Here is a 72,089-nt window from a genome sequence, read left to right as displayed (position 1 = left end):
TATTATCTTATGATCATAAACAAGCTTCTGTCCAAGTTTGGTACAAACCCAGGATAGTTTGAGAAAGTTATTAAAATTCTAAAAACTTTAACCACAGAGTGAATGTAATGTTTCCCCGCAAAAAAAACTAAGTCCATTTATAGTAAAATACGGAAAAAATGGAATTTTATTTTTACAAAATTTACTTCTGGATACTATCTTATGATCATAAACAAGCTTCTGTCAAAGTTTGGTAGAAATCCAGTATAGTTTAAGAAAGTTATTAAAATTTCAAAAACTTTAACCACAGAGTGAATATTTGTTGACGCCGCCGACGACGCCGACGACGCCGACGACGACGGAATGTAGGATCGCTTAGTCTCGCTTTTTCGACTAAAGTCGAAGGCTTGACAAAAACTAAAAACATTATAAATTAGGGGCAAAGTGGGTTGTCCAATGTCATGAATGTGTCTGATTATTTATTGATAGATAGATCTTGACAGTCTTACCATTTTAGTCTTGTCTGTTTTGCTGTAAATGCTCTAGTATTTGATTTATATCATTTATGAATTGTACCTGGTAAAAGTGTCAATTCCAAATTTGATCAAATTTGTACTATTTGATAACCTACCATCCATATCCTGACTTGTCTTAGGTTTGTCTTCATCATCTGAGGAATCAGAGTCCTCACATACCTTAAATAGAAATAAGAAACATTTAAGGAAGTATTCATAAACATATTAGAAAGAAAATATACCTTGAAATTATGAAAAAGGCTACTAAAAATAACAAGAAGATATTATGCTGAGATACATTAAATAAATCAAATTCTTGCTATCCGTCACTTCTCTCTGTTGGTTTTCACTTTTCCATGTTTGGCTGCAAAGTAGGAGTAGAAATTTTCCCTTTAATTCTGAAATGTGGTGACCTCAGGTAACTAACTGCCATATTTACCTCTCAGTTATGTGATATTTATAAAATAATACACTAATAAGCTTATACTTTGTAAACACAATTTTTGGCATTATTAAGCTAGAAATATTTTTCAAAATTTCACAATTTACATAATGTTACACAAATGATTCTTTTCCCTACATCCGTTTCAAAAACACTTTTTAAAAGAAGGTACTGATTTGCAGATAATTAAACACTGTTGACAACGTCATTTTCTTAGAACCACAGTAAAAAAGCTCAACCATTGTTAGTATTTTGTACTAACCTTTCCTTTTTCGTCATCCTGAATTATAATCCTCCATTCATCCATTTTATGTAAATCAATAGAATATAGATCTGACAAAGTCCATTGTTTATCACCAGATTCATAAGTCCCTCCATATAAATATAATGTACTATTTTTAACAGTCAATGCTGACCCCATTCTAGGACTAGGAACAAATAAGTCTTTATCTACATTCAGGTCTGCATCGTCCATGTCCATAGAACTACTGCATTGTGAAGTAGAACTTTGAGGTCCAACTTTAATAGTAAATACACCCTCCGTTACTTCTTCACTAATTGCACATGCCCCCTTTTCCTCTTCTAACTTCAGTTTTTTAATTTCCTGTGTTGCTTCATTTTCATCTCCCGTATTTACATTTTCATTTTCTTCATTGTCACTATCTTCTTCACCTCCTTCTTCCATATCTTCATCATTTTCTTTCTCTCTTCTCCTTTTCTTCTTTTCTTTTTCATCCTTCTTCCCTCTAAATCAAAGACATATACATCAATATCTGTGAATATTATCTTAACAAGTATAATAAATTGCTTCGCTGGATACAATCGCAGAGGTCCAACCCTGAACAGTTGGGCAAATATGGACACAATATTAGAACTTGATACAGGTCTGTAAATAATATTTGACACATTCTAGGTTTCTGACACAGAATAGTTGTAGTTAAAGAACTAAGAATTGGTTATAAGATTTGAATTTATATTCAATTTTTAGCTTTTGTGCAATACACTATGCTGTTGAGAATTGATGTTGGATTACCTCCCTTACACTGCTTTAAAATTGACTAAATTGTCCATTAACCAGGAAACCCTTGTTTTTCCCCCTTTTTAGCCCCCAATTCCTAAATGGTTTGAGCCCTAACCCCACAAAGTGAATACTAACCATCCCTTTGTAGTATGGAAACTTGTGGTAAAGTTCCAGAGATTCATACACTTAAACACAAGTTATTGTCTGGAAACTACCTAACTGCTTATTTGGGCCCCTTTTTGGCACCTAATTCCAAATCTATTAAGAACATAACCCCCCCCCCCCTCCCCCCCCCAAATCAACCCCAACCTTCCTTTTGTGGTTATAAACCTGAAAATCAACTGCCTTCGGACCCAAAAAATTTGCGGTCGTATAAAAATTCAAGAAATGACGAGATTAAAAATGAAATTTAGAATATCATTGTCGGGAATGCAAAAAATTCCTTTTATTCTGAATTTGTACAGAGAATTAAAATGATAAAAAACAGACTTTTTGCGACCGAAATATGTGTATTACAGAATGTTAGAAAAAAATAAGAAGTGGTACTTGGAAAGGATATCACCACTCAGGATTAGAAATTCACAAAGATTATCATGTTTATCAGATTTAACAAGAATTCAAATATCTGTCACGCTTATATACATTGTGCAACTCAATATTATACAGTCCCAGACAAACTGTAAAAAACATTCCTTAACATAGACGCTGTATAATATTTATTAATAACTAGGCAAGGGGGTTCAATATAATTATCAATCACAATCAGAATGGCATATATTAATAACCATATAAATAAACATTTAATTCCCTACAGCCATTTGCTAAAAAATTCAAGATGTATATAAAAGTTGCATTGTTATCATTTCAAACTGACCTGTTTTAACAAATTCTCCTAACCTTGTCATATATAGGAAAGTCACATATAACTACATAACATTCATACCTTGGTGTCATACTAAACCACTTTCCTTTTTCCATATCTAACATGTACATATCATTATAAAACCTGCCTTCTAACTGCTCCTCATCTTCTTCCTATTAATTAAATTAAGATGAATAGTTTAATATTAATATATCATTATTAAGTTAAACTAAACTTTATTAATATAGATACAACTTCCATCTTCTTTCTTTCCTTTTTCGATTCAAATATAACATGTCAAATGTTAAGATAAAAAAAATCATACAAAAGCTCATACACTGACAAACTTAAGCTCAAAATTATATTTAAAAAAAATATGGTGGAAAGTTCAAACCACAGATTTAGCTTTTTTTTGTTTATAAAGAGGCATAACTCAAGAACAGTAAAAGGGATGCCATCCAATTTCAAACTTTATTTGTGTTTTGTGGTAAAAAGTTTTGTGTACAAGTATCCTAACATGTGGTTGAGGCAACTAAAGTTAGAAAATGGAAACCAAAATTTCCGCTATTTTTATGGTAATAAAGGGGCATAACTCATGAGCGGTAAAAAGTTATATTACCAAATTTCAAACTAGATTAAGACAAACTAAAGTTTGAAAAGAAAATCAATTTTGGAAAAGGAAGCAACGATGACAGACAAGTGTTACACTTAATGCTCCCTTCACTAAGTAGCACGGGCATAAAAATGAAGGCACAGGTAAACTAATGCAATGTTCTCTCTACTTTAAAAGTGAACAAGGTTTGAACTACTAACCTCATCAAAGACTCCACCAAAGCAGACAGCTTTATTACCAGGGATAGTTACCATAGGCATACCACACCGAGGACTAGGTTTATTTCCTGACTGTTTCCCATGTACCCACCTCCATTTCATAGGTGCACTATCATCCTTCTTCTTGGCTGTAATTAATTAGTTAAATAAACTGATGACGCAGAAATACATGTCTCGTCTTTTTGAAATTTTGGTAGAATAATGCAAATGTTGAATCCAAATGGCAATATTTAAATTTATGTAAAACATTAAAGGTCAATGAACCATGACTAATGAACAGGTTTTTAACATCAATAAAATGAGAAATACAAATGCTTATAAAACTGCATAAAAATACAATTGACTCACCAAGTGAATCCCTATAATTTGTAAACAATGTTAAAGTTTCAAAGTCAATGATCCATAATTAGGATATGCGGTCATGTAATCTCCATGGAAAAGACACTTGCAAATGCTAGTATAACTGCATACCTAATTTAATTGACTGAACATAACTGGTTCTCCTTAAACTGATCTAATCACAAAAATTGACATGCCAACTATGCAAAACATTCAGATTCAATATATAAAGCAGAGCTAAATGATCTCCATGGCAATGAGATAGACACAGCTGCCCAAAATCAGCATGCCTATGTCTTGCTTATTGACTCTGTCATGAAGAGACAAAAAGACATAATGAGGTACCGAATAGCGGGTTATTTTTAGAGTGTAAATTTTCGCTGACAGAACAAAATTGCCAAAATAATATCCACCAATTTAAAAGTGCATATTCAAAGGTATTGATAAAAGTTTTAAATCTGCAAAAAATATTAACTGCAAAAATATTTTGTATACCTTTTTGAATGAAAATCGTGAAATTCTACAACTGCAAAAAATAACCTGTGATACGGTATAATAAATATATCAAACATACAGGTCATTAATAAACCTGATATAGTTGTGTGTGAAATAAAGTATGTTTTGAAATTCCTATTTATTTGTAGATTTAGAGTCAATTATACTTTGATAATTTCCTGATTCTTTGATTCAGACCAAATTTTATCCATTGGATGGCTTTATTTTTGTTCCATTTGTGATTTTTGTTGTTGTTTCATTTATCTATAAATCATATCTCCTCTTATCTGTTCTTAATCTGAAAATGTGTACAGTAACTTATAAGATGCTGTAAGACATCAAAGCAAAAAATATAATAGCCTATCAAGATATCATAATTATTTGGACTACTCCATCCCATTTAACTAAGTTTTTCACCAGCTAAACTTGGTACCGGTAGCAATAAATCTATTATAACAATTTCTTTTTTCTTGTTTGTAATGTTAGTCAGGTGAATGGGAAATTAATTTTTTCTTCAAAATTTAAGTAAAAAAAAGAAGCACAGAGAATGTACTAACCATCACATGCACACAATACAAACATATCAGTATGTATTGTTCCTTTGTCAACATCTTTCTTTATTCTCTCTTTGCTGTAGCCTCCGTACACCACTGCTTTAGGGATATCTTGGAACACACCCATCATGAACCCTGACCTTGGGGCTGGTGGATTACCGGTCACTTCAAGCTTATCCCATGAGTAGGTTTCAAAATTAAATGCAAATGCATCATTAAAATATTTGTAATCCCTGTAAACAAAAATAAGAAATTTATAAAATCAAAGTAAATTAAATTAAATATCAATCAATGGATTCAAAGCATTGTGACTTTGATTAAATTTGTTTAACTTTTTGAATGATTCAGATTTTAATACACATTAAAATGGTTTATGAACTAAACTGAGATCTCAAAGGAATTGATGATCAATTTTAAGAGATTTTTGTTTAAATAATGCACAGTGGCAAATAATTTATATTCACGATGAGAACAAATTAACAATCAATTCAAAGCTAGATAGGTCAACTAGCATGAACAGCACACAATTTGGACTGCCATAGAAAACTATTGCAAAGATCCATTAACACCTTCAGATAGCATACAAAAAGGAATCAGATTTAATATCCACATTGCAACCAGACATGGCTGTATTTATACATTCTGCAGACCAATGGACACCCTTTTAAGAAATGGTTTTACTGTTGGTCTAATGGATGATAGTTTTTTTCGAAACACCAGACAACTATTTATATTAATTTAACAACAAACCTAACATTGTCATGGAAACCTCCAAACACAATCAGCTGTTTCTTACAAATAACCATTCTGTGACCACTTCTGCTGGATGGTGATCCAGGGACACTGAAAACCAAATAAAATTCACAAATCAAAGTGTTTAACTCAAGTTTTATTTGTGTTCTTGAGTATAAAAGGTGTAACTGGTCTAGTAACAGGTACAATGCATTGTCAGATTTTTTTTGATTTTTTTTAATATCATCTAACAGGAAATCTGTTGGAAACATTGTTGTAACATATATGAAGAGTTACCAAAACATACCATTGGCAACATTGACTAAGAGTTTTAAAAACTCTTTTTATATGAAACAAAAAGTATGAAAGTCTACTTATTTCTTTGAATATGAAATTATCATGATTCAAGTCACTTGAAATCAACATGTTTCTCTGTTTTAAAAAGAGGAGCATCAAGTTTAATTGTGAAATCTATTAATCTTTTAAAATTCTTCTGAAAGAAATTGGTAATCTAAGCAACATTGGACATTACTTTGTATGAAAATATCAGCAAAATTAGTGACTGGGAAGTCAATATTTCAATAACTGTACAGTTATGAAGATTCAGATAATGGAGAAGATTTTTTTTATAAAAATAAGTTCATATTCACCTTTTAATTTAAGATAGATCATAAGTATTGACTTTTTGAGACAGAATTTTCATATACTTTGCCAAAATGCAGATTTTACTATGCTTTTTTCAAAAATACAATAAAAAGTTGGGGTCACCGTGCTAATTTTCAAGCTATGAGTCGTTGAAAATTGACTAAAGGAGTAGGTCCGGTAAGGACCGATTTTGGCCTCAAATTTCAGTTTCATCTGATGAAAGATTTTGACCACTTTTTAAACACTTAAGTGGCTATTTCATATGATGCAATTAATTTATGTGAAAGATTTTAACTTATTTAGTAATTGAAAACGATCCGATTCTGGCTCAAATATGAGAAATCTACCAAATATGCGAAAAAATGTCACTTTTCAGATGGTTTTTGTCAAAAACGAAAGTGGCCGCATCCGTGTTCATCCTCAATCTTTATATATGTTATGTATTATCATTAAATACATCTTCCATTTCAATATTTTGGATGAACACGAATGCGGCCACTTTCGTTTTACACAGAAACCGTCTAAAATCTAACTAAAATGCTGGAATTGTGAAGATTTCAGTAATTTAGCATGAATTAATGGTGCTAGTTCTCAATATATGTGCATTGTATTGGCAAAAAGAGCCCATATTTATGTAGCAGAACCTTTCTACTATCCAATAAATGACTAAAAGTTTACATTTTAACAATTTTGTAAAACTACTATATTTTGGGGCCAAAAAAGGGTCTTACTGGACCTACTCCTTTGGTTAGATTGTTCATGAAAAAACACATTTGTGTGCATAAAAAAAATTCTATGAGATAGATGTTTGAAATAAACTGTGAGAAGATAGGTTTTATTATATGTTTTAAGAAAATAAAAAGAAAAAATAGTGTCACTGATCTTGTTTTCTTGCTACAAGTAAAAATTTATTAAAATTCCCTATTAGGCCAAAAAAAATTATATGTCTGTTTACAGTTACCTGACCGACCCTAATTTGAGCGCCGACCCTAAGCCATTTTATTTCTGTTGTAAAGTGAAAAATTTGTAGTACTTGTGTCAAAAGCAAAGTAAGGGTTGCCAATAAATTTTATCAATTGCCTGATACATCCCAATGTTCACAGTCGTGAATATGAAAGCTGTTTTAAGGAAACTCGCAACTCGTGTAATGAAATAAAAACTTTGCCGTCATTTTTTCCAATAACCAAGGGAAATAATCCAATCAATCATTAAAAATACAGTAAACTCGGCCCATGGACAACTCAGACCACGGCAAGACAGACCACACAACTCAAAATCATGGCGCCAAAAAAAAAGGAAAAAAATTAAAAAAATGGAAATACCGACCTAACTAACCTATTTATTTTGATAATGTAACCTTCAACACACATATATTTTTTTTTTGGCCTTAGTGCAGTATATTTTCTTACTAAAAGAGTTATCTCCCCTTAAATGGCTCATTTGAAAAAATGATTAAACAAGAATGTGTCCTCAGTACACAAATGCCCCACTCGCACTATCATTTTCTATGTTCATCGGACCGTGAAATTAGAGTAATATCTCTAATTTGGCATTAAAATTAGAAAGATCATATCATAGGGAACATGTGTACCAAGTTTGAAGTCGATTGGACTTCAACTTCATCAAAAACTACTTTGACCAAAAACTTTAACCTGAAGCGGGACAGACGGACGAACGGACAGACAGACAGACGGACGGACGAAAGGGACGCACAGACCAGAAAACATAATGCCCCTCTACTATCGTAGGTGGGGCATAAAAAACAAAACAAAATGATATTTGTTTAAATATTTTGAATAATACAATAAATCACAAAGTGTTCATTATATAAATAAACAATCTAACCGTTAAATTGGAAATCTGTCTCCAAATTTGCAGATTTGGCAAATAACTAGACTGATTTTGTACTGTGATTGTTTAATCCAAGAATCTAATTTAAAAGAGCAAAACTTAGCCATTTAAAGTATATAAGTCATTATTTTTTTAATTTAAAGTTTCATATGACTTTAAATGCCAGGTGACAGTAAGCATGGTATTAGTATTTTCAACAAGCAATCAATGTGTTTCAAGTCTCGAATTTCTTTATAAATTATCTCCCCCTTAAAATAGTTTTGTTTTGCATGGATTCAATTAGCAGTATTTTCTTGTTTATGCAACCATTTTCATTAATGACACTATGTTTTATTCCTTATAAAATAAAAGGTTGAATGTTGAATCATCATATACTTACCGAATTTTTTCCCATCTCTTATCTTTCAAATGAAATACCCATAATTCTTTGTAATGGTAAAATTGGGATTGTGTTGGACTTGCAAATTCTCCACCAAAGATCCAAAGTTGTCCCCCACCTTGTTTTAAAGTTACTGCCTGTATTCAGAAAAGTAAAAAATATTTGTGTACATTCTCATGTCCTAGTCAAGAACATGTTGTTTAGTGGTTGTTGTTTGTTGATGTGGTTCATAAGTGTTTCTCATTTTTTTCTTTTTTTATAGATAAGACTTTTGGGTTTCCTGTTTGAATGTTTTACACTAGTCATTTTAAGGTCCTTCATAGCTTGCTGTTCAGTGTGAGCCAAGGCTCCACATTGAAGACCGTACTTTGACCTATAATCATTATGGTTTACCTTTATAAATTGTGACTTGGAAGGAGAGTGGTCTCATTGGCACTCATACCACATCTTCTTATATCAACATACAAAGTTACAGACAGATGGACAATGTTAATACAATAAAAGCTCCTGCAGATGATGGGTATAAAATTAAATACAAACCTGATGTGAACTTCTTGGTGGAGGTGCATTTGGTGCCGTGACCTTTGTCCATTCATTCTTCTTGATGTTATAGAAAAGTAGGTCATTGTACATATACATCTGAAAGTTAAATGTACCTTTAGAAATTATCAAAACTCTACCAAATTCTGCTAGAATTTAACGTCTAAGTGCTTTTATAGTCGCTTCACTTAACAGTTGTATGGTAGCCTGATTTCATTCTACATGTAATTTCTTAGACTGAAGTTCCATGGTAGAATCAGTAGGAATTTGTTAATCTATGTATAAAATAAAATCATTTTGATTTCAGTATGTAGCGTTCTACAAACATTATAATTGAACATTTATTTCTAAATTTTGTATGAAATTTCATGTAGAAACTTTTCTGTTTACGATACAAACAATTGAATATCCCAGAAACAAATTTCACACTTTCTCCATTGAAATACACAAAATTCAAGGAATTTGTCTCTTGGACACAAAATCATAAATCTTAATGCAAAATGACAATTTTGTTAGATTGTTGCATAGTTCCTTACACTGAGCAATGTCCATTCCAAGTATTTATGTACATAAAACAGCAATGTATGTCAAAATAGTTTACTAGTCTGGCTTTCATTCTTACAAAAAATGTTCCCTTATTTTAAATTCCAATAAAATCTGTATATATTTCAGTTGATTTTGACTTGGTTTTCAACAACTTGAAACGCCATATTTACACTTTCATTTGAGACAATACAAAAAGAAAGATAACTTGTGTTCGAAAAGTTGCAACATGTCACTTACCTTTGAACCAGTAAAAAATTCTCCTCCAAACATAATAAGTTCATCCTTGTCAGGATGAGCATTTAATGTGGTGTTTGACCTGTAAATACAGAATATGAAAATAAAACGAAATTCAACAGGAATATCAGCTAAAATCTACTATAATAAAACCAAGTATGAAATCTAAGTCTCATTTATAAACCTATTAAGGCCACACCAATTTGATTCCTTGTTCTACGGACCTGCCCCCACCTATTTTTTTCAAAACAGAATTTTTTTTATTTTTTTTATATTCCCGCTTCACACATCCGAAAATGTAATCATGTCCATTTCCCGCACCGTTTTATTTTGTAAATATTATAAAAAGATATCAACATTTGTTTTTAAAATCAGTCTAACCTGTATATAACGATTTTAAGCATAAAAGCACACCACCACACTGTGTAAATATCTGTGAGAATATTTATTTCAGTATGAAACCTATTTATCTAAAGTCGGAGTGCTCCGATATAAATTTATAACAGCGGAAATACCTGTTAAGAACAAAAAATTGGTTTCTTTCCCCCTTACTTATATTCCCTATCAAAAAATGTTCGTTGTTAGAATCAAGTACAAAGAACTTCTGAAGGATTTGCCTTCAACTGCAATTATATTGTATGCTGGCGAAACAAAACTATCCATAGCCGCTGCATGTTTATACACCTGTCCTGATTTATTCAGGGGCCTGTCGTTCAGCAGTTATCCGGTTTGTTGATGTTGTTCATTGGTATTTTCCCGTTTAGATATATAAATTATATCGTTGGTTTTCCTGTTTGAATTGTGTACGCTAATAATTTTGGGGTCCTTTATAGCTTGCTGTTTGGTCTGTATTAAAGCCCTGTGTAAAAGGCCGTACTTTGACCTGTGTTTGTTATTATCAGGTTGAGAACAACCCTCCCTCAGACAAGGGGTCATCTTACTGATGTAGAAAAGAAAACAGAAATACCAAGGATTTGTATAGTTCTTCTTTACACAACCTTTGAAAACTTAGAATTTTGTACTCAAAAAAAGGAGAGTTAAATCATTTTTAAACAACTTTTTCTAAAAGAGGGGTCCACTTATTTTGAATAATATTAAACTGTTAAAGTAAATTTGTTAACATGGTTAAAGTCCAGGAATATTACAAAATTCTTGGACATGTTTTGACCATTTAATACGAGATAGATATATAGTTCTTTGAGAAAATATGAGCCCTTTTGTACAAACAAATATATATTATAACTTATACAGTGTATTGATCCCTCATAAAACATGTAAAAGGGATATTTATAACATTAAGGGGTTGCCCCCAAACTGATTATGACTTAGATGGAGAATTGTCTCATTGTCAGTCACACATACAAGACCAGATTAAATCATTTCTTGGTGAACAGGGAAAAAATATTCAGAAATTAAAGAAATGTCAAAGTAGAAGTGATAAATCAAGTTTTAATAATGTCAAAACCTACTATTTTATGTTAACAAAAAAAAATTATAATCGCTCGCCTTTACTTTTCAAGCTTCGCCTCAAAAATTTGCAAATTAAATATTTTTTCATTAAAATTTTCAAATCGCTCGCTCGCCCCAAATTTTGGAGTCCAAAAATCCGTAGAACAAGAAATTAAATTGGTGTGGCCTAATGTTACATTCTTGAATTAATTTTGAATATCACATTATTGTGTACTTGTCAGAATGTTTATATCATTTCTTAAACAATGTTATGATACAAGATACACAACTTCTTATTTTCTGGATCTTTTTAACATGTTTAAATTGAAATTCATTTTTTAAATACATCTAGCTATCTTCTGTCTATTCTCATTATGCTCACTGGATATAGATACTTAAATTAATTTGCTGTTAATCAAAGTTCACACATATCCAATATTGTGCTTTACATCTACCATGTCTACCAAATTATACTGCAAATGTTCAACCTCAATCATTCCAACTAAACTATATAAATGTATGGGACAAACTATTCAAAGTGTCTAGTCTTGAGATAATGCATATAATGGTATGTTTTGCAATTCCCTAAAAAAATCAAGGTCATTAGGACACGAATATATTTTTTAAGACTCAGGTTAGGCAGTCATATTCTTATTCTTTACATTCGCCCTTCCCACCCCCTCAAAAAAAAAGAAGAAAAAAACAAAACAAAACATAATCAAAACAACAGTAATCATGGTAATGTTACACCTGGCATTGGTACTTATATTAAATTTGTGTATCGACTTGGTGACAAGAGATTACATTTCTCCTCAGCTACTTTAGAATTATATTATAGGTATAAATATTTGAGTTACCTTGGTGATGGAGGAGCACATTTTTCTTCTATCACCTGTGTCCTTGACTTATCTTGTTCTTGAAATTCTGCTATCAATTTTTCTATGTCATCCTATAATCATGATAATATATTATAATAAATATAAACAAAATACAAGTTGGTGGGGTATTATTCTGTCATGCCTTCCACCAAACAAAGGGTAGATGGTTTGTCTGGAAAACTCCTCATACAGATTTCAACCAAGAACTTTCATATCATGCATATTGAATTTGTATCCATATAATACTATTAATGGAATGTTGTCTGGTTTTTATTCTCTTTTAAAAAAAGTGTTCAACAAATGGCCTATGGGTATATATCATGTATATAGGATTTGTATGGATGACATATCATCCAGTTTTCCAAGCTAGACCTTAAAAATTAATATGCCGACTGTTTTACATATATAGGTCAATATAAGCAATTGTTTCTTCATAGCCGGTAATGGGAATGTTTTCTTCTGTAGCTCAGTCCATATTGTAAACTTGGATATGTATGATGGCTTGTTTCGAAGCGGTGACATTTTCACATGTGTGGTTAAATTTTCAGGGTAAAAAGTGAAATTACTTTTTCCATAATAAAAAAACCTTGGAAACCCTTCGTGATGTGGCTCCTCATGGTAAAACATCCCTTTTCAAACACAATTAAAAATTTAATACTTTGAACACATTTAATAGCTCCATAGTTTTTACACATTTATTCTATGTTCCTCTATAGCTACTTTCAAAAACAACTCAAAAAGTTAAGCTAAGTCACTGGTAAACAAGAATGTGTCCAAAGAACAGGGATGCCCCACTTGCACTATCATTTTCCATGTTCAATGGACTGTGAAATTGGATAAACAAGAATGTGTCCAAAGTACATGGATGCCCCACTCGCACTATCATTTTTCATGTTCAATGGACCATGAAATTGGGTAAAAAAATCCAATTTGGCATTAAAATTAGAAAGATCATACCATAGGGAACATGTGTACAAAATTTCAAGTTCATTGGACTTCAGCATCATCAAAAACTACCTAGACCAAAAACTTTAACCTGAAGCAGTACAGACAGACGAACGAACAGACGAATGAACGGACGAACGAATGGACGAACGAATAGACGAAAAAAACCCAGATAAACGAACGGACACACAGACCAGAACACATGGTGCCCCTCTACTATCATAGGTGGGGCATAAAAATCTAATTTGGCATTAAAATTAGAAAGATCATACCAAAGGGAACATGTGTACTAAGTTTCATGTTGATTGGACTCCAACTTCATCAAAAACTACCCTGACCAAAAACTTTAACCTGAAACTCGCACTTTCATTTTCTATGTTCAGTGGACCGTGAAATTTGGGTCAAAAGTCTAATTTGGCTTTAATATTAAAATGATCATATCATAAGCAACATGTGTACTAGGTTTCAAGTTGATTGGACTTCAGCTTCATTAAAAACTACCATGACCAAAAACTTTAGCCTGAAACTCGCACTTTCATTTTCTATGTTCAGTGGACCGTGAAATTTGGGTCAAAAGTCTAATTTGGTTTAATGTTAAAATGATCATATCATAAGTAACATATGTACTAAGTTTCAAGTTGATTGGACTTCAGCTTCATCAAAAACTACCTTGACCAAAAACTTTAACCTGAAGCGGGACAGACGGACGAACAAACAGACGCACGCACAGACCAGAAAACATAATGCCCCTCTACTATCGTAGGTGGGGCATAAAAATGAAAACGTATCCAATATTACTACACTGACATTTTTTTGTTTACACACATCTATCGAGTTCCTCATTTTGAGGCCCATTAATATGTGATATTGACCCATAAACTCAAGCTGTGCATTTTATCTTTTTTTTTATTTTCTGCAAATTAAACTGCTTCTGCTGATTAGTGACTATCATTTTTGATTATTTTGCCACTTTTAGTCAAACTACAAAGTCTCTTGGACGAAAGCTTTGAGTTTAAATATCAAGTCAGTAGAGTATTTGATAATATCTTACATATTGTAGGTAAATACATGTATCAAACTTCAGGGAGTAATTAGATGAAAGGTGGTGTGTTCACGTTTTTCCAAAATCTATTATATTTATACACAGGTAAAATGGTTTTTGTTGGGATTAGTTAAATTTACCTGTATTTAAAATGGAGTCACAGTAAATCTAGCTCAAGTTAACGTTTTGGATGCTCCAACAGATTCAGAGTTAGCAATGGAACGAGATAACTCTCATTCACCAAATGAGACACTCAAACTAATTCATTTTTTAATTAGTCTAAAATGACAAGGCCATGGATTATTCATGCATACATGTCCAAAAGAGCTCCGTTTTTTGTGACTTTTTCAAATATGAATCCGTTGGATCATCCAAAAAGTTAGCTGTTTTTCAAATGGTCATTGAACCATGAAAATAAGGTCAAGGAAAATGGACATATAACAGAGGGAAAGTTCGTAACATAAGGCATAAAATTGAGAGTAGAAATGGGGAATGTGTCTGACAAAAAGAGAAAAGACAACAACAGAAGGTCACCAATAGTTATTCAATGCAGCAAGAAACTCCCACACCCAGAGGTGTCCTTCAGCTGGCTCCTTAATAAATATTTATACTAGTTCAGTGATAATGGATAAGGCCTCTATATATATAGGCAGTGTCTGCGCGTACCCACATGCGGGTACGAATAGTCAAATTGCCATTCGTAGGCTGCGCATACCCACGTCCGGTTTTATAGTAGAATGCCATCAGATCAGGACTTAATAGACGTAAAATATATACGAAATGTGTCGCAATTAGTGAACAATTGATTAAAACTACTTAGAAGTTTTATAAATATTTTTCTCTAATTTTTCGTCAATTTATCCCTTTCGGTGTCAGACCACCAATTACTCCCTCCAATTTAGAACGTATGTAAAAGTAGTCCTACTTTGACACAAAATAGTGCTTTTGATGTCATTGTTTACTTAAACTAATCAACAAATTTGCAGAAATGAAACTTTTGGTGAAAGGGAAATATATTTAGACCATTTTGAGCCAAAATTCACTTGTCTATGAGTTTGCATTAAAAATTCAGGATTAATACGCTACATAGTACACTAATTTAAGATTTCCAGAAAACCGGGAGTTATTTTGGTAGTACCTGTCTTTTCAAAATCAGAAATTTGTTACAAGACTTTAAACATTGGTTGAAAATTGGCATGTAGGAAGGTGATACATGTACAATTCAGGATATACCTGGTGTCCTTGAAGTTAAACTTAAGGTAAAATATTTAGAAAGCTGTGAAAATTGCAAAATTTGGTTGAACAGATAGGGATTTTTAATTGGTGGTCTGACACCTTTAAGGGAAATGCGGTGAAACCCCAAATTCAGAAAACAATTGATTTTTTTTACTTAACTGATCATATGAAGTGATAGTAGTCACATTTCAATCTTTTTGGGGGCAAAAAGTCACATATTGCAAATTTAGAGCCTTAGACCTGAATTTGTGCTATTTTTAGCTTTTCCCACCCTGACAATATGCTTTCACATAAAAAAATGTCCCATATTGTTATAAATGCACAGCAATATGTTTCTGTGGTATTAACATTAAAACATGGTTATTTTACCACCAAAAAAAGTTCTTGTCATCAAGATTTAATGAAATTATTTGATTTTTATCCCTTATATCATTGCGTCATAGCATGTATTTGGCAGATAACACAGCCTGATGTAAACATTGCAAAAACTCACAAATATCCCATTTATTATCTCAAATGAAAGTTTTATGCCTTAAGTTGTATCAACTGATAGAAAAAAAAACACAGTTAAATGACCATGACTGCACTTTTGATCATTTAATAGTCCCATTACTTACACCAGGTGTAAAAAAGGGGGGTCAATATTCCTTGACTCTTCAATACCCTGAATTTTTTACTTAACCCATTGTAAAAATTGTGGAAGGTCTTTTAAGAAGTAGAACAAACAAGAAAAAAATCAACAAAACTGATCTTGATATTGAAAGTTTATGTTCCTGTAATCCAAAATGAAATTTTCAAGTATTTTCTATCAAAGTCATACATTACAGTCAGTTTAAATTGAGCTGTGAAATTTGTCATATAAGTCACATTATGCTCAGATAGGATGTTTCTGACTTCAAATTGACTAAGGATTAAGAATAAAGCAAAGCAAAGATTTCTGAGCAACTTTTTTGGCTCTTTAGGTGTCAGACCACCAATTACTCCCTCCAATTTAGAACGTATGTAAAAGTAGTCCTACTTTGACACAAAATAGTGCTTTTGATGTCATTGTTTACTTAAACTAATCAACAAATTTGCAGAAATGAAACTTTTGGTGAAAGGGAAATATATTTAGACCATTTTGAGCCAAAATTCACTTGTCTATGAGTTTGCATTAAAAATTCAGGATTAATGCGCTACATAGTACACTAATTTAAGATTTCCAGAAAACCGGGAGTTATTTTGGTAGTACCTGTCTTTTCAAAATCAGAAATTTGTTACAAGACTTTAAACATTGGTTGAAAATTGGCATGTAGGAAGGTGATACATGTACAATTCAGGATATACCTGGTTTCCTTGAAGTTAAACTTAAGGTAAAATATTTAGAAAGCTGTGAAAATTGCAAAATTTGGTTGAACAGATAGGGATTTTTAATTGGTGGTCTGACACCTTTCTAGTGCACCCATTGTATAAAAAAAAATCAACGTGTGCTTCGTTTGATCTCAGTTCTTCATTGGTTAAAATCCGATTATGACGTCAAATTTTCTTGTTTTCCTCTGAATTTCCAATTGTGACGGCATGAAAAAAAGGCGACCATGCCTGATGACATCACGTACATAGAAAGAACACATCTTTTTGCAGATCAGTCGCAAAGAAGGAATAAGTTTGCCTGCGTATTGTTAGAAAATCATTATATAAACAGATTCCACCACCAAATCTCGTGTAATACGATATTTATCCACTCTCGACAGTTAAATTTTAAATATTTAAAACGCTCGGCAAGCCTCGCGTTTTAAATTTGAAAATTTAACTGTCGAGAGTGGATAAATATCGTATTACACTCGATGCAGTGGTAGAATCTATATGTATATAGGTAATGATAAGTGAACAGGTTTTTTTTCCAGTTAATTCATATTCCTAAAATGGAAGAGAGTGATTTACATGTGGGGAAGACATTTTAAAGTTATCATGAATTGGAATAATTTATTCAGAACTATCAGTCGATTAATTTTATACATTTGTATAAAAGAAACTAAATACTTGACTAAAATGTAAACCTTCAGCACATCAAAAATATTTTATCTCTGAAGTAGCAAAGAACATGACGAAAGAAGAGAATCAAATGTCAAAAACACGATCAGGACTCTTTGGCCTGTGATTGTTGTTTGGACTGGCAACATTTGAAATGTGCAGGGTTAAAATATGTGCAAAAACCATCACATTGGATACGTAAAATTTGTTCTAGATCTTAATTATTTGAATGAATCTTTTAAAATTGGTTTAGTTGACATTATTACTTGGTTCTTTAATTTTTATATAGACACCAAGCTTTAGTTTTTGTCTTTTAAGATATTTTTAAACTTCAGTTAAATTTTATTCTTTAATAAATGCAATTTGAAAATATTGTTTTTCAATTTCCGTATATATTTCACGTTTTATTCCCGATCCAATGACATTAAATATAAAACCTGATGTGGGTACGCGTAGCCTAGGAATGTCAATTTGACTATTCGTACCTGCATGCGTGTACGCGCAGACACTGCCATATATATATACAAAGTATGAAGCATCCTGGTCTTCCACCTTCTCAAATATAAAGCTTTTTAAAAGTGAACTAACGACACCACTGCCACGGCTAGCAGATCACTATACCTATATCCAACTTTCTGCGACAAAAATCCCAGGTTCTTCAAAAAACATTTTCAATCTGGCGATTAAATAATGGTCTGACATGACGGTAGAAGTACGCATGTGACACTTCACAATGTTATAATGATTTTTTTTGTGGTACCAGTTTCCAATGGTACGAGTTAACTTGGGTCCCTTTTTAGTCGTGTTGGTATCTTAAGCATGGGTTTTTATATGTTAAACTTTAGACTAGTTTGTAAGCAGGAAATCATTCAGACGTACTTCGCCCTTAGATGCAAGGTCTTTCTTAGCACGTTTAGCAGCATTCTTCTCTGTTTTTAGGTCTGTCTTTTCTTTTCCCTTTCCTTGCTTGTCTTTTTTGTTTTTCTTTCCCATTCTGTCAGGACAAATCCCAAAACACACGTGTGCTAAATATAAACAATCTAATCAAAAATATTGTTAGATAGACTGTATGAAACGTAGTAACATAAAACGCATTGCTGATAGAAAATTGATTGATGCACTCCACACAAAACTATTCAACGAGGCTTAGGCGAAACGTTATCCCGAAGGCACTGGCTACGGTTACATGGAAATGTAACAATAATAAAAATATTATTGTTACATTAGGGACTAAATGCCGGAATGCATGGTTGGATAAGGAACCAAATAATTACAAATGTAACAATAATTATTGAGGCTACGGTTAGAGGGTGGTAAAGGGTTAATTTCGTGCAACGTTTTCCGCCTTTTTAATTCACGTGTTTTCGTGTTTTGAAGTTTTATTTCTCGTTTTCTCGTGTTTGGCTCGACGTGCGTGCCTCGTGTTCTCCTTTATTTATTTTCCGTGTTTCGTGTCGGTACTCTTAATTTCTCGTGCTTGTACTGCATATGATTAAAAGTAAGGCCGGGATGAAATTCAAAGCCCCGCCCGGTCATTCAGGAGATTGTCAGTTTAAATTATGTGTTCCCATGCAGACTATTTAAAATTCAGCCGCCTATAATATTAATTATTATGAATAATATTTTTCTTTCAAATCAGTTGCAACTAGCGGACGCTAAAATGTGACTGCAGGGTCATCTTGTCCATTATTTATAATGGCTGGATGATCTCCAAGAACGGCTGTTTCATAAATTATTTTTACTTTTTACATTAATAGTTACTATTTTATTTCTCGTGCTTCGTTTTTCCCGATTTTTATTTTCCGTGCAACGTTTTTGCCATTTTTATTTTACGTGTTTCCGTGTTGAAGGCCCCCCTTTACCACCCTCCGGTTACATTGCGTTATTGTTACATGAAAAACAGCAATGTTCGATGGGACTAGTAATATGTACTAAATAATAAAAGTTGAAGACATTATCTTATATTTACAATACATATACAAGTATAACATACAATTTTTTTATTTTTTTTATAGTACGTCCTCCATGGATTCTGAAATCGGACTCGGACATCTCTTAAACTTAGTTTTACTATGCGTAGTGTTGTGCGTTTGTTTTTTCTACATTGGCTAGAGGTATATGGGAGGGTTGAGATCTCACAAACATGTTTAACCCCGCCGCCATTTTGCGCCTTTCTCAAGTCAGGAGCCTTTGCATGGCCTTTGGTAGCCTTGAATGATTTTTAAATGTTAGTTTCTTGTGTATAATTCGGAGTTTAGTATGACGTCCATTATCACTGAACTAGTATACATACTTTTGTTTAGGGGCCAGCTGAAGGACGCCTCCGACGGGTGCGGGAGTTTCTCGCTACATTGAAGACCCATTGGTGACCTTCGGCTGTTTTTATTTTTTATTTGTGTTCTTAATGCTTGGATTACTTTTAGTGCTTTATAATTGCTATTGCATGAATGTTAGTTTATCTGCATTTTATGTTTGCTTATATGCTTTAATTGTGCTAATTAATTGTTGTGCTTGATAACATTATTTATTTTGCATGTTTTATGTGTTTTATGTATTGTGCTTGTCTTATATGTATGTCGGATAAAAGCTCTACAGAGCTTATGTTGTATTGTTATATGTATAACCGACTTTAAATAAATCTTTTATGCTTTTATGCTTTATGTCTGCTCTATGTTCGGGTTGTTGGTAATAGGAATCTCTTCATCTTTTGTTCAAAGTATAATGACACTAGTAATACGAGTAGGTGTGCAGTTAAATACTTAAAAGTGAACAGTTTTCTTAGCCCGAGTTTTCAACAACAAACCATTGAACTATATTTTTCGCCTTTGACACTACTAATTCGAAGTAGTATCTTTAAGAACATCAAATCCATTAACACGTAAAACTATTTAAACACCATTTGTTGAATAATAATATTTATTATTTATTATTATAACAAGTATTATTTAGTAGACATGAATGAATTAAGCAACAAAACTATATAGAAGCTTTAAGTTTAATAAATCTAGCGTACATTGCTGTTTTTCATGTAACAATAACGCAATGTAACCATAGCCTCAATAATTATTGTTACATTCGTAATTAGTCGGTTCCTTACCCAACTTTGCATTCCGGCAATTAGTCTCCAATGTAACAATACTATTTTTATTATTGTTACATTTCCATGTAACCGTAGCCAGTGCCTATCCCGAATCCCGATTACCACAGCTAGGACTATATTTGCATGGGTCTTTTAGGGAATGGTCATTATTTATCAGCTGAGGGGGTCGGTTCAAATTTTTGATATAAAGTTTTATCTTGGGAACCCCCCCCCCCCCATTATTTTATAAAACCACATAATGACCCCCCATAAGAACATAATTTCAAAAGTTTGACCCCCTCCCAAAAAAAAAATCCCAGTTGTGTTGACGGGAGATGCTGACCAGCTACATAGTAACCGGCTTTGAGAAACTCTGAGTATAACAAACAGCTTTTCTTCTTGTTTTCAAGTTTTCAAAAAGGAATATCTGACACGTGCATGTAGAAAAATAGAGAAAAAAAAATATACAGAAAATTGTATGTTCCAATTTATTAATTTATTTTACTGCAACCTATAATTCTACAAATTTTATCAGTATACTGGTAGATAAACTTTCAATACTGACTGTTATTTTAATTCCAATCACAGTCCCTTGTATCTTATTTTTTTAACCTTTGAACCTTAAAATATCTAGTTATGAATGGGGCGGGGGGGGGGGGGGGGGGGTCAGGATTTCCAAAGTACAACTTGAATTATTTGGGAAGTGCAAATAAAATAACACCGATTAAATGGTTCTTACATGATTTATTTGAGATAAAGAAATATACAATCAAGCCAGGAACCTCTGGCCTTTCTTTGTTTTGTACAGATGTGTGGTTTAAGAGTTTAGTGTGTTATCAATTTTCTCTGAACAAGTACACATTTTTGTTTAGGGGCCCCAGCTGAAAATATTTGTTCTTTTTCCAAATCATATAGTGTATTGTTTAGTGTAAATGAATGCCATGGTGCCCATCAAGTATTTTTTATGACTCGTGAAAAATAGAATCTGTAGAATGCAAGTGTGAACAATTAGTTTTAAAAGACCCCAGTGCTTTATTGATCTGTAATTAATAATCTGTCAGTGTCACAATTATAAGTGGTACATGAGAAAAAAAGCAAAACTTTGAATTGTGTGAAATATTAAGGATTTTCTACACAAGGAATGAAATACCATACAGCTGTATTTGGCAAACTCTTTCGGAATCGGTTTGACTTTCAGTGAGTCCAACATCGTTCTGTATTTGGCCTTCTAACTCCGATTCGTGCGTAACTGGTGAGTCTTTTTAGACGAAACGCGCGCGTTGAACATTACAGTACATACAAAATTATTTTGCATGGCATCTTTGATGTGTTTTATTAGACTAAACACGCGTCTGGTGTACAAATTATACTGAAGCCTGTATGGTCTCTTTGGTGATTTAAAAAAAAATAAACTCGCGCCTAGTGTACAAAATTATAAACCTCTGCATGGTATCTTTGATATTTTTTCTAGTATAACTTTAACTTGTTAATTACCTTGTTTAAACAAAAATAAAAACACACATTAAACGAATATTTGATTTTTCCTCCAATGACATGGTCGTTATGATAGTGTAAGCCATAATGCCATTTCTATATTGCGAATCACAGATACAGGAAATGCATATTTTAAAAAGAATGAACCCCATTTTAATACAAATTCTTTTGACCGAAATTATCAGACAAAAAGCATTCAAGTTTCTGAAAAACCTATAAAATAAAAAAAAAACAATAAGAGAATAGACACTGTCCCAGATAAAGAGAGGTTTGAAGGTCCTCAAACATGTTTAACTCTGCTGCATTCTTTATTTGCCTGTCTAAAGTCAGGAGCCTGTAACACAGTGGTTGTCCAGCACTCGTTCATGGAAAATATACGGTGTGGGTTTTGCTCATAGTTTAGGGCCGTATATGGTAACGATCATCTCCTTCCATCACCGATATTTTTAAACTAGCCCATACATTCCTCTGCCTCCGATTTCAATAACAACCACCAGATATTATAGGGTTATGTTATTCATGAATATATAAAGTATGCTAAATTAATCAAAGTGTTCATAAAATTGAAACAGTGAATGTTTCAAAAAGACAATTACCCGACCCAAAGAGCAGAAAACAGCACAAGGCCACAAAGGGCTTCAACATAGCGAGAAAATTCCGCGTCGAGAGGCGGGCTTCAGAGAGACGAAAGATACCAAAGGGACAGTCAAACTCATAAATCTAAAACAAACTGACAACGCCATGGCTAAAAATGAAAAAGACAAACAGAAAAACAATAGTAAACATGACACAACATAGAAAACTAAAGAATAAACAACAAGAACCCCACCAAAAACTAGGGGCTGGCACCTAAACAAAAAATGTGTATAAGTTCATAGAAAAACTCAAAAACATATAAATGAACCGAAATAAAACAAAAATAACACACAAGACTAACAATAGCCAGAAGTTCCCGTTTTGTGGCAGTCGCAAAAATGCGGAGGGGTTAAACAGGTTTAGGGAGATTTCAACCCTCCCGTATACCTCTAGCCAATGCAAATGTAACAACAAACACACAGTTATACGCACAGTAAAACTCATTTAAAAAAAGTCCGAGTCCGATGTTAGAAAAGGTAACAGAAGAAACTAAGCAAAATGATAATGATTACATACATTAACAAAGGACTACTAGCAGTTATAGTGCATTGCCAGCTCCAGATCTAAATAAAACAGATTGAAATATTATGTCTTCATCATATGAAAAATTAGCACAATCCCTCTCTTTAGGGGTTTAGTACCATACCATAATAAGATATATACGAGAAGAACATAACCCGTATCATGGCAACAACTGGTTTCGATGTATTGAAGCGAAGCCCTTATTCAGGTATATGTATATATAGTAAGGACTTAATGTCCATCTTCGCACCATCTTGTTTATATTTCATTTGCCGTCTATGGCGAGACATACAATTGCCCTTATTACAGCGCCCTAGACCATCCAACCTACCAGGCTAAATGTAAAGCTTTTGGTTTTGTGAATATCTTTACTTGTCGACACATGCAAAGTCAATGGTATCCAATTGTCTAGATACGTACACCATTGTAGCCCTTCTTTTTTCAAAATGCCAAATTAAAGATGATATCCATGCAATGAACGGTTTGGCAAAACGTTTTTGTTGAAGTCGAATAATCAGTTCTTTAACGTTTTTATTAAGGTTTCGGTTAATCTCAAATATATTGGTTGATTGATGGATTGGTGTTTAATATAAAAAAAAAGATGTGGTATGATTGCCATTTGCTAATGTGACAACTCTCCGTAAGAGACAAAATGACACAAAAATTTACAACTATATATATAGGTCACCGTACGGCCTTCAACAATGAGCATAACAATAACATAGTCATATATAAAAGGCCCCGAAACGCCGCTTTCAACGCTTTTGTGCTATTTCGTGGCGGTTAGTTTTTATTAGTGAAGGAACACGGATCAGTACCCGGAGAGAACCACAGACACTCGTTAGGAAAACTGACAAGCCTCAGTAGTCAGTTAGATTGAATTCGACTGCACCGGATCCAAATATTGAAGCAAGATTTTTCATTTTCATTAAAGCAAGGAACTGATTATTTATTTTCACAACTATATTTATAATATTGGAAAACATACAATTTTTAAATTATTTGTTTATTATAAATAATACATGTATATATATAGTCAAGTCATTATGTACCATTTAATCCGATAGTTGTATATTCCCAACTGCTTATACATGTATCGGATACACAGTATTAAATTTTGATTGTAACTAGTCTCTATTAAAAGTACTGGCAATAATGTTTTGCCGAGCGGAGCTAAGAGCGAGGCAAATTTTTTTTGAAGAGTTTTGAAACAGCTGAAGGCCCAAGAAGCTATAGAACAAATGATACGAAATCATGCTTTCTGGAATGTTACCCAGACCCTTTCTTAATCTGAAAATGCAATCAAGTTCTGTTTTAATATTTTTTTGACAATATTTTGGTTTCAAAGCAAAATGTACAGATTCAGTTTAAGACTTAAGTTTCTAGCACAACACCAGAAGATCAATATGCATGATAAAGGAAAAAAGTAATTCACATATATACATGTAGTTAAGTCTGTGGCTGCTGTCTTTTTTCAAACTCATGAGTCAAGTTAATAACAAAATCACTAAATTACAAAATGAATGCAACACTAACAGAATACAGAAGGGCAATCAATAAACAAAAGACAAATAAATAAGAAACTGATTGAACCCGAAAAATCAAGGGCTACGTCAGAGGGAGAACAGAAATTGCTTTTTGCAAGGCACTCACAGTGAACACAATTTGATATGGAGACAAGCGTTTGGTTTTAAAACTTCCTACATGAGGCATTTGCTTCAATGTAGTTACGACCCTGTTAAATAAAAGTGAGGTAAGTATTCCTGAAACAATATACCTTAAGTTAAATGAAACCATTTTTTACTATTAAAAGATTTGTGAAATGTTTCCCCTATTTTTATTTTGAAAAAAAGATGAATTTATGAAGAATCTGGTGCCATCTCATACTTTCGATTAGACCAGCTGATCGAGTTATTTATTTTCAATACATTGCAATCCGGTAATTTATTTTCAAACTACCAAAGAACAAACCATTTATTTTTGTGATTATCAAAGCCGATTTATTTATTTTCAAAATCCTCCTGCCCCCCCCCCCCCCCCCCCCCCCCAGAATATCAAATGGTCGTCCCCTAATGACCTCCTAGCTATACTAATTGGATACGTCCCAATCTTTTACCGAAATAATTGAATAAGACTGAAAGTAAAAGTAGCATTTCGTAGAATTATTTAACATTTTATGAAAATGTGAATGAGTTAGAATGTGTGATTAAAAATCTAACATATGCTTATAATTTTCTTATTAAGATATTTAATGTAATTTTATGGAACGATTCACTGTTTAATAACTAATGTAGTGGAAATATTTTAGGAAAACGATTTAGTTAAAAAAAAATCATGCTGTACATCACGAGTTATTCACCTACAATAAAAAAAAATATATATTTTATTTTATTTTTCAAATATTTATGAAATTTTTTGAATAGACTATGTAACCCGAAATGTTTTATTACAGAAAGAGAATTAAATAGATCTTTTTTTAAAATATATGTTATTGAAAAGAATGGATTTATCAAAACTTATTGGCTAACCTCAAGAATACCCGGATGTAGGTCTAATCATGTCAATGGCGAATCTGTCTTCAGACAGATGAATATTTTAACTTTATAGCGATTATCTGGAAAGAAAAATTATTCCACACATCACAATGGTGTGTAAGGAATTAGACGAACTCTGTGCCAAATTCGGAAGCCTTAGTCCCCACCTACGAATAGACTACATTTATGGAATGTTGCGAATGTGTCTGCCTCCGGAGTTGAGGTTTATAGGTTCTGTTGTCGAGGATCTGGCCAAAAAGGATTTTAATCACCTCAGGGAACATGAAAATAAAGCTAACAATCAGACCGAATTGAAGAAATATAGAAATGTCGACGAAAAAACGTTGATAGAAGGGATGGCATTTAATCTATCGCTTTTACATTCAGTGAACACTCCATGTGCAAACATTATTTTTAGCTTGTTGGAGGAAAATTCTAAAAGTGCATTTCACATTTCTAACTCAACAGACAAGAAAACTATTGATATTATTTTATTGGTGCTAACAATGGCAAAGTATCACCCAGCTTTTACTTTTCACCAAAGAACTGTTTTTACAGAGTATTACAAGAAAGTTGAACAACAGTTGCACAACATCTATGCTAAGGTACATAAAAGTCATAATGATTTCAACATGTTTAAGTCATAATTTATAGTTTCACTTCAGCCTCTCACCCTAAGTCCTCTGGTTTACTTTATTTTCATGTGACTCAAATCTTCTGACATTTATACACTTCATCTGCATTAATGTATATAAGGTATGACGTTAACAAGCACATTTGTTATATAATACACCTTATCGCTATTTGTCCACCATTGCTGGAAATCACACAGGTTCCCGTAAAATTTTGACGTCATAAAACAAAATATCTGACGCCACAATGGAAAAGTGATTGTTGTTGACGTCAAAAGTTCAAGCGGCCGGGTCAGCCGGGATTAGCGATAAGGTGTATGAAAAGGGCTATTCACGGTAATAGTTCGGCCATATTGGATAGGGGGCAGATTTGTATAAATCCGGGTCCATTCGCTCTGATTCACATTCACCCAAGTATCTGTTCACCCAGGGTCCATTCGCCCTGATTTTTATTTTTTTCTAATTGTTGTCCAGTCGTATAATTTTAAGTATTTGAATAAAATATGTTAAAGTTTGTTGAAAATATTTATATTGCCACAATCAATTAATCATTTTCCATTTGATTTGCAGAGTAGAATACTGAAATACAATGTATTTATATTTATTGATATTTTGAGGGGGTAGGAGGGGCGGTACCTCGAATGACCGAATAACACTGTTATTATCCAAATAACATGTACACTTGTAATGACCGAAAAACACTTGAATGTATGCAGTAAAACTGAGACTAGCCTCAGAGTATAATAATAAATGAACTTGTAAATCCGTTTCATGATTTACAGTTCGTACATCATTGTTTTTATTAATTTCAAGCTGAATACTTTATCAAAAACAAAACGTTTGTTTTTATTATTTATCCATCAAAAGACAAGTATCACAATAATCAGTGATCTGAATTATTTTGTCATTGAACACTTAATTATCCTAATTATATATATATATATAAACAAGCCATAAACTTTTAAATATTTCCATTTTTCTATAAAGGAGTAGGTTCACTAAGACCCCTTTTTGGCCCCAAAATAGAGCAGTTTTAGAAAATTGTGAAAAAGTAATCTTTAAGCTATATTTTGGAAAGTTAAATGCTTCTGCTACATAAATATCAGCTGTTTTTGACGATAAAATGCACAAATATCGCGTTCTAGCATCATTAAGTCATGCTAAATTACTGAAATCTTAAAAATTTTAGCATTTTGGTAAATTTTTAGACGGTTTCCGTCTAAAATGAAAGTGGCCTCATTCGTGTTCATTCATAATATTGAAATGTAAGTTGTATTTGATGATAATACAAAACATATATAAAGGTTGAGGATGAACACGGATGCGGCCACATTCATTTTTGACAAAAACCATCTAAAAAGTGACGTTTTTTGGCATATTTGATAGATTTTTCATATTTTTTAAGCTTGAATCAGAGCGTTTTTAATGACTAAATCAGTTAAAATCTTTCACATAAACTCATTGAATCAATTGAAATAGACACTTAAGTGTTTAAAAAGTGTCCAAAAACGTTCGTTAGATGAACCTGAAATTTGAGGCCAAAATCGGCCCTTACCGGACCTACTCCTTTCAAGAATATGTACCATAGAAATATCTGAACAAGTTTATTCAACTTCAATGCCCTGAATATTAATATTTTTTTAGTAGGGCGAATAGACTCTATGGGCAAACGAACTCGGGGTGAATGGACCCAGGGCGAACATGTTATTAGGGTGAACGGACCAGATACCGATTTTTATAATGGAGGTAAAAATGGTGTGAAAAATACGGGAAAACATCATTAAAACACAGCAGTTGCTTGGGAACACACATAGAATTTCCCATACTTTCATACTATTTCCACCTCTTTCTAAAAAATCTGCCCCCTATCCAATATGGCCGAAGTAACCCTGAAGAGCCCTATTGGCAAACCCAAAGGACTGTAGGTGTGCAGATCTTCAGAAACACAGTGTATTAGACCTTTCAGGGGAGTATCTAAGATTTTTGTTGGGGGCTCATGGACTCACCCTAGTGAGAGCCCTGCAACAACCCAACCAAATTGCAGATTTCATGTACATTTTACATATATACATGTATCAGAATGCAGAATGGAAAAGGGGAATGTGACAATGACACAAAAACCACCATAAAACCCAACCAAAAAGCAGTGATGTATACATACAAATTTACCAGTTCAGCTAAATGTAAAGTCTGAAACATACAATGATACATGTTCATGTTCAAAGGAACTAAGATTAAAAAACACAATAAAGACGAACAAATGCAGAGTTTTAATATGGGAAGTATTATGGTCATGATGGTATACTGTTGTCTGTACGTCCGTCGTCAACATGTCGAACACTAACACAAAAACGCTTAAACCATTTTTGCATGAAAATTTGGTGAATTGTTGATATCTATTGACGTTCCCTTTTGTTTTTTATGAATTTCAGATTTTATGTCTGAGTTGTGTTTTTTTTTATTCATCTAAAAAAAAGAGGGATTTTCCAGTTTTTGGACAATAACTCAAATATGCTTTCAGCAGTTCTCATGAAACTTTGGTGAATTGTTTATATCTTTTGATGTAATTAAGCTCCCTTTTGACATCAAGAAGTAATTATATAATTGAACTTTATTCTTTGAAAAAGTGACAGGTGTATCATGCGCTCATGACGTAGCTGTTTATTTGTCTTGGTGAAAGTTCCTCCATGGTAGAATTTTCATTCTCGTCAACCAGTATAATCACAGTATATCTACTTTTAGCGCAAGCGCATACATACACAAAATCGACTGTTCCAGATTACTCAAAACTTATATATAATACCAGTTATTCTCAATTTTTGACATCAAAAATCCTGGTTTAAGTAGGCCAAGATTCAGATACAATATACATGTAGTTACATGTATCTCTATTCTACATCAAAATAAACAAATCAGTCCATTTCAATTTATTTTTCATGGGACATGTAAATTTCACAAAAAGAAAATTCCGCAAAATGATGTTATTGTCTTAGCATGGCAACCTAACAAGGTGATGTCACAAGTATGTTTCCATAGATAAAAAATCAAATGTTATTCATGTTGTTAGGGGACGTTTTAAAGCGTCTTGTACACCTCAAAATGCAATAAAATTACATTGGAAGAAAATATATAGATGAAAAATGCGATTAAAAAAAAATGTTATTGAATTATATAATATTACTAACATTATATGTGGGTAAAACGGAACAGCCAACACAGTATGGTGTGTATACTTTTTCCGACATAGTCGGTATAGTTTCGGTTTGTGCCCTTTGAACTTAAGGACGCTTAACTATGGCAACAGAATACGCATGCTCGAAAATCCTTTCGGTGATTGGACAAAATGCTGTCATGGTGGGTGATTTGGTTGTGTTTGAAAAAACGTCTCGTTAATTATATCGTGATGGAAAGCAAGTGAAAAACTATAAATACTTGAACTAGATCTTACAAAGATTTATATTTTTATTAAAATAATTGTTTCTCCAATAGCTCTTTGCATCCGTGACAGCTGTTTATTCGGGACAATTATATAATTTTTAATGTAAACTTTGTTGTACGAACGTACATGACTTTTAGAACGCACCTACGCATGTGAAATTTTAATGGTATCTTTGTGCTTCTGAAGGTTATCAAAATGATAGTTTTAAACATATATATACTCAAATTTAAATACGTCGGATATCTTTTTTAAAGATAGTTCTTGTTTTTGGTATAGGGCTTTCACGGTTAACAAATTTACTGAATCTGACCTATTAGAATGGAATTCATTCATGGCAGCCATAGATTTGTTTTCATTTAAACATGGGTTGGGCATTTACGCTAACACTCAGGGTAAAATATTCGAGTTTTCTACCGCTGCCATGAATTATTTCTTGATCCATGCATGCATACATTTTGTACACAAGTCTACATGTGTCTTTACCAAATATCAAGAATTGTTGAATGGTGGCAACGTGCATGTGTATAGTATTCCATAAAAAAAGGAAAAAGGTAAAAAGGCTTTGAAATCTTGTCTGCTTATCGATTCAAAAATTCTTTCCCACAAGTTGCAGATGCTCAGTGTTTATTCTCTCCAGTAAGATTTTGAAGAAAACTTATGAATATGGGTATTTTAGCATGTTTAGGGGATGATTTGCATATATTCAAATATAAATATCAGCAACATATAATATCAGTAATGATCCTTAATTCATCAAGTTAAAACCAATAGCCAACTAGTGAACTACCAAACCAAACATCCATGCACCACAACATGCACAAAATAATGTTTTTTGATAAATGTAAGATTTTCATTTTCTTTTCCGGGTTTTCCCATGTAAACAATCATGGCACCTTACATTGTAATGTTCTTGAATGACATGAAATTGGGTCTAGGACTGACAAAAACGAGTCTACATTGCAAACAGAATGTTGCTACATGCATTAAACATGATGAAAATGATTAAACATTAGGAAAAAAGTTTAATACATCTTGCAACATTCATAACACTACATGCATTAATAAGAATGATAAGTAATCTATATGAATTACAAATAGTGCATAAAAAGGTACAAAATAATCAAAATGTGTGGTGTAGCATGCAAGAATTACATCATATGATACAACTGAATTTTTTAAAGAGGAGCTCCATTAACCCGGTTTAAAGTAGCCCATTTAAGTTATGTTTGTCTGACATGCTTTTGACATCAAATGTGACATCTGGGAAAAGAATAATAGAAAAATGTAATTTTTGTGACTTTTGCAGTTCCCCCAACAACTGATGCAAAAATACATCATCGAACATTTTGACATACATAATTGCTATAAATATGTATGTACAAATGTCTATGTTGTATTTAATTTATTATACAGGGTTTTTATCTCATTTTATCCTGCTTTGAAAGTGTGTCAGATAAAAAAGCTATTTTAAAATGATTCATTTGTTTCAAATTACAAATGAATTAGGTAAATATTTTTCAAGATAAAAGATTTGTAGGACACTTCGTTCATCTATTCAAATGAAAAAGGAATTATTTTAATCTGGAGTAATTTAGAATTCTGGAAAAATTGATCAGAAATGTATGACGAAAAATAACCCAACTAAATAGGATTAGCCATGCACGAATTGTTACATGTATATGCAAACAAACTGTGTTTTATATAATAAATTGCATGAGGTACAAATGTAGCTGTACATGTAGCTTTTTGCATCCTTCTTGATATTTATGAATTATGAAAAGATTCATTGTACATTGTACGACTATTTGACATGGTCATGTATAAATGCATTGGTGGATATATTTAAAGTACTTTAGGTTTACCTCTAATATAATCATTCTAAATTTAATGAAAGTCTTCACAAGAAAGTATGATATTGGTGTTAAATTGTGAAGAGTACATTGTATTTGTTAATATTATGGGGGTGTTTAACGACTTTAACTACCCATCAGGATCTGCACAGTATGTAGCATTTTTGTTGTTTTGTTGTTATAGAAATACCTCAATCAAAAACTTGCTTTCCTCTTAGTAAATTCATTCTGACAGATAAGTTTCCTTTTTGTACCTATAGATTGATACGGAATCAATAGTAATCATTAAAATAAATGTGTAAATGCCAAATCATATAGATATATGCTTTTTTATTACTACATAAGTAAGTCGCCTACCAAAACCAATAACAACAACAACAATTACTGACAAGTAATTGTATTGAGTTTGTAAATTGTAATACATGTAATAGAATGCATTAAAGTAATATTTTCACTTTAGGTTTTTATATTGCGTTCGTAATTTGAAGCACTTACACAAATGTATTCACTTTAGGTTTTTATTCCTGTTAATTAAAAACCTTTGATTTCTATTGTAGACAAATGACAATGATCGGCATTCACCAAACCCGACAGCCACTCAGTGCTATACATGTTCTGTTGCCAGCAAAGTTCATAGTCCACCTAATCATCAAAAAGGTAGGTACTAACGGCCTAATTTATGTACAAAAAACGGTTATTTTTGGTTTTTAAGAAATGGGTACCCAGCTGTTTTTTTTACACACAAAGTATCAACTGTAGACTAGCATGACTAGTGGTAGGAGATAGAAATTGATAAACAAATAGTGCTTGAAAATAATATCCACATGTGATGGGAAACATATAACTATGACAACATCAAAGAACTAGCTTCATTATAAATGTTGAAACTATTAGGTACATTTGATATTATTGCCATTCTGAATAACTGTGGAATTGAAGTAGAAATTTCCTGTATCTCCTAAAAAAAAAACAAAAAAGGAAAAAAACGATTTTGATTCTGGTGTTTCCTGCACGACCAAGTTTAACCATAATAAATCTATGCTTCAGTGCTCTTGTGGGAGAAATAATTGCATCCTTCCATCAAAATAAAATGTACATGCAATTGTAAGGCTGTCAAGAGCTAATTAAAGATATTTTCTAACACTTCTAAGATTCTGCTTTCAAAAGAATAATGTGAATTGTATTGTGATTGAAATCAAGTGGTGTATATTGCAAAGAATGGTCTATTGTCAATTACTATAAGTACCTCTACTTTAATTTGAGACACTTAGGAAAAATAGATGACTCAATGGTCATGATGGTGGAGTATATCGCTAAAAATAATCAGATGTCCTAGATACAGCAATTGATTGTTTTGCATAATTAGCTGTAAATGATCCATAAATTCATTGAGGTCTGTAAAAAGTTAAGTATTATAAGGAAACAAAATGTTTTCTTCATGTTCTACTGGGCCACTTTTTGTTTTCTTGTTTTTGGACATTATTAGTGAGAGATTTTGTCTGTAAGCTGTTGTTTAATACATAAAGGAAAGTGAGAGCCTTATCATCTTACAGTTAAAGTGTTGCTGTTGATATTTTAGATATATCTTGAGTGAAATCTATATGTTATGACATTATACACAGTTACACACAGAATATTCCCTAAACTTTTCTCCCTATTATCTAATTAAAACCTTCTTGCCAATTCTGTGATTATTTGTTTGTTTATTTGTCTGTCAATGTGTTATAAAATCAACAAATTCACTGTTAGATAGCATGTACAAAAAAGTGTTACAAATGACGTGGGTGTGCAGATGAAGGCCAACAGTTATTACATAACTCCCTATAGCTACCCTGACATTGTACACTAACAGTTTGAGACTTTTCTGATAGTCAATGCTCAGAGTCAATGATATTAGTATTCTAAAGAAACTTTCTTTCATACTCAGATTACATAAAACATGACAAATTTGCATTACTAAAAAAGTAGCATTCAATATAAACTTACAAGTGAATGTATGTCAATACAAACAAATTGAAAATAATGAGCATATTATGATAACATCCTGTACATGTTTATAGGGTAAGAGAAAAGAAACAAGTTCTTTTGATGTAAAAGTCTGCCCTGAAAGCTCTTTTGCCAAACTTTTTACATCAATTGCATATATATTTTTTGGGTACTGAAATTGTTGTCATTAATCATAATCTAAATCTGAGAAATTGAAAATTTGATTCTTCTAACATGTCTAATGCATTTCCACTAGTGACATCTATTGTGCTGACATCTTTTTAACATTTTCATCCTGAAATTCCAAGAATTGCTTTGAAATTGACAATTAAAGATCGAACACAATTAATAAGGATATGGCATGGAATCCTGAACAGTATACGTAGATTCAACATTTCCTTCTCTGTACACCTAACACATTACATTTTCTTTTGGCCTGAAATAGGTTGATTTGGTTTTTGATTTGAATTCTACACAGTCAACAGTTTCTGTACAACCATTCCTTAAATATTACATAATTTTCATTGCTGTAATTTGTTGCATAGGAATGATTTCTAAACGGTTCTAAGATTAAAATCATAAATCAGTTTTGTAAATCTACTTAAAAACAAGAAGATACGCGACTCATTGTAATTGTTATTGCATGTATATGGTGCGTTTTTTAATTGAAATGTATGCAAACCATGCCAACAGTAAAGTAGAAAATCTCAATGCAGCAATTACAAAACCATTGTAAACGTTAAACAGGAAAACAGTTTATTTAAAAGTCAGCACTATGTTATATTTATAACCCAGTCATATGTAAGAAAGATAAGCGTCTTCAAATTTTCTTCATTAAAACAGTTTAAACAAACATGTAATTACATGTACATGATAACAGTACTGAACTATCTTTTAACTGCAGTAGACAATTATGGTGTTTATATTAAAGTTGGATATTCATGTTAGATTGTAAAAGATTTGACTATCCAATAGCTCTAGATCTGTATTGATAAGTCTAAGTAGTATTTGGTTTTGAAGAAGTTGAATATGTTATGATGAATGACTAGCTTGTGAATCTCAATCATATTCATTAACTCAGAAATCCAACTTCAAGAAGACATTTCTTTGAAGATTTTATTTGCAAATGATTTTTTACATTGCCTCATGATATCTGCATAGATGCCATACAGCAGGATGGACAGTGCTAGGGATGTTAAAAAAAATTTTAACGACATATTTCAAAGCATGTCCAGTACTTCTGCTAGGAAAACATTTTCTCATAAAATTAAATATAGTTGATGTTTTTTTTGTCAGGAAAAGGTTCATTATCCAAATGCTCCTAAATAAATAGGTTGTGTTAGAATGAAATAAAAACTTAGGAAATAATTTGATGATTAAATGTCACTTTACTGTTTTGTAGCTTTTATTACAAGCGTAGATGTGATAGATGTATTAAAACAAGAGAAGATACACAGGAGACATGACAGAAAACATGAATTTCGGATACAGGTTTGTGTGTTATTTAAGATACTTAAAAGTATTTCCCTCTTAAAAAATATATATACCCCTGCTCCAATGTGTGTCATGTCTGTCTGTCTGTCTGTCTGTAACACATTTGGTCATCAATCTTATCTTTATGTATAGGGTATCAAGATTCATCTTGGGGCTTCAGTGGTTAAGTGGTTTAAGTAGTTCATCATATCGTATCACTTGATTGCCAACACTGAGGTTGTGAGTTAACATATTGGTTCTGATCTTAATTGACTAGGATTGACAGTCTTCCTGTCAGAGTTCAGTAGTTTTATCTGGGGTTTCTGACTTCCTTCTATAATTTATTATGATTTATTACATCTGATTTAATTAACAAATAAGTACATGCTATATTTCAATGTACAGGCAGTGATAAAATGTTAGATTAATAAATTAAATAATACTTCGAAAGTAATAAAGACCATAGATTTTTTGGGTGGCACAGAATAACATATATTTGAATGTACATGTTGTGTTTTGAAATAAAAGGAAGTTTTATTCATATTGATAGTTAAATTTTGATAAGAGAACTTTTCTTCTGATATATTTATAATAAGATATGATTTAATCAAACAACGAACAAGTATAGTTATTGATTTTTGACACTGTAGAGTTGAGTTCTTTATGTATTTTCATTTTGAAAAGTTGTGTTTATATGACTTTTATTTTAAGAACAAGTTATGATTTATTTAACCCCATGTATGAAATATAGGATAAAATATTCTTAATATGAAACTAAAAAATGTTTCTGTTCTAGTTTACCAAATGAACTAGTTTTGCTTTCACTTCTGGAATGACTATATAGATTTCTTTTCTGGTTTTATAAAAACCCAATCATTGACAGTACATGTTATACCATTGTTGGTCTCCCTGTCTGTCTTTCCCTCCGTGCAAACACTAGGGAATGGTTTAATCATATTTCATAAAACTAGAATAGAATATTTGGTGAAAGCTTGCCTTGCGTGCAAACACTAGGGAATGGTTTAATCATATTTCCTAAAACTTGAATAGAATATTTGGTGAAAGCAAGCTATCTCCTTTTTGATGTTTACGAACTTTGAAAATGAACAAGACAGTCTGTGATATTGGTCATAAAACTTGACTGTGTTCTTGGAGGGGGATATTAGTCATAAAACTTGACTCTGTACTTAGAGGGGGATATTAGTCATAAAACTTGACTCTGTACTTGGAGGGGGATATTGGTCATAAAACTTGACTCTGTACTTGGAGGGGGATATTAGTCATAAAACTTGACTCTGTACTTGGAGGGGGATATTGGTCATAAAACTTGACTCTGTACTTGGAGGGGGATATTAGTAATAAAACTTGACTTTGTACTTGGAGGGGGATATTGGTCATAAAACTTGACTCTGTACTTGGAGGGGGATATTAGTGCTTGAAACTCAAGTGTTTTATAAACTGCAGGGCCTGGTTTATGAACAAAATTGAGTTTAAAATAGAGTTGAAAAGGGAAAAAAGCAACCTTGCCAACTTATATCTTATCTATAATTCAGTTCACAGTTAAAAAAATCCATCTTATATACTGAATGGCAAAGGTATAATTTACAGTTTAAAAAGAACAACATCTTATATACAGAATGACCAAACCATCTTATGTGCTGAATGGATGAAGCATAATTCCCAGTTTACTGAATGACAAAAGATCAACAGTTTTCTGAATTATTCATTAAACATGTAACATATCTAATTTTTATTATTTAACAGGTCTCTTGGTCTAATGGTGAAAAAACAGAAGTCAACAAAACATATCCAGAATTAAGAGAATTTCATCAAAAGGTATGAAACATTAATTTGGACATATCACGTCCAACAGTATGTGTTTCTGTAATAAGGGTCAAACTCATTGTTATGTGCTTACTAAAAGGAATAGCCAATTGGCTGGCAGCTCAATGTTATCAAGATGGGTAAAGTAAAGCATGTTTTTTTTTTTTTCGAAATGATTGATTTTTCTTTGGCTAGACATCAAGGGTTCAAAAATGTTATATTTGCCAGTCTAAGATGACTATCTCAGCATGAAAGAAACGATGCAAATACATCTCAGGCTGAAATAGAAAATAAAACAAAAGAAAAGAACATAGAGACTTAATTTATAGTGTACATGTATCTACATAAGTTCAACTCTATTATTGTCATTAAAGATACATGAAACTTTCTAAGATACTGAGGTGCCATTACAGAACCTGTCTTGTAAAAGTATATTATCTGTAAATAGGAATATTTAAAGTCCAATAGACAATACACGTAAGAGAAAAATCATAAGTTAAGCAACAAGTGCACATAATAAAGAAATCAACGAAAAACCAAGTCACAAAGAAACAGCGGGATAAACCACAGTGCTGTAAATAATCCCTTTTATCTGGTGCTGATCGCTCTAGGAAGGGTATTCCTTTATAAAGGGGATTGGCATTTTCAGGGTTCAAACTGGTTTTCTGTTTTACATTGAAAAAATGAAAAGATTTTTGCAAAGGACTGGATTCAACATGAAAAGTGTGTCACTGCAGGACTAAGAACCCTGTTTCTCATTTATTTTGTGTGGCCAACCAAACGTTTGACTGCATGTAATTTTCTGATTGAATCACATGTTATGTTTAACTTGTTTAGTTCTTTTGAAAAAAATGTTACATGTTATAGAATGTTATATTAAGTCTGGTGTGTATATTACAGGTGTATCAGCAGTTTCCTGATGATGAGAACATTAAACAAGATGGGGTGTCATTTTACTTAGGTTTGTATTCCTATATATATATACAACTCAGTATTGGTCTAAGCTAGTAAATAACACTACAGGGAGATAACTCTGTAAAAAAATCAGCTGAACTTAAAAAAATCCATAATCTTGAATTTTAAGTCTTGCATGACGTCACAAAATCCACATAATCAATGTATCCTCAATAAGAGATTAATCCAAGGTAAACATTTGGAGTATGAAAATAATTAACTATTTTGTTGAGTTAGATGATGATATATACAACTCAGATATTTTTTTGTTTATCTTATCAGGAAGTCCACAGAAAGATGATGGCCAAGATAAAGGACATCAGCAAGTAACTTCATTTGTAAGGTAAGAACTGATTGAAGTCCAAGAAACTTCATTTGTAAAGTGGGTCTCATTTTGGTCTAAGCGTGACACGGGATTGCCGATATTTTGTAAGTGGGACACGTGAAAGTTCAATTATTGTGTCGTGAAAACGGGAAATGAGGTCTAGCAGGACCCGGTAAATCACAAAAAAATGAGAATTGCTTACGTACATAGTGTAAGCGGGATACGGGAATCTGACAAAACAGTAAGCGGGATCTGTGATCGGAACCCCCCAATGAGACCCCCTGTAAAGATGAAGGTTGGTGGTTCTCTGCAGGCACTCTGGATAACAACAAAAACAGACAGCCAAAAAAAATTTCAATAGTGTTAATAGTGGTGTTGAAAACCAATAAATAAATCAATCAATCAATCATTTGTAAGGTGAGAATTGATTGATGCATTGAAGGTCACCAGTGTCATGACTCCTATTGACATGAATATTCAGCTGTGCATATAAAAAAGGGAACCTGGTATGATTGCCTAACTGTTACGGACAACTATCCATCAACAGTGGAAAGATGTGGATGTAAACAATTACATGGCACTGTAAAGCCTTCAACATTTAGCAAATCCGTTTCTTACAGTAGGCAACTGAAAATAGAACCTTATTACTGATAACTTTTATTATTACTTAAAGGACACCTAGCCCTTTTTTAATACGCTTGCAAGAGATACACAAGTAGATATTTTTATTATTTTAAGCAAAACATAGATTTCCTTGTAAATAATTGTGTACAATTTCAAATTTGTTAAGATTCATTTTGAAGGATTACCTGTTAAGGTTATTATGCTGCCTTTGTATCAGATTATCCCTGTTATTCCCTATTAAGATTTATGTTATTTGAACATGGACAAACTTTATGGATATCTGTATATTTAACAGGAGTTCAGTTCATGCAGTTAGTTTTAAAAATCATCGGCTACAGACAATATTTATGGCCCTGCTGTAGCAGAGGGAGCATTAAGTTTTACCCTTGTCTGTCTGTCTTCAGCTTCAGCTAAATGTAATGAAACTTATACACGATGCTTATTACCACAAAACACAGATAGAGTGAATTTTGGTGGCTTCACTTTTACAGTTCAAGAGTTATGCCCCTTTACAAAAGAAAAAAATGTTCAACCAAATGTTATGAAACTTATACACAATCTTATAAACACAAAACACAGATCAATTTTGGTGGTGTCATTTTTACCGTTCATGGGTTATGCCCTTTTACAAAAGAAAAAATTGCTGAATTTTTCGTTTCGTTCCCTAATTTAATAAGTTTGTTTTAAATGTATGTACAATGCTTATTATTGGTTGTATATCTTTGACAGTTCTTGAGTAATATTCCTTTATAATGTTAGATGCTAGCAAAATATTTGTTGATAAAAGACTTTTATTTCAATAAGTTGAAAAACAAACATGGATCTTCTCATGTGGCCTAAAAGAAATTTATACGTCTTCTAAATGAACTTTATAATAAGTTGATTCATATGTTGGCAGAGATTTTATCATATAGTTGGATTTACATGGGTGAAAAATGCATTTCAAAAATACTTTTCTGCAGAAAATTATATATTGCATAATTGAAATTGGTAGCTTTGAACAAAAATATTTAATAAACATTATGTAACAGTTGCTTATTTTCTTATTTGAAAATATCAATGAATATTATGTAATACCAATAGGCAATTTCATATAGTTCATTTAAATGTTTGAATAAAGAAAAATCATTCAAAAACGGAAATGAAAATAAATGAAATTTCTATCTTTGTGAAATAGCAGATCTTTTGACTCTGAAAGAAAATCCCAAAACCTGAAGTATGTAATAAAAGAGAACAGATTAATATTGAAACCTTTATACTTTATTGAACCTGAAAAAGGTGTTATACTGATAGCTGGTATTAAAATTAGACACTGAAGGTGGTTTTGAAATATTTTTAGATTTGTTCTGGTTGAAAGTTAATACATTGGTCTTGGAAAAATTAAAGAAAATGTCAGTTTGCTGCTACTTTTTATACGACCGCAAATTTTGAAAAAATTTTCGTCGTATATTGCTATCACGTTGGCGTCGGCGTCGTCGTCGTCGTCGTCGTCCGGCGTCCGAATACTTTTAGTTTTCGCACTCTAACTTTAGTAAAAGTGAATGGAAATCTATGAAATTTTAACACAAGGTTTATGACCACAAAAGGAAGGTTGGTATTGATTTTGGGAGTTTTGGTCCCAACATTTTAGGAATTAGGGGCCAAAAAGGGCCCAAATAAGCATTTTCTTGGTTTTCGCACTATAACTTTAGTTTAAGTTAATAGAAATCTATGAAATTTTGACACAAGGTTTATGACCACAAAAGAACGGTTGGGATTGATTTTGGGAGTTTTGGTCTCAACAGTTTAGGAATTAGGGGCCAAAAAAGGGCCCAAATAAGCATTATTCTTGGTTTTCGCACAATAACATTAGTTTAAGTAAATAGAAATCAATGAAATTTAAACACAATGTTAATGACTACAAAAGGAAGGTTGGTATTGATTTTGGGAGTTTAGGTCCCAACAGTTTAGGAATTAGGGGCCAAAAAGGGACCCAAATAAGCATTTTTCTTGGTTTTCGCACCATAACGTTAGTATAAGTAAATAGAAATCTATGAAATTTAAACACAAGGTTTATGACCATAAAAGAAAGGTTGGGTTTGATTTTGGGAGTTTTGGTCCCAACATAATAAGGGGCCCAAAGGGTCCAAAATTAAACTTTTGTTTGATTTCATCAAAATTGAATAATTGGGGTTCTTTGATATGCTGAATCTAACTGTCATGACTGTGTATGTAGATTCTTAACTTTTGGTCCCGTTTTCAAATTGGTCTACATTAAGGTCCAAAGGGTCCAAAATTAAACTTAGTTTGATTTTGACAAAAAATGAATCAGTTAGGTTCTTTGATATGCTGAATCTAAAAATGTACTTAGATTCTTGATTATTGGCCCAGTTTTCAAGTTGGTCCAAATCGGGGTCCAAAATTAAACTTTGTTTGATTTCATCAAAAATTGAATAAATGGGGTTCTTTGATATACCAAATCTAACTGTGTATGTAGATTCTTCATTTTTGGTCCTGTTTTCAAATTGTTCTACACTAAAGTCCAAAGGGTCCAAAATTAAACTTAGTCTGATTTTAACAAAAATTGAAATCTTGAAGTTCTTTGATATGCTGAATTCAAAAATGTACTTAGATTTTTTATTATGGGCCCAGTTTTCAAGTTGGTCCAAATCAGGATCTAAAATTATTATATTAAGTATTGTGCAATAGCAAGTCTTTTCAATTGCACAGTATTGCGCAATGGCAAGAAATATCTAATTGCACAATATTGTGAAATATCAAAAAAAAATTTAATTAGAGTTATCTTTCTTTGTCCAGAATAGTAAGCAAGAAATATCTAATTGCAAAATATTGTGCAATAGCAAGATTTTTTTTTAATTGGAGTTATCTTTCTTTGTCCAGAATCAACTTAAATCTTTGTTATATACAATATACAATGTATATTCACTTTTTACTACCAACTGATAAATTAAAATAATCTTTACCATTCAGTGATAACAAGCAGTTTTTTTACATCTTAATATTTTATGATGTATTTAAATGAGTAGTTATTGTTGCAAACTCCATTAGAAATTTTAATTGAGATTAGTTTTGGAATAAGGGAAAGGGGGATGTGATTAAAAAAATTGGGTTCAATTTTTCTCATTTGAAATTTCATAAATAAAAAAGAAAATTTCTTCAAACATTTTTTTGAGAGGATTAATATTCAACAGCATAGTGAATTGCTCTAAGAGGAACAAAAATTTTAAGTTCATTAGAACACATTCATTCTGTGTCAGAAACCTATGCTGTGTCAACTATTTAATCACAATCCAAATTTAGAGCTGAATCCAGCTTGAATGTTGTGTCCATACTTGCCCTAACCGTTCAGGGTTCAACCTCTGCGGTCGTATAAAGCTACGCCCTGCGGAGCATCTGGTTCTGTCTTAATCATAGTTATAAATCTATGTCTTGTTTGAGAGATTGAGTAATGAGTATGTTGGTATCTTATTTAAACATCAGTTGGTTTGAACTTTATTTGAACTTGTAAATGATTTAAACCGGTTTTACAAAGAAAGTAGTCTTCATTTGTTTTGTTAGAATTGCAGAAGGAGACTGCTTTCGTGCAGGTAACTGCAGAGAACATGTTAACTTATCATTTTACAAGGTGAATATTGTCAGCAGTCTTATTGTGCAAATACAACAGACAAACTTTGTTATCGTTGTTATCCTAATGCTAGCAAGTTAACACTGTAAAAAGGCTGATATTCACTTGTACACATTATATTGAAATTTTATTTGACATATTTATTCTTTTGTAGTTATTTGTCCAACTTACCAAAACATGTCAGGGAATCGGACCATTTCATACAGTTCTTTAAGGGAGACAACTTTCAGAATAACCCACCACTACCTGAACAATCAGCTTTACCTGACATTCCACCTGCTAATGAGGGTAGTACAGAAGGTAAATAAAGCAATTAGAATGTTCATCAATCTAATAAGAGTGCTGTTTCATACATCAGGATAGTCAAATTTGCATCTGAAAGATGCATTATAGCCATTGTATATTTTGTTGATTATCATTTTGCACTACTGTTTAGTAAAAAAAAAAAGAGGACTGAACAAAAATTATCTCTTTTTTTTCTTTTCTGTCTTATTTCTCTACACTTATGTTAGTTTTATTTCTGGCTGTTTAATTTTCTAACAAAAAGAACCTATTTAATGATTGTTTATCATTGATTTAAACATTTATTTCTTTTAAAAAAATACAAAGAATGTTATTACTGTTATTTGAAAGTACACATTAGGACATAGTGACATGATTAATGATCACAATATAAATTAATGTTGTGCCCAATCTTGTTTAGATATGGAATCAATGTGTACCACACCTTACACACCAACGCAGTCTTTCACTGTATACAACTCTAATTTTCCTCAAGGTAGGAAGATTTTACATTACTGTGGTGTGTGTCACTGCTTGACATTGTACAGCTTGTGTGTTTACCACATGCCTACAAGTGTATAGTTTTTATTCTCTTTCTAGGATTGTATATGCCATCTGAAAATTGTTTTCACAAATATTAATTGATATAGTATATGCTATCTTAGATCAGTATACTAATCACAATTCTTTAAATTGTTAAAGGAGTATCAGTGCATCATACTCTTAAGTTTAACAGATTGAGTGTTTTAGAACAAAAAGATAATGTAGGTTAACTTTGTTTTCTGACCTTTGTGTATTAAACTGCATTTATTTATAAACTGGTAAAATAAGTTTTCAACCACTTTTTCTAATTAAAAGACAAAAAAATTTTAAATATTTTTTCTTCATTTTTCATTTTCTTGCTGATAGAAAATGATAGATGGAGTTATTTTTTTTGCAGTTGACATTTAAATACAGTCTGGGATTAAACTTTTTTAACATGATAGATTTTCAAACCATAATTAAACTTGGACAGAAGTTTATCTTAAAGTTAAAGACACACATCTAAAGGAAAAAAATATTGTGTAAACTTTTTACGGTCATCATTACATTTGTACGCTGACAGCAGGCCAGACACAAGGTTCAGTAGAACCCTTTAAAAAATATATTTAAAAGGCACTCTTTAGTTCAGAGCAATAAAAAAAGTCAATGATTTAAAAGACTATAATTGCATTTATCCTCAGCATATTTATCAACATATTTGGGTTAGAAACCCATCACATTTGTTCCTTTTGCCACCTCGATATATAGATAGCATTCGACATGCTCTCAGTTTTATAATTATTAGTTCCAGGAAATTCTGTATTTTTGTTATTTTCCTTTTTGTCACACTCACACCTTTGGTAGAATAGATTCTGTTACATTATCTATATCTATATACATTATATATACAAAAATATAAACTTAAAAATAGCTATTTATATCCTAATAGGTAGTCATCAGTAGTATGAATTGAGTGATCTCTATACATTATCCTAATATGAACTGACATATGTTAGTTTAGAAGTGTGTTGTTAGATTGTAGAACTTTACCAGAATGAATATATATTGTCATGTTGCTATTTGCCTTACTGTTGGAGCTGGAAAACAGGCTGCATGATCTATCAGGGGACAGTTTCATCATAGTTAACTATTTACATATGTTTAACATAATTTTGCTTTGATTTAATTTTTTTCTGGTTTGAGGCAAAATCATATGTTTACTTTTATCATTGAAGTCCAGCATGAAGATGAAGAACAGCTATAACATCACTGTTCATTTAATTAATTTTATTAATTGCTTATTAGGATTTTTCTTATGCAAATCTGCTACATATCTTCTCTAGATAAACAATAACCATGATGACAGCTTTTCCATTAAAAGATCGCTGAGATTAAAATGACATTTTTAATTCAAAATTACAAGATTAAAGGATTGATGTTGACTGTGTTTATATTTTCATTTTAAACATGTACACGTATGTGCGCTTGATAAAATATTTGCTGGTTCCTTTGATAGAATTATTAAAAGATGTAAACCAGTCATCTGTTATTTTGTGACTTCCTGGATTTAACACACCTGTTTTCTCAACAATTATTTGCTGCATGATATTTTTTAACATTCCATGTATTATTTTTTATATGACCGCAAAAATCGAAAAAAAATTGGTCGTATATTGGTATCACGGTGGCGTCGTCTGAAGACATTTAGTTTTCGCACTCTAACTTTAGTAAAAGTAAATAGAAATCTATAAAATTTAAACACAAGGTTTATGACCACAAAAGGAAGGTTGGGATTGATTTTGGGTGTTATGGTTCAAACAGTTTAGGAATTAGGGGCCACAAACAGGTCCCAAATAAGCATTTTTCTTGTTTTTTGCAGAATAACTTTAGTATAAGTTAATAAAAATCTTTGAAATTTTAACATAAGGTTTATGACCACAAAAGGAAGGCTTGGATTGATTTTTGGAGTTTTGGTCCCAACGAATTAGGGGCCAAAAGGGTCCAAAATTAAACTCTGTTTGAATTCATCAAAAAATGAATTATTGGGGTTCTTTGATATGCCAAATCTAACCGTGTATTCAGATTCTTAATTTTTGGTCCTGTTTTGAAATTTCGATTTAAGGTCCAAAGGGTCCAAAATTAAACTTAGCTTGATTATAACAAAAATTGAATTCTTGGGGTACTTTGATATGCTGAATCTAAACATGGACTTAGATTTTTGATTATGGGCCCAGTTTTCAAGTTGGTCCAAATCAGGGTAAAAAATAATAGTATTTAGTATTGTGCAATAACAAGAAATTTTCAGTTGCAAAGTATTCCGCAATAGCAAGAAATCTTCAATTGCACAGTATTGTGCAATAGCAAGAAATATCTAATTGCACAATATTGTGCAATAGCAAGAAATTTGCAATTGCACAGTTTTGCGCAATAGCAAGAAATATTCAATTGCACAGTATTGTCCCATTTTCAAATTGGTCTATATTAACATGATTAAGGTCCAAAGGGTCATAAATTCAGAGTTCGCGAAAAGTGTCAGTCCTCAGGATTTTACCACCAAAATTTTGCATAGGACTGACACAATTTTAGTATTTTTCAATAGAATTAATAGTGAGGACCAGTAGATTTTCTTCAAGGACCACCAGGGGAAAAAAAGATTTCGTGAACTCTGTAAATTAAACTTTGTTTGATTTCATCAAAAATTGAATATATGGGGTTCTTCAATATGCTGAACCTAACCATGTATTTAGAATTTTAATATTTGGGCCCGGTTATCAAATTGGTCTCAAGGGTCTAAAATTGAACATTATTTGATTTCATCAAAAATTGAATTCTTGGGGTTCTATGATATGCTGAATCTAACCATGTATTTAGATTTTGGATATTGGACCATAATCGGTAAATGTCCAATTTAAATTTTTTTAAGTTTTTAAGTTTAAGTTCTTAGACCACATTTATTCTGTGTCAGAAACTTATGTTGTGTCAACTATTTAATCACAATCCAAATTCAGAGCTGTATCAAGCTTAAATGTTGTGTCCATACTTGCCCCAACTGTTCAGGGTTTCGACCTCTGCGGTTGTATAAAGCTGCACCCTGGGGAGCATCTGGTTATATTGTTCTGTTTTAACTAAACACTTTTGCAGACATCTTTCAGTGCTATACTTAATGTTTTTTTTTCATTAATTGATATTCATGGAGATACCATTTTGTGTGACATATGATTTTTGTCTATGCAAAATATCCTAAAGTAAGCATTGGCTAGCTGTGACACAGAAATTCAAATTTATTATACTAGATATGGATTAGATTCCACAATTACCAGATTTGAAATTGTAATAAGACACATTTTTATATATCAATACCTATTATATTATTATTTAAATGGAAAAAATATTACATGATGATTATCTTTTCTCTTTTCAGGAGATTCAGTGAATTGTATACCATCACCAATGACAGTACAACATGTACCTTATTATGGACCTATGTTTAGGTAGGTTACAACTCAGACCATTACTTCCCTCACTTATGGTTGGTTCAAGTTTGTGTATCGGCAGAAAGTGTTAAAGAAAAAATAGCTGCACTTTTGGAAGGAGAATTCCAAGCTAGGGCGAGGGCTATTTTGATATTGTTAAATTCGTCCACTATCTTTTTGATCAGTTTTCTGTAAACCAACTAATTTTCGTGAAAACTACAAAAATAATGCAAAAATAAATGGTTGTGAATATGTCATTGTATGTAATACTTGGATCTTTCCTTTACTAAGTTTATCAACCAAATTTGAAAATGATGAAATTAAATTGCTGCAAGGGTTAAACATGAATAAAAGTATCCACAACAATAATTTGGTTTACAATTTTTAGTAAACATTATTCAAAGTTAAAAAGTTAAATCAAATTGTAACATATTTATTATACCCCTCACCATAATAAATAAGCATATTGGTGTTTGAAGCCAGGAAAATTATAAACAGACTTTGCAGAGACCAATTTAAAGTTATTTTACTTATTGTGCTTTGATATTATTAAAATAAGAAGATGTGATATGATTGCCAATGACACAACTTTCTCTGTGCATGTTATAGTATATGGATATTATAAAAAAGGCCTTTAAATACTTAATTTCAACTGAATTAAGATAATAAGTGATATGACCTGACATTTTCGTCCTCCATTCAGGTCAAGACCTGCATTTTCGCTTTCAGTCATTGACAGGCATTAGAAGGATGCAAAATGAAAAAAAAAGAAACCCATGTTAGTTTTGATTTTTTTGAATTATAATTTTAGGCCTCCCTATCAATCTCCAGCGTCCTCTGGTCATGCTTCACCAAACAACAGTCGTGCCAACTCTCCTGGAGATACTGGCATGGATCAGATTACTGCTCTGGTCAATAAACTACAACTACAGAAATATAGAAGTGGTCTAGACAAGTTCACTATAGAACAGGTTAGTCAGACTATTGATAGGGTCTAGACAAGTTCACTATAGAACAGGTTAGTCAGACTATTGATAGGGTCTAGACAAGTTTACTATAGAACAGGTTAGTCAGACTATTGATAGGGTCTAGACAAGTTCACTATAGAACAGGTTAGTCAGACTATTGATAGGGTCTAGACAAGTTCACTATAGAACAGGTTAGTTAGGCTATTGATAAGATAAATTGAAAAATAAGGCATTATTATTCGTTGGATACCAATTTTCATGGATTTCAGATGAACCATGAATTCAAATGTTTAATGAATGACAAATTTTCTGTAGGCTTGCATGCATCATTCGATACAACCATAGAATTAACTATCAACAACAATTCAAGTTTTCCTTAAACCACAAAAGTTTGTATCCACGAAAAATGAATCCACTGTAAATAACATGTCCAGCAAACTAAATTTTATTCGCATGTATCATGTTAAAGGATATGGTCTTAACAAAATTGAAAACAAGAAAATGGTATACAAATTATTCCTAGCATCAGCGTGGAGTAGTGTCAATTTAGCAGTTGGAAACCGATAAAATTATCCACATAGGATATCATTACAATCCTCATATAGCAGTTGAATTTAAAAGAGGTTGAAGATTATTAGCCCTAGGTAATACACAAAAAATGTGATTTTTCTGCCCCAACTGTATCTGTGGCTGTAGCAGAGGGGGCATTAAGTTTTACCCTTGTCCATCTGTACGTACGTCCCAAAGTTGGTTTCTGTTCTTTACTTAAGTTTGCTTCAACCAAATGTTACGAAACTTATACACAATGCTTATTACCACAAAACACAGATCAAGTTTGAATTCAATTGCACAGTATTGTTTGGTTTATTTTGGTAAATGTCAAGTGTAGATAAAAGCATATTGCCAAGTATACATCTGCCTTTTAATCCCTTGTACTTTCACAGTTCTTGATAGATTGGGATAAAACATGTTCGGAAGGTTTATATCAACAAAATATCTGCATTTTTGCATCAATCAGGATAGAAGATATATATATTGGAAATTGTTTTGACTAATTGGCAGGTTATTTATAGCAATGCTGTTCTTTATTGTTTTCAGTTGACTGCTCTACCAATAGATATGATGGTCAAGGAATGTGGTATGAACATGGAAGAGGCTACCAGGATCTCTGCTGAGTTGGACGAGAGGTTAAGGTAGTTTAGCAGATAATACATTATCTTTATTATTCTCCCACGGGTGAAGTTGAAGGGGACTTGAGGTTTGCAATTTATTCGTCTGTCAGCATGTGTGGCTGTCTGTCCATCCATCAGTAAGGCAAATTAGTTGGGATAAGGTATAGTTATGAGAGGGTGGTAAAGGGTGGGTGCTTGCACGAAAAATCGTGAAATAAGACCTAATTTAACGTTGAACGTGAAATAGTTTCTGTAATGAAAGTTGCACGAAAAATAAATACTTTTATGTGAACCTTTTGTGACTGAGTCACTGTCTTCTTGTATATATTAGCTCTTTGTTTTACTTGATATTCCCGATTTAGTATACACATTTATGATATAATTGGTTTACGGCTTTTAAAAAAGTATTTCTTGACGATCCCTGCCAAGTGTTTGAACTTTATTTAAAAAATACTGAGCACGCAAAATAAGACTTTGAAAATCACGATGCATGTAAAATTAAATAAGCAGAACACGTTGAATGAGGCACCCGTCTTGCACGACTGAACGTCAAATAAAAAAGTAAAAACATGTTGAACGTGAAATAAAAAACGGCGATCACGTCTAGAAAATAACCCTTTACCACCCTCTTATGACATGAATCATTTATTTTAATTTTAAACGAATTTGAAGAAAATAGTATAGAAAACAATGTCGTTATGAATTAGTGCATTTATTTTGAATAACATTACAGAACAGACAGAGAGTGAACGAGGAAATTGTTTTTTGTAGCTATATAAAAAGTTTTACAATCTAGCAGGAAATGAAAACAATGAAGTATTCTGATTTAGATCATTTATTTTTATCATTCGTCTCTTTTTAACAAGTGAAAGCTATTTCCCCTGTTAATAAACATCATTGTAATATTATAATTCTATTGATGTTATGTACACAACTGCTTCCCAATGATTATTATCAAAATTGTTAAAACTGGTTAAAAAAAATGGCATTATATCACAAAAACATATTGAATTTGTGATTTTTTAATTGCTTATTGTCCTTATTTCTAGATATCATAATTGTGCTGAACGTGCATTGATGTAGCAGTCTGATTCATTACTATACATGAATATATATATATATAGAATCATATTCAAAACAGTGTGAATGTGGCCATTGATTGATGACCAAAATTATCCCATTGACTGGGACAGATTATGTGAACGTTTGTCTATAACTACCACTCACTGATCACTTACTTATTATAGAATTTAACTGTGGGGTCACCAAAGGTTCTTAACGCCTTTAATAATAAAATAAATAGAAAAACTAATCAGGAATAACCTTTATGTTTTGATTTATAATATTGATATAAATCAAAACAGCGTGTTATTCCTGATTAATTTTTCCAATTACTTTATTTAGGTGTTGATAACCTTTGGTGACCTCACAGTTTAAGTGTCTTTAACAAGTGCATAGTCAGTGGTCGTTACAGACAAACGTTCACCTAAATATGTCCCAGTCAATGTGATAATTTAGGTCGTCAATCAATGGCCACAGCCACACTGTTTTGAATATGATTCTATATATATATATACAAGTCTAAATTGAAAACTACATTCAAACCTATGATTGCGTTGGATAAAAACCGCAATTTTTATACGTGTGCATGTAAAACAAATTTCGTTGTAAAAAGGTCTAAAAACAGCACAAACAACATTTTCCAAAAGACCAAAAAAGTGAAAAAGTATATTTAAACAAAACGCATTTGACTAACAGGTCGAACAACTGATGTTCTTTAACCCTGCTGACTGTCATTGGCGATAGCCAAATTAAATTGATCACAAGATGTAACAAAATGGATCTTAATATAAATTTAATACTAAACAGAATTTTTTATGCCCCACCTACGATAGTAGAGGGGCATTATGTTTTCTGGTCTGCGCGTCCGTTCGTCCGTCCGTCTGTTCTTTCGTTCGTCCGTCTGTCCCGCTTCAGGTTAAAGTTTTTGATGAAGTTGAAGTCCAATCAACTTCAAACTTAGTACACATGTTCCTTATGATATGATCTTTCTAATTTTAAAGCCAAATTAAACTTTTGACCCCAATTTTACGGTCCACTGAACATAGAAAATGAAAGTGCATGTTTCAGGTTAAAGTTTTTGGTCAAGGTAGTTTTTGATGAAGTTGAAGTCCAATCAACTTGAAACTTAGTACACATGTTCCCTATGATATTATCTTTCTAATTTTAATGCCTAATTATATTTTTTATCCAATTTCGTGGTCCATTGAACATGGAAAATGATAGTGCGAGTGGGGCATCCGTGTACTTTAGACACAGTCTTGTTTTTTTATAAAAATATATATATATATATATAAAGTTCTGTCAAAACAAAGTGTGCCACTATTCATTGAATGCTGTATTTTGATTTTTTTTTTTAATTCTTTCAGAGAAAAACAACAACCAACTAGATTACCAAATGGAATAATGGAACCTTGTATTCCTGGACCAATGTCTCATTACCAAGCAATGTACATGCCCCCACCTCAAACTATTTATCCGATGATGCGTTTCCCGATTCCAAACAATGTAATAGCTACCAGAGATACCTCGTCATCAGAGAACTCTAGTCCCTCTCTTAGTCCTGTACCTCAGAAGAAACCTCCACAGAAAGGTACTGATAGCTCTTCAGAGGATAGTGAAAAAGGTAAGATTCGCAATCAGAACAGGAGTAAACTCTAGTCCCTCTCTTAGTCTTGTACCTCAGAAGAAACCTCCACAGGAAGGTGCTGATAGCTCATCAGATGATAGGGAAAAAGGTAAGATTCACAATCAGAACAGGAGTAAACTCTAGTCCCTCTCTTAGTCCTGTATCTCAGAAGACACCTCCACAGAAAGGTGCTGATAGCTCATCAGAGGATAGTGAAAAAGGTAAGATTCACAATCAGAACTGGAGTAAACTCTAGTCCCTCTCTTAGTCCTGTACCTCAGAAGAAACCTCCACAGAAAGGTGCTGATAGCTCATCAGATGATAGTGAAAAAGGTAAAGTTCACAATCAGGGTAAAAAGGTTCATTAAAATGGTATCCTGCAAGATTACTGTTCCTTGCGGTCCCAAAGCAAAAAAACTTTTCCTTTTTCCTTTAAATTGAAGCATAATAGAAAATGCCTTTTGAACTTGTACTTTTACATGTTTTAGTTTATTTGCAAAGAGAATAGTTAGGCCAAAAAAAATTATATGCCTGTTTACCGTTACTCGACCGTCCCTATTTTTGTGTGCCAACCCTATGTCATTTTATTCAAAAATGAAATCGAAAGTGAAAGTACAAAGCTGGAAACAATTACTTTCAGTTTAAAACAAAAGAGAAAGTTGCATGATCATCTGTGCGCTTTAATTTTAAAATCGCATACTCTATTTTAAAGCGTTTTTATGATCTAGATCTCAATGGCAGCTTGCACGGCCCAACAGGCTGTCAGAGGCAGCAAACATGGTCCCTTTAAAGATAAAAATTGATAGTTTTCTAGGATTCCCATTTCCTGTCACCCGTGGCAAGTTGATTAAGGTCAAGGGAAAGTGAAAATTCAAACCTTTGACTTTGTTGTCCGTGGGCAATTAAATTACAGAAACTTCCTATTCATGCAGATCAAACGGTCATTTAAACAATTGTTTTTATTTATTTATTTTAATAAAAGCAGGAACAAATATGAATATACTGTTCCCAGATCAAAGTCTCAAAGCAATATCTTTTTTGTTGGCATAAATCATGCAGGGTTTTTAAGTTAAGGGGAGAGAAACATGTGCAATGATCACAGTCATAACTATGCTTGCATGCTAAGCAAGGGAAATCCTTAATTTGAAGCATCTATCTGATCTAGATGCCAAAAGCTAATAACCGGAATGCAAAACGGTAAAAGATTTAAAATCCGGATTTCAAATTGTTGATTTTCTGCTTGTAATATTATCCCTTTTTTTTTGCCAATTCATTTGAATTACTGATGTTATGTCATAGTTAAACAAAATTCAAACTAAAATTAATATATTTCAAACTTATATAAATATATTCCATCAAATGTTTTGTATATCTAGATGAACATGACATTGAATTATCACATTCTAGTTGGTCAAACTATTTAATTTCAAAGGAAATAACAGAGCTCATAATTTTAAATTGAACAACATGTACATGTATAAACAAATAAACATGCAATAAAAGGAATAACAAAATTATGAAAACATTTTTGAAATAGTATAAATTTAGGGGAAAGTTCATTAAACTTGTGCAAAAGTGAATTTTTGACACCAACTTTCCCGTGGAAAGTTACAGGTGTATAAAAATCCTAGAACACTGGATCATCATACCAATGTGTTAGATCTGTACCATAGTAAACATGAACCTGCAAAATTTTAATAAGTAACAGTGACTTGCAAGACTGAAATTCAACAAGGTGACGGTTTTATTGTTGACAGGAACTTAAAGCTATTGAAGAGGCAATGTTTAAATATAAAAGAATTCTGACATCACCCTATTGACATAACACCAATCCTTGCAATTATATTTCAAACCAAGAATTTAACCTGTAAAAACAGGTGCATTTTTTAAAAATTTATAAATACTGCAGGTAAGTGTCAGTACTTGTAGAGGTTAGCCAAGTACTGACGTAGATAATTTTAGACTAACCTCTCACAATTAAATGTAAATACCACACAATTAATAATATGTATGGTCTGCAGGGGTGTCACAAAACCCCTACACTTAAATTTACAACATGTAGTAACATCACTCATCTCGCCAAAAAAATAAAACGAAAAAATGAAATAAAATGAAAATACCTACCTACCTACCCTATTTTTTTGAAGGATGTAACATTAAACAGACATGTATTTTTTTTTTTGGCTTATAAGTGTTAATTTATCATGGATTTTCCTGTATTGAAGATCAGACTTTCAAGCAATGTTCCATGAAGTTGGTATTGAGTATACACTTAATTGTATGTGTCTGTTGGTTTACCTTGCATTGAAAATTCAAAACAAGAGTTATGAACTTATGAACACTATCCTGCTGTCCCCAAAAAGAACACCAAAACATGAAGAGACCTTTCCAATCTAGTAATGAGCAGGCAATCATATTTTTAGACAAAACTATTTAAAAAAAAAGATTTAACAGTCGGAAGCAAGGTTAAATCTCAATCATATTTCCAAGGATTTAAAAAACAATGAAAGAGGGTTAAATTTCTGCACAGGATGAAAAACAGACACAAGAACCTGGAGTTGATTTTATACTGTTATGATGTTTCAATACAGTAGTTTCCTTCTTTTTGTGTGTAAACATTAATGTACCTTTATTTGTTTTGTAGGAAATAGAGTAGATTCTCCATTTCTGGATGGTAAGAAGGAAGTTCATAATCCTAGTCAGAACACAGAGGAAATGAATAGTGAAGCTCCTCTACAAGCTGTTCACCATGCCTTTGAGAATGTACATGGGCACAGCAGTAGTGGCAGTGGATACCAGTCAGATCCAACTCCAACACAAGGGCCTTTTGTGCGTGTAATAATTCCTAACAACTCTTATAAAGCTCAGCCTACTCATACTAATATGAGTTTTCCAAATAAGACATTAATCAGTATGCCAGACACTGTTGGTGGACGCCGTATCGGATATGCCTATCCCTACCAACGATGTGATAACCAAACTACAACTGTAGCATCAAATAGCAGCAGCAATGGTCCAGAACTGACCCGTAGGCCAGTAATGCCTGGTCAGATTCCAATGATCAGATCTCCAACAGTCAGTGGAAATGGCCGCAACTTAATGTGTTCTGTCACTGCATCAGCGACTCCTGTTATGGCAGCGAATCTTCAAAACAGTTTAAATGGCAATATTCGAAATAGTGGTTTGGCCCCATCAATATCAGATCCAGGTCTTTCACCTAATCAAGATTCACAAAACGGATCTGGAAATCAGAGTCCATTGCCAAATGGTAATCCTGTAACTTGTTCTGGACCTAATGGACACATCAGTCATGCCCAGTGTACTTCTTGTGGGTGTACCGGAAGCCATCAAGTTCCTTCATATCAAGTCCACTTACCAAATCATCATTACCTACAGAATCAAATGATGTTTCCACCTTTTATGAATGCAAATCCAAACGGGATAGTTCACCACCCATATTATCATCATCCACATTTCCAATATCCAATATCAAATGGAATACCTCCGAGTTACCTTCAAGCAATCAATCATCATCCATATCCAAATGTAGTCGGGGCTCAGTATGGCTGTTTTCCTCCAGTTGCGTTACAACGTCGGAACAGTGCAGGCTACAATGCTGGAAAGCCTCCGAGAACCACTTCTGCAACCTGTTCCAACTGTGGGTCGACTGATCATGTATCCTCCGAGTGTAAAGAAAGCTCCATGGAATCCATGTCAGGTAATTTGCCGTTTCATAACCTAGTGCATTCTGGGTAATATTTTCAAAAGTGTACACCAAAACATTGTGATTGGTTTAAAACGAGTTGAACAATTGAAATTCAGCCAATGACGTATTGTTATTTTCATTTTGGTGTATGAACAATGAGTTAACTCATAGTCCTTTAGATTCTGAAAAGGGAAATTAAAATCTGATCTTCTTCAGGTATCAATAGGGATATATCTAGTCCAAAGTTCCTGTAAAATCAAAAACATTAAGTAATCTAAATCTATCAATTCCAAGATTTCAGTATTGAGATAATGAAAATATAACTTATTATCATGATTATTAAACGACTAACCCTAACCCGAAATGTGAGATTCATCTGATTGCTTAAAATATTTAACACAAGGTTATAAATCAAGACAATCCATGGTATTGTACAAGATGTGATTGTTTTAATTTGAGAAGATTTGTCCAATACAACTTTCATTGTTATGATAATAAATGAATATAATATAGACTGCATTATATAATAACAACAATAGGTCTAAGCTCTTCAATTTGAAAATAGATAAAATATATAAAAATTAAAAAAATACAAAGTAACTGGTTTTTGTCCAGAACAGCCAGTATTGCTTCTATTTACATAATGATTTATGATAAATTATTTCATGTCATGTGATAATTTTTTATCAAATAGAATTGTTTATTATATATATATGTTGGGTAAAAAATAATAAATATTTACTTTGTATAATTATATAATGATAACAAATGTTTATCTTGTTTGATAGTAACTAATATTTACTTTATCTTTTTCAGCTTCTTTTCATTTAAAATATGATCCTAAATCAAATTCGGATTGACTAGCAAAGGAGAAAAACAACTACAGATCACCCAAGGCTAACATTTATCCTCAAAGAAGAAAACATTTTATGTATTTACCAAGAACATTTTCTCTCAGAAAGTGAATGTGGAGAGTGGTTTTATACCAGACTTTCTGGGATCTCTGTGATATCCCATTCTCCATATTTTAATCATGTGATTTGGTCATGTGACTGTTTTTAAATTGTGATTATTCTTACAAATCAGTGCGATAAATGACATATTTGTTAAATCATGTTTTGAGAGTGTATAGATGTAATTTTTGAATGAATCAGTTTTTACTAGTGTTTGAATCTTTGTTTAATCATGATTTTAATGATTTATGCCAGTGTAAATGATGATTATATTGTGAGGTGTAAATTATGTTGTGGTGTGAATATTTCTGCAGCTGAATGATTTAAGGAGTTTGATTGGTCAAGAAAAAAGTAATTGTCCTTGAACAGTGCCACTAATGAATGTTTTAATGCAGAACATTTTTTATAGCTGATATAACATAAGAAGGGATTTTTATTTAATAAAAGGGGCAGTTATTTCAGAACCCAGAAAAAAATCAAAAGACCTTGTTCCTATAACATGTTTAATATGCTAAAAAAGCAGTTAAGCCTATAAAAAAAGCAATTTATAAATTAGAAGTGATATAAGTCAGTATTTAATATTTGATTTTAAATCGTACATTCTGCTATAAGAGTACTTATAAGATTTGATAAAGTTCTAAATAGCTTTTTATTTAAATGTACTTAAATGTTAGGTATTGATTTAGTACTTAAATTAAGTATTTTGTTTTGATTAATAACTCTTCTGAGCTTAAACTTTCTATATAATCATAACTTGCAAAGTGTAGTATTGTTGCATAATTGAGTAAAGTTCTCCTATTATTTAAAGTGCACATGATAATTTATTAATCATTAGTATTATTGTAACATTTGAAATATGTCAAGACTTTTTTTTCCTTTTTTTTTTTTTTTTTTCTTTCTTTTTTTTTTTTTTTATCTTTTATCATTATTTTTTTATAAGATGTTTTCTTTGGCTGTGTTGCACAAACTGTGCTGAAGAGTTAATTTACAACAAATTTTTGTGGTTTTAATTTATTGATTTCAGTATTTTTACATGCTTCAGAGGAAAAAGCAAAGTATAGGCAAATGAACTTTTCAACTCGAGGTTAAGAATCATAAAATATCACATAGTTTATCTAATTATTCAGATATACTCTGAAGTCCCCATAAAAGCCTTGTTGATATTGGGGTTTTTCCTCCACTCAAATAATCCTAGGTTAGTGCAATTTGAAGTATAAGTGCTCTTTTTTGTTTTAAACATATAATCAGATTTTGTAATTGAATGGTAAGTGCTTTGTCATAAACTTTGTGATATTTTTGTGCCATGAATGATGTAATAACTCAGTGATAATTCTTCAAAATAGTCCTATACAAAAATTTATTTAACTAACATGTTATTTAGCATGATAGCAAAGGGGATGCCTTCCAGTTAAGCAATAGATTTAATTTATGAATAAAGAATTATTTTAGGCTTGAACAGCATATTTTCTTTTTATCACCAGAAGGAGGCAGCAACGAAAGAAATGGCTTTTTCTTCACTCATAAATAAGAATATTTGTAACTTTCAATAAGACCAGAAAAGGAACTTCTAGTTTTAAAGCAAAATAAGTGTGAATTTTTAGTAAAATGTGCATGTGAATACCTTGTTCTGTATATTTGAGTATGTATGTATGGTTTCCCATGTTAAATGTGATGCAAATACTGATAACATTGACCAGGGTTCTAGTCAGTTTAAGAATATGAATTTCGATCTCATTGTTAACATTTTAGATCTAAACTAAATTTTGAATTTCAGTTGATACTTGAAGTTGAAGGATTTCAGTTTCCTAGTATCGATACACAATTATTTTGAATCTTGTCTGAATTGGCTAAGGAATTTTGTTATTGGCTTTCATTTTGTTGTTTTAATTGTAAAAAAAAATGTACATTTGTAATAAAATCGAGATTTTTATTTACTTTTTTATCAAATTATTAATTTTCAACTGGATCTTGTCACATAACATTGCATTCAAGAGAAAAATTGTTAAAGTAGGAACATATGTTAAATAATATGCAAATGAGTTTATTCCTAATATTTATGTACAGGGGATTGCTCGATTCAAATTAAATAGGTATTTGTGTCCATAACTGAATTTTAATTTACCATTTAAAGTGAACAGGAGATAACTTTTTATATATGTAGTATTTTCAGTTTTATTCAGAATAGTCCATTTAACAGCCATCATCTAGAACTGTCCATAACATGACCATGAAGTTTTATGTAAATATAATGTTGATTTTTCCATGTCTTAAAATCCGTGATCTCATATTTTTATGGTGACATTTTAGATATTGTATCAAACATGTTTAATGTACATATATTTTAGTGCTTTTGTTTTTAAATGGATGAATAATGTGGTTACTCAATGTATTTGTTTATTGAGGCCTTAAAGTATAAAATACAATGTAGGGATTTTTTATCGGAAGTTTTGTCAGGTTGACCCCCCCTCCACCCCCCTCCCTCCCCCAAATGCAGTTATGATAAAGAAGGATAGCTATACAGCATGTTGTAGACATTAAATTAAATGACTAAATGTTCTAAACTTCTATGTATATTCTAAATAAATTGATGTCCCTGTTTACCTGTTACATGTCTTCAAGCCATCCTCAAGGGAACATCCAGCCCATCTTCAAGAGACCAGCTGATTATGGACTGATCATGTCAGGATTTGGTTTAAACCTTTTGTAATGAAAAAGATGAGTTGAATAATTAGATTATAGCCTCCCAGCCCATTTCTATGACAGTTAGTCAGTTCTAGATAACTGTTGCCAGTATCATTTTGTATTTATACATATTACACTATTTTTTTATACACTACAATTAAGTTAGTTACAGTACATATTGTTGCCAATTAATGGCTTAACACATTAGAATTAATTTATTTTCACCAAAAAAAATGATAATGTTCCATCGAGCCTGATGTTTTTTTAAAACCTTGATAATTCTTTGTAAATAAATATTGAAAATTATTCTTGCACTGTTCAGTATTGATTTTTGATGACAAAGCATTGTTAAACAGACGTTTATATGCATTAGCAAAATGACTTGGTGAAATCCTTATTTATGTATAAAGATAGTAATTCAAAGTGTCATCAAATGGTTTATATGCATTTTTTAAAGCCTTATAATATTTTTGTTACCCAAGTTAATATTGTGAGTTTTATATATGTCCTGTCAGATAATTTTTAAGGAGAATCATAAAAAGATAGCATTGTCTCCCCTCCATAGAAGATTGTAATTGCATTCCTATAAGGTGTTTCCTGACCTTGATCTGAAAAGCATGATTTATTGTTTAACAAGATCTTTATGTTGGGTTATTTTTTTACATCACTAATAATTTTTGCCAAGTTTTAAAATCCATTTGTCTATTGGTGGTCTCCTGACTAATACTGATTTAGTCAAATATTCATTTGTGGCTTGAACACTTCAAAATGAACGTTTAAATAAGTTTTGATATCTTGTACCCCTTATGTGTCCCCTTAAAAGTATGATATGTGGAGTTTGGTCTTTACATTAAAGACCTTCATGAATATTCATCATAATAAGTGACTTTGGTAAGACATTTCTTTGTTACAACTTTCGTTTTAATTTGTCATTAATCTAGATTCTATTTATCAATCACATTGAACAAGAAAATAAATATTCACGAGGTACATGCATAATGTTAATTTTGCCACATAAAATTATTTTTTAATCTTAATATTCATAATGAGAGATATTTTACAGCATGGTGCAGTTTAAAATTTTATGGATTGAATTCTTCTGGTTTTATTTATGTTTTTGAATATTTATAGTTCTTTTAATGTCCATGCATATGTTGAATGTCTTCAAAAATCCATGTAATGATAAAAATAACGAATATATTTTAACTAAAAATTATTAAAAAACTAAAAAAAACCTCAAATTGTTTATTTAGAAAACAATTTGATTGACAGAATATTGATACATACATGAAACCTTTATGTTTTGTGTTTGCATACATGCATATCTTCTTATATTCTAGTCCTATGAGCTTACTTGCAAATACTGGTAATCAAGGTGCTAATAAAGTGTATTTACGTTCAAATTGCAGTTAAATTTGGGTGGCTTAATGTCGTGGGAAGGTTGTTTGAAATTTTGTTGTTGAAAATGTGCAACTTGGGCAGTGATGTTTTTTTGATTTGGTGGGTATACTTGCTGAGCATTTATATATATTTTTTGTAAGCAACTTTCTAGAGATAATGGGACATAGGGGATATTATTTTCTTTAATGTTCATATTTTGATAATGTAGTGCCATCAATTTTATAACATTTATTTTACTGAAAAGTGATGCAAAAATTGGGACAAGAACTAATTTAGTTCTATATTATATTCATAATCACCTAATGGTTTTCAAAATGTGATTAAAAGTAAGTGTTGAGAAATGGTCTTGAAATTTATATTTCCACTTTTTTAATGTCATGATTTGCTTGGAGGAAACCTCTTAGAAATTGTGAAATATTTGTGTCAAATACCTAGAAATTGCATTTTAAAATGCTAATAGTGTTCAGAAATAAATGGCAATTTTGTGTATTCAACGATTGTAGCATATAAAATACAAGATGAAATTATTAATCTGAAATTGTTAGCATCTGTGCAGTATTTTTTAGCATACTTGTTTTCTGAAGTTGTATTCTTTTGGTTAAGATTGTGAAAATATTATCTGTAATTTAAACAACTTGCAGTAATTCTGATGCATTATCTAGATTGCTTTTCATAATAAACTCCTGGACTAGAGAATTTACTGCGTTTAGTCAGTTTAAAAAAAAAATAATTAGGAGAATAAGACAAACCTTGTAATCCATCACCCCTGTATCATATCAATACACATTATTTGTTGTGTTTTTACTTATCATGTGCAAGTTAGCAGCAAACTTAAGATACAGACTTTAAAGACTTGTAAACTATATTTAAGACAATTAAAATTTAGAATTAAATATTTTGATACCATTTCTTTTTAGATTTCACGAAAATCATTAAATGGTCTTTACAAAACAAAATGAAAATGATGTGTTGTGTGCATACTTAAATAAAGCTAGCTGAAATCAGGATATGGTTGCAGATACTTTTTTTCATACCAAGAATAGTCATAGATTAGAATATAGGTATAAGTTTTTTAAGCTTTTTTTCTGAAAACATAATATGACTGGTTGCAATAACATGTCTGTACATAATCATTTATAAAACAGGTTTTGTATATGTATATGAAAAATGTATCAACAATCTTGGTTGTATGATTTTAATGATTTTTTAAAAGGGAAGTTGTTTAGATATTGTATTTACTGGGATATGATTACATGTCCTTTATAATACTGAAATGTGATATTACAGGCAGTTAAAATTATATAAAAATATCAAAAAGATTTATGGGGAAGGCTTGAAAAGTTATATTTGATGAAAAATTAGAATTGAAATGTGACATGTGGTAGAAAAAGGAATGAATGTGTATTGTTTGAACAATATCATTGGAAAACTATTACAGACACATTCAGGACTATAGAAAAAGGAAAGAAAAAGTGTAGCATAAGGAGATGCACGCATTTTCAAATATTTTGTTTAGTTTTATACCGCTGTTACACACCATTTACTTCTTCACAAAAAAGTCTTAAAAGTGGTAGTGTTTGGAATGTAAAATAAATATTGTATACTTAATTTAATGCACATTTGAATTTTATCCATATTTTATATTTTGAGCATTCCTGATAATGGTTATAACAGAAACCTTGAGCTAAGGGCAAACATTCGTATTGATTTTGATCATTGAGTGAATGATAACAAAAAGGGGAGGGCAAATCAGTAGGAAATTTCAAAGTTGTATTTCACATCACATGAAATTTACTTTTTGTTTTGACTGCCAGTAATATCAAATGCTTACCCCATTGTTTTAATTTATTATAATGCATTGCTCAAATATTGGCTGATTGTACATTGGATAGTTGTGTTAATTATAAAACGCCTGTTTGACCAGTCATTCTTCATTTTTAAGAATATCAGTATGTATGTATTTTATGCATAAAAACCAATTCATGTAAAAAAAAAAGATAAAAAATAAAGAATTAAATAAAAACTGTGTTTTGTCTCGCCTTGACAGAGTCAAAAAGCGAGACATAGGTATGCTGTTTCCGGCGGCGATCGCAGTGTCAACAATGTATTAGTTTGTGGTTAGGTCTAGTTCATGGTGAACCACCAGTGGTAGGTCAATGATATTTGGTATGCAGTTGTATTAGCATTGGCACATCTCATTACCATGGAGATTATTTTGCCCGGCCCCCTCAGTCAAGGTCTATTGACTTTGAAACTTTTCATAGTTTACATGTATTAGTTTGTGATTAGGTCAATTTATGGGCAACCACTAGTGGTAGGTCAATGATATTTGGTATGCAGTTGTATAAGCATTGACATATCTCATTTCCATGGAGATTATTTGGCGCCGCCCCTTTAGTCATGGTCTATAGACTTTGAAAATTTTGCCAAGTTAACATGTATTAGTTTGTGGTTAGGTCAGTTCAAGGGGGACCATTAGTGGTAGGCCAATGTTAATTGGTGTTCAGTTGTATAAGCATTAGCACATCTCATTTCCATGGAGAATATTTGGCCCCATCCCCTCAGTCATGGTCTAATGACTTTGAATCGTTTGCTTAGTTTACATGTATTAGTTTGTGATTATATCAGTTTAAGATGAACTGCTAATGTTAAATCAATGATATTTGGTATGCAAATATATTGGCATTTGAAATTATCGTTTCCATGGAGATTATATAGCACCACCCCTGATCATGGTTCATTTACTTTGAATCTTTTACAGTTTACAAGTTAAATGTTTGTGTTTAGGTTAGTTTAAAGGTAATAACTTATAATAAGTCAATGGTATTTGGTATGCAGTTGTATTAGCATTGGCACATCTCATTCCATGGAGATTGTTTAGCCATGTACCTTCAGTCCTGATTTCATCGACTTTGAATATTTGCATTACTTACATGTGAAAGTATTGCTATTTTAATTTCAACATTTGCATCATATCAAAATTACAAAAAGGCGAGACATATCTCTGTGATAACAGTTTATTATATATTGAGTAAAATACAACTAACTTCTGTTTATCTTGAACTAAGACAAGCAGAAAATATCAAGGATTAGATACAGCTATATCTTCAATTTTCCCCTGATCATTTTATAAGTGATTGCTCTGTTTAACATGTTTGACATGTCTCCTTCAAAGCAAATATGATTATTTTGCTGTGTTCGTATGATCACAAATTTTGCAAGCATTTATTGGCAGACTATAAGAAACATTTGGTTTTGATAAACCCTACAATTATAAATGAAAAGAAATTTTCAGAGGTCTAGAGGATGTTAAAAAAAGAAATATTTAGCAAAAAGTAAAATACCAAAAGTACCGAACTGCATGGAAATTTAAATTGGAAAGTCCCTTATCAAATGGCAAAAATCAAAAGTGCAAACAAATCAAACGAAAAAACAACTAAACACCCCTCTTATTCACAACATATTTACACAGTTAAAAACATTGAATAAGTGAAAAACCTTGTTAATACCATACTGGACAATATTTATAATGTTGAATAAAGGCAACAGATGTATACTGCTGTTCAAAAGTAATAAATCGATTGAGAGAAAACAAATCAGGGTTTCAAACTAAAACCGAATGAAACACACGAAGCTATAAGAGGAAATCAACGGAATAACAGAAATACAGAAGTGCAACAAAAATACACACCAATGTGACATACATAGAAACAAATATTGGATGCATGCATCAACTTGCAGAAGAATAGAAACATCATCTATGAAAGGAAATTTAAGCAGGGAATATGAATAAAGATTCAGAGATCGAGAGGATGCAGCAATTCCGATAGAAATTGATCATTTAATCTACCAATTATTTCATTTAATCATGGATTCTTTTATATTCGTCGACTAAGGACTGTATTTTTTTCAAGTCTTTTTCATCTTGACATACATTTAATTGTTATTGTCTGATTGACTGCTTTGAATTTTTGTAGGAATAACCTTTAAATTCATATTTCAAATCAACATTTGTTCCTTGATTTAAGTTGATATATACGAGGCAAATATCTGCCGACTCTTAATAAATGTGTGTACATTAAACCAAACAAGAAAAGTCAATGTAAATACATGTTAAAACAACTTTCAGAAATTAAAATTGGAATTTAAAAATAGCTACCGTTTCACATTTGAATGAATGTCCTTTTCATATTTAAATTACTGTAACTAAAATTTATTATTTCTTGTTAATCAAGTAAAAGAAAAAAATACAACACCAAATATGAGCTGAGAACTGTTTTTAATGATAATGATGATACCATTTATTAAAAGAATTAGCTAATTGATCGGTTTTGTTCACTTCCTGTTTTGATATTTGAACTACTTCCTTATCATAAATGAGTCATCTGTTCCTTTAATGGAATTTTACAAGTAACAAAACAGGTAAGAACATTACGCTGCCTGTAAAAAAGAGTACAACAACAAAATACCAAACTTCGAGGAAAATTCAAAACGGAAAGTCCAAAATCAAAAGGAAAAATCAAAAGCTCAAACACATCAAACGAATTGATAACAACTTTCCCATTTCTGAGTTGGTACAGACATTTTCGTATATGGAAAATGGTTGGATTATTCGATTTTGTTATTGGCATATCAAAATTTCATATTTCTCTGACCGAGTCTGTAAATATTCCGTAATTGATTATACGTGGTACCGAAGACTTTAGTTATACGTACACTTGATTGTCCATTCTATTCTTTTCAATCATTTCATTTTCATGTTTAGCTTCTGATAACCATTTAGTAACTTAAAATGTTTTAGATTTGACATGGATCGTATATCATAAAATAGTATCAAATCATTATCTTTTCTACACTTTACTTTAATTTTTTGATTTTTTAACCCTGTAGGCTAACATTGTCCATGTGAAATTTTAAAATTGTTTGTATAAGCATTGAACGACCAAAATATGTGACGTATAAAATTTTCTGACGTCAAACACGCGAATCAATGAATGTGTTTGTAGATAGATGTTTTTGCGTTCTATTAAATTGTTCCTTTAAAAATTGTTACACGGTGATGACTGCTGTACCCATATTCTAACTATTTTATTTATTATGTCTGTTTAGTTCACGCATCATTGTAAATATAACGGAATTTGACGAGGCTGTCAACAAAGAGAGAGGTTTAGCGCTATTAAACCAGATTTAATCCACCATTTTCTGCGTTTGAAAATGCCTGTACCAAGTCAGGAATTTGACAGTTCTTGTCCATTCGTTTTTGGTGTGTTTTGTCATTTGATTTTGCCATGTGATTATGGACTTTCCGATTAGAGTTCAGTATTTTTGTGACATGCATAAACGTTTGGAGATGTTGAATGCATGAACAAACAATCGAAATTTTCATGGGAACCGACGGACCTTTTTTTTTAACAACGTGTTTCTTTATTGATCTTTATTCAAGACATACAGTATTTTAATGTGAAAAATTAAAAAGAAACTAGTATCATACTTTTTTAAACTATAAACTAAATTATGCAAATTTTGGTAACTAGCTTGACCGCATCCATCTCATTGAACTTGAAATTAAGGATACAATAGATACAAGTTAAGTCTGCCGCATATCTTCACCTGCATTTGGAAAATGGCTACGAAGGTTGGTTGACAACAATACCTTGCGACAAAAGGGATTATTTCAGCGTCCCTATAGTGAACGTTTCATTTCTAGCAGCGCCAGTATATGTAGTATACACCCCCAGTTATTACAGAGTTTGCATTTAAATAATGAAAACGAATATGTTTTGATTGTCGTAACCACAATTCGGTCATCAGCAGGATCTGCACACCCTTCCAAAGCTCCTTAGACTATCCAGTTTTTGGTTGGGATTTTTGTTGCTCTTTCTTTAGTTTTTTGTGTTGTGTTTTGTGTATTGTTGTTTGTACATCGGTCGTTGGTTTTTTTTTGCCATTTTGGGTTGCATTGTCAACTTGTTTTTGACATGAGTTTGCTTGTACCTTTAGTATCTTTACGTATCTTTACGTGACAATTCGAATTAAGGTATAAACTAGTAATGAAAAACTGAATTGTGGCGACGACAAATAGAATACATTCATGACCATCTTTGACACACAATCTGTATAGGCAATAACGCAATGGCGGTGCTGATAAATCTTTGGTGTCGATATCTTCGTAAATTCATAAGTTCATAAGCTTCTTTTGTATAAGCAATTTCCCTCAATCATGACAATATTATGCGAAACATAAGCTCTAGAATATCGTATTATCTTGGAGTTATATGCCGCATATAAAGGAGTTACCATTACGATTATAAATAATATTGAAAATTCACAATAAAAAAATCAGTTTAGTTCTGAATCAAACTTTTTATTATAAGGTCAGGACAGCCGTATTTGTGAAATGAATTAAAAGTTTCAATTAAAAAATCGACACAATACAGGATAATAGATTTAAAAGAGTGACGAAAGATACCAAAGGGACATTCAAACTCATAGATCGCAAACTGAATTTATCCAATGAGACATTTTTTTGTCCAAGAATTAAGATACCCTTACCAAAACTAACTAATACTCAGTATAAAAAAAATCAATCTAATACTGGGAGAGATTGTCTAATTTTCATAGAAGTATAAAATTACAATTTAGCAACATTTTAACAAATAATAAAACAAATTTCATCGATATTAATTCACCTCAATAGCAGACTAATGAAGGTTATCACAACAGTATAATTATTAATCTATATAAATAAGACCTGGATAATCGTACATAATATCAACTATTCTATTTTTCATGATAGCTTTATCTTCTATATGTATTTTTTTATGACGATGAAATATTATCTTTGCAGACCTTCATCAGCTACTTTTTATATGGCTTAAATTTTTGTATATGCCGGTGAGCAATGGATTGGACTAAATCATTATCGATGTTCGTAAAAGAAGGCAATTACGAAAAAGTTAAACAATTGTTAGAAAGAGTACACGTTGATAAATTGGAAGTGTCCAGCGAATATCCTTTAGTCATGGCAATTGACAACAACGACGTTGATATGGTCCAGCTCCTAATAGACCCTAAATTACATATTGACACTAAAAACTTTCAAATTGATCCAGTTATTCATGCTACCCGAAATTCAGCTGTAAATGTGGATGTGCTGGAAGCATTAATTCATACAGATCTTGATATCAATGCTAAAGATTCGCATGGCATGAATGCTTTACATATGGCAGCACAGTTTAATTTTGAAAAAAAGCTGGAGGTTCTATTACAGAGTCAGCGTTTGGGTACAAACGAAGTGGACCATTCTGGTAGGAATGCACTACATCATTTGATTGAAACAACATGCTTTGACAATATGGATCAGTTTAAAAGATGTGCCATGCTACTAATTGAGAGAGATGTTAACATTAATGCACAAGACCAAATGGGGGAGACGCCTCTTCATAAAGTTTTCCAAAATTACTGTAATCTTATCCCAGAAATTCTGGCATTCTTGCTTCAAAATGGAAAGGATATTAATCATGAACTGAAAGACAACGATGGATTTACAGTTTTCCATATTATGGTTTCAAACACAAACGAAAGCATAAAGGAACAGACAAACTTTGCCGATATAATTGAAACCAAGGATAAAATGATTAGAGACTACTTGATTGGTAGATTAACTGCGGTTGAGCCTGTTGTATTGGTTCGTCTTTTAAACGAACTAAATAACAATGGCAATTCTGCATTCGAAACTTATGCAGATGGCGAACAATTTACAATGGAAACCATTAATAGCATGATCGAGAGAGGGGCTGATGTAAATAACAAGGATAGTCTTGGCATCACTCCACTCGCGAAAGCTGCTCTCAGAGAACGCGACGAACTTGTTGACGTCTTTTTAAGAGCAGGCGCAGATGTGAACATAACAGACATCTTTGGGCAAACTGTTTTGTTTAGAGTACGAACCATACACTCATTTAAAAGCCTTTGTGAATATGGCGTACAACTTAACGTGAAAGATAAGTTTGGTCGTTCTCCTCTAACAAACAACTGTTTGTATACTCCATTAGAATTTCCACCTATGGGAATGACGTTGCAATCTAGTTTATCAATACATCCCCCATTGGCAACACTTTTTCTTGATCACGGAGTAGATGTAAATGTTGTAGACAGATATGGATCCTCACTGTTGCATTATGGGGCGTGGCATTCGGATCTCAATATGATAAAAGTTTTGCTTGAAAACGGCGCAAGGAAAGATCTAGTCGACCAACATGGATACACACCATATGATCTTGCCATTCATCATGGTAACTGTGACGTATTCCAACTGTTAGAAAATGATCATAATCATGGCGTTAATATAGCTACTACAGAAAAACGAAAAATATATGAGAAGAGCGCTATCTATGTTCGGTCTATGATTAATCATCAGAATGCAAACAATATGCAGGAAACATTGAGAAGTGTTGGAATAGATGATAATGCTGAAGATTTATTACAATTGTTGATGTCGTCACCAAAAACAGGCTTTACCGATAATTTAAGTGATACATCGAAAATAAAGTCTGATGTCCATGAACTCATGACCAGAATCGCTAATGTTATTGGTGAAATGGATAGTCGATTTCAATGCACTATTTTCCCAACCGGAAGTTCAGCGGAATGTACTCAAATAGGGGATCCAGTCGAAATGGATTTTGTTTTCTGTTTATCATACTTTAACAGCCAATGCGAGGTTATTCAAACAGATGATCTTCTAGAAACTGGATTTGCAATTTTGAAATTAAAAAATTACCACAAAAGTCACGATTTGGTATCGTTTGTGGATCAAAGCGATGTATTACAGTCAGACATTGTTCGCGAGAGATTTCAAGATCTAACAACCAGTGCAGTGAATAGGGCGGACATTTGGTCTTCCAAGGACATTTATTTCGACGGACTTCTAGGATTTCCAGACGACAAACCAATAATCAATCTCAGAATTCAGTGGTATGGAGCGTTGGCTAAATGCGTCAGCATAAGCATCGATATTGTTCCTGCAATTCATAAACCAAACTGGATTCCACGAGATATCGATTATAGTTTTATGGAGCTGCTTACTCCGAAGGTAAAGGAGGCAGGATTCTTTCTATTGTTTCATTTACCTCATACAACCACGTCTTTGAAGTCATGTTATGTTAGGATATCGAGTGCTCCAGCTGAAATTCAGATTATCAGTATGATGCCAGACTTGTTAAGAGAGAGTTTTTCTCTTTCTAAGATTTTAAAAAGTTGGCACTTTTGTCCACTTGTTCAATTTAGTGATGACGAAAATGACAGTTCTACTGACACAGAATCTTTTGAGGACGAAAATAATGATGACGACGATGATTCCGATAAAAGTGGTAAGTTAAAAACTACAACAAAGACCACTAAACAGCTACAACCCTGTATAATCTCCCAAATGGGTGAAGATCAAATTGGCGATGGTGAAAAATCTTCAGATAATTCTACCAACAGTGAAAATTTACTAGAAATTCAGAAAGCAGCTGGATGGATAGTAGCTCTTGATGAAACACATGTTATCAGAAAAATATTTTTACCAAAGGAAAACAAAGCTGAGCCTATGGAAAAATTTATCGGAAAATATGCTAAAGAACCCTTTACTGAAATGACTGTTGATAATAATATTGACAGTCGCACGTTGTTTGTATCGAAAGAGGACCAACCTTCAACAAGCAGGAGAAATGTTGATTGTAACGAACAAATCACAAATATAGCAGAACATTTGAGTAAAAACACAGCTTTTACAGCTTGCACGAGTTCAGAAAATTGCGAACAGCAAGTTTACAGCAATATAAGCAACACAGAGAACACAGAGAACACGTTAGAATCACGAGAAACAAAAGAAAATGGTGTCTTAAAATCTGATAGCATGTCATTGCAAATGATAGAAAGAAGCAATGATGCTCGGAGTGATTATGACGTTCATTCAATAGATTTCGAATACGAAGAAGAAAGTTCAAGAAAGGGTGAAAATTGTTCAGAATCGGAAATTTCACAAGATGAAAGTTCAACGACGTTTGACGATGATTTTGTTGGAGGAGATGTTGTTCAAGCAAAGGACGAAATTTCAAGCTATATGTTGAAAAACTGTTTGTTTTATACAATCGTACTAATTCGACAAAATAATTTGAAGGACTTGAGTCACATTAAAGTCACAACAATGATATATGACACCCTTTTGAAAGCAGCAAAGTCAAAGCAATTGCCATCATACTGTATGCCATATATTGATATTTTCTCCTATGTTGATACACATATTCGCGAAGTGTCTTCAAGTAAAGCAGAAAGAGAACTTCAAAAACATTGTGCAAGAATTGAAACATTTTGTAAGGTTATTCTTGGAATTCTCTGTCAAAGACAACAAAGTTCTAATTAGTTCCTCTTTGCTTGTTTTCATATATTTCAAAGTAAAGTAAGATTTTTGTTTCAAGTGTAACGTATAGTCTTTGTGGAATGAACTAGGTACAAATGTAAAAAATTCTGAATCTTTGGATACTTTTAAATGTCGGTTGAAAACATTGTATTTCGAAAATTATTTTGAACTTTTCTGACTTTTTTCTTGTGTATCACAGTGTATATTTTCAATTTTTGGTATAGTACATACATATTGTATTTTTGTATAGTATTTTTGTATTTTATATGTCATTTATGTACAACGCCATTGAATACATATTGTATATGTAGAAATAGGCGTTTAATTAAGTTTTCATGTTTCATGTTTCATTATAGTCTTTACATATTAGTGTCAGGGTACCCAACTTGCACATATTTTCATTTTTGTATATTTAAGAAAAATAAATAGTTTCCTTTCTGGATGTATTTGTAGCTGATTAATAATTTCTATATAGTTCCAGAAATTTGATTTTTTAAAACCATAACGTTCCATGCTATTTTATGAGGAGTATTTAATTTGCACATATCCGACAACAAAAGACGAATAACAGATTTGTTTTTTCCGAAGATTTGAAAAAATCTGACGTTAATCCATGCTCATTGTGTATTTTGTTAGAAATAGTTACCAGTGACGTATTTTGATAACTACTTTTTTCTTCTAAATTTCGATTTTTGTTTTTAACATTATTAATTTGCTACTAGTACTTCATTCATTGAAGTAAGAGTATGGATTAGAGAATTGCAGTTTTGAATTTTCCTCGGAGTTTAGTATTTTTGTGAGTTTACTTTTTGATTTATAATGTGACCACTGTATGTGTATCTTAAGGATTTTAATCTGTTTAAAAGACGTGCATAATAAAATGATTAAAATACGAATTTTTATTCTCTAAGAAAACTAAGACTATTTACCGGATTTTTAATAACCTGAGAAACACGACGGGTGCCGCATGTGGAGCAAGATCTGCTTACCGTTCCGGAGCACCTGAGATCACCCCAAGATTTTGGTGGGGTTCGTATTGCTTAGTCTTTAGTTTTCTATGGTGTGTCTTCTGTACTAGTCTGTTTGTCGTTTCCGTTTTTAACCATGGCGTTGTCAGTTTATTTTCGATTTATGAGTTTGACTGTCCCTTTGTTATTTTTCGCCCCTCTTTTGTAAGATTTCCGTCACTTTTGTTTTGCATAATTGACTTAAACTGGGTAGTAAGTACAATTTGGGGGGTGTTATGGCGTTATACGTCAAAAGAAAACTCTCCATAGAATACAAGAGAAGTGTAATACCTCAACCAAAACGCCA

The 72,089-nt window shown here is 32.0% G+C and overlaps 3 protein-coding genes across 4 annotated transcripts in view; 2 read left to right on the top strand and 1 right to left on the bottom strand.

Annotated features, from left to right (window-relative positions):
• The window catches only part of LOC139523094 (kelch domain-containing protein 4-like), a 20,297-nt gene extending 1,710 nt beyond the window's left edge, over positions 1–18,587 (bottom strand). The window contains exons 1-11 of the mRNA XM_071316858.1: positions 18,405–18,587; positions 12,272–12,363; positions 9,969–10,047; positions 9,186–9,284; positions 8,646–8,782; positions 5,789–5,881; positions 5,042–5,271; positions 3,633–3,778; positions 2,901–2,992; positions 1,199–1,682; positions 611–674 (exon numbers count right to left, since the gene is read on the bottom strand). Coding sequence (XP_071172959.1) covers positions 611–674; positions 1,199–1,682; positions 2,901–2,992; positions 3,633–3,778; positions 5,042–5,271; positions 5,789–5,881; positions 8,646–8,782; positions 9,186–9,284; positions 9,969–10,047; positions 12,272–12,363; positions 18,405–18,518 — 1,630 coding nt within the window. The 5' untranslated portion in view covers positions 18,519–18,587. The remainder of the gene's footprint in view (positions 1–610; positions 675–1,198; positions 1,683–2,900; positions 2,993–3,632; positions 3,779–5,041; positions 5,272–5,788; positions 5,882–8,645; positions 8,783–9,185; positions 9,285–9,968; positions 10,048–12,271; positions 12,364–18,404) is intronic.
• Positions 18,588–25,768: 7,181 nt separating this feature from the next.
• LOC139523091 (zinc finger CCHC domain-containing protein 2-like) lies at positions 25,769–62,393 on the top strand. 2 transcript variants are annotated; one of them, XM_071316856.1, is made up of 14 exons: positions 25,788–26,395; positions 32,269–32,368; positions 35,100–35,188; positions 36,935–37,006; positions 37,895–37,955; positions 38,231–38,291; positions 42,677–42,822; positions 43,226–43,300; positions 46,748–46,817; positions 47,611–47,770; positions 48,866–48,960; positions 51,369–51,625; positions 54,273–55,346; positions 56,151–62,393. In XM_071316856.1, the coding sequence occupies exons 1-14, from the start codon at positions 25,901–25,903 to the stop codon at positions 56,192–56,194; spliced, it is 2,799 nt and encodes a 932-aa protein (XP_071172957.1). In that variant the 5' UTR covers positions 25,788–25,900; the 3' UTR covers positions 56,195–62,393. The 2 variants fall into 2 exon arrangements, with proteins under 2 accessions (XP_071172958.1, XP_071172957.1); XM_071316857.1 differs by lacking the exon at positions 43,226–43,300 and having other exon boundaries at positions 25,769–26,395.
• A 2,322-nt stretch (positions 62,394–64,715) lies between these two features.
• Positions 64,716–70,850, top strand: LOC139523090 (uncharacterized). Its single transcript, XM_071316855.1, has 2 exons — positions 64,716–64,792; positions 67,218–70,850. Exon 2 carries the CDS (start codon positions 67,272–67,274, stop codon positions 70,776–70,778), a length of 3,507 nt encoding a protein of 1,168 aa, XP_071172956.1. The 5' UTR covers positions 64,716–64,792; positions 67,218–67,271; the 3' UTR covers positions 70,779–70,850.
• The last annotated feature ends 1,239 nt before the right edge of the window (positions 70,851–72,089 follow it).

This window comes from Mytilus edulis, chromosome 5 (assembly GCF_963676685.1).
Source record: "Mytilus edulis chromosome 5, xbMytEdul2.2, whole genome shotgun sequence".
Lineage (NCBI taxonomy): Eukaryota > Metazoa > Mollusca > Bivalvia > Mytilida > Mytilidae > Mytilus > Mytilus edulis.
Note: the sequence above shows the minus strand (reverse complement) of the source record. Positions and strands in the feature narration are given on the sequence as shown.

Coding starts and splice junctions, on each gene's coding strand:
- LOC139523091 (XM_071316856.1), top strand. CDS start 25,901: ATGGTGTGTAAGGAATTAGACGAACTCTGTGCCAAATTCGGAAGCCTT. Junction 42,823..43,225: donor TAATGAGGGTAGTACAGAAG/GTAAATAAAGCA, acceptor AATCTTGTTTAG/ATATGGAATCAATGTGTACC. Junction 51,626..54,272: donor TTCAGAGGATAGTGAAAAAG/GTAAGATTCGCA, acceptor TTTGTTTTGTAG/GAAATAGAGTAGATTCTCCA.
- LOC139523090 (XM_071316855.1), top strand. CDS start 67,272: ATGGATTGGACTAAATCATTATCGATGTTCGTAAAAGAAGGCAATTAC.